At 39.1% G+C, this 70669-nt stretch overlaps 1 protein-coding gene, 1 long non-coding RNA gene and 1 pseudogene across 3 annotated transcripts; 1 reads left to right on the forward strand and 2 right to left on the reverse strand.

Annotated features, from left to right (window-relative positions):
* Window positions 1-6052: 6052 nt before the first annotated feature.
* LOC114289525 (putative receptor protein kinase ZmPK1) lies at window positions 6053-52339 on the reverse strand (annotated as a pseudogene).
* LOC145801109 (uncharacterized) lies at window positions 42132-51412 on the reverse strand. 2 transcript variants are annotated; one of them, XR_014342012.1, is made up of 5 exons: window positions 51378-51412; window positions 49837-50160; window positions 43786-43877; window positions 43225-43279; window positions 42132-42563 (listed from the first exon to the last, which is right to left on the reverse strand). It is a non-coding gene; the product is annotated as an uncharacterized LOC145801109 (long non-coding RNA). The 2 variants fall into 2 exon arrangements; XR_014342011.1 differs by having other exon boundaries at window positions 43225-43877.
* LOC145789222 (uncharacterized) lies at window positions 44083-49335 on the forward strand. Its single transcript, XM_082891375.1, has 13 exons — window positions 44083-44287; window positions 44394-44452; window positions 44554-44628; window positions 44699-44777; window positions 45728-45841; window positions 45938-45973; window positions 46117-46254; window positions 47513-47571; window positions 47733-47827; window positions 48298-48400; window positions 48524-48618; window positions 48711-48773; window positions 49107-49335. The coding sequence occupies exons 5-8, from the start codon at window positions 45767-45769 to the stop codon at window positions 47555-47557; spliced, it is 294 nt and encodes a 97-aa protein (XP_082747501.1). The 5' UTR covers window positions 44083-44287; window positions 44394-44452; window positions 44554-44628; window positions 44699-44777; window positions 45728-45766; the 3' UTR covers window positions 47558-47571; window positions 47733-47827; window positions 48298-48400; window positions 48524-48618; window positions 48711-48773; window positions 49107-49335.
* Window positions 52340-70669: the final 18330 nt, after the last annotated feature.

Genomic DNA, 70669 nt, shown 5'->3' on the forward strand with positions numbered 1-70669 from the left:
TCCTTAGCATCATGTGATATTTGTTTGCTATTACCCGGTAACGGAGGTTCCATCATGGAACTTAATATGTCAGCAATCTGTTACCCGTACCAGAGGCTCCATCATGGAGCTCAGCATATCTATTATCTGTTACCCGGATCCGGAGGTTCCTTTATGGAACTAGTTACACATAACCACCATCTGTTCTGTATTTGTTCTGTTAGCGCTAATGAATGTACCATGTATGATTAAGCATGAACTTTGATTTCTATATATGAATATGAATCTGTTACTGATATGAACTCTGATTTCCGAACCTAAAATGGGACATCATTCAACTAAAACCCTTTATTCTGTTATTATTTACTGGGCTTCCACTCATTATTTATATTATGTATGTAGGTGATCAGGCGTGTGGCCATGCTCAATGATGATTGCTTGGAGCTTGTTTTGTCGGTCAACCCTTATGCCTCCTAAAGAGGTTCCGGAAGTCATGCGGTCATGTTTTGTAAATATATAAGACTTTTTTTCTTTTGGTATATGAACAACTTTTCGATTTATCTGTATATTGAGCTAAGTCCCCTTTTGACTTTATTTGTGTAAATGGGTGACGTAAGACTATCGTATTTATGACGTCACATGTATATATATCTATATAAGTTTTTGAAAATTCTATCCCATGTACGTCAGTACAGCTCAATGAACTATATATGTTTTATATATTTGCTTCCGCAGCCCTTTAATGTATAATAAACTGTTCAGAGACTTTTGGTAATCCAAGGATTATTGGCCAGTTACGACGCTAAATTTATAGGGACGAGTTTGGATCGTGACATTAGTGATCCAACTAGAGAGTGTTGTTAGGTTTAGTGGGGTCATTTTAAAGCTCACTTTAAATTGTTTGACTCGTTCATTTTTTTTTATTCAACAAGGGTATTTGTGCAAAAAAATTATATTTATTAAATATCAGTAGCCAGATAATCGAATTACACTTATTGTAAAAAAAAAAAAAATTGATTTATTTTTAAAATTATATTTACCATTCAATTTTATAACATAATGTAATTTGAACATATAATTGCTAATATCCGATCAACTTAATTTTTTATTTAACATTTTTTTATCTTGACAAGTCTTATAAAATGAGTTACTTGAATAATTGAAGTGAACTTCAGAATACGTCCACACCAAACCCAATAGAAAAGCCATCTCCAAAAAAAAAAAAAAAAGTCAAAACAAAATATGTGAACTAAATTCATGTTGAATGTGACTAATGTGATATTACTTTATATCTATACTATATATTTTATTTTTTGTCATCTTTTGAATTAATTTTTCCATTCCCTAACTTTTTCTATATGATATTGGCTATTGTTTGCTCCAAATAAGCATGGGATGAAATTAGACGATCTATATCAACCTAACCACGTGCTTCGGTTTCGCCATTTGTGTGCACTTTTATTCAAATTTTCATCTGAAAAGTGCCTCTACAGGCGCTATCTATGCTGTCTTAAACTTTTTTATTTATGTATAATTTTTTAGTGTATTTATAAATTAATTATCACGTTACAGTTTAATTTTAATTGACTCAATAGTTTGAATCAATAATTTTGAAATTTTTTTATTTTTTTAAATTTTTTCAGCAAGTTTCAAAATATTACTTAATAGGATAAATCAAATATGACAATTTATCACTCTATTCCAATCTCATATTCCCTTATTTCGCTCTGCATCTTTTCCGTTCCAATAAGAAAACTGTTGGACAATGTTCACTATATTTAAATAGATTAATTCTGTTGTATACTTAACAACAACTAGAATATAAAAGAAATAAAGGAAATGCGAAAATTTGTTTGATTACAAAAATCAAACTAGAAATAAAAATAAATAAATAAAAATATATTTTATTTTGTTACAAAAACAAAATTAAAATCTAATTTAAATAAATAAATAAAACAGAATAATAAATTAAACAACTTACTTGATTAATTTCTTCGAATTATAATCTGATCAAGTTCAGTGTTTGACACTGTATCCTTAAGACAAATTCGTCCTCTCCACGGTGTTTTCAGAATGTGGACGTCTATCTCCCAAGATGAAATGATCAACTACAAACAATAGCAGCACTACAAATTATTTGCCTAATGAACACACTAAATGTTTATACTCTTTCTCACAAAATATAAAATGAAGCAAAATGAAGAATAAATTTGCAGAGGTGAAGTACGAAATTTTCTGAATCTAAAACATCAAATGAGGGTTGTCCTATTTATAGATGGATTGGTGGTTGCAGGATTTGAATTAAACAGGTGCAAACCTGTTTGAACAGGTATGAAACCTGTTTGGTTTTAAATTTAGACAGATTTGAATCTGTTGCGTTCACAATTCAAACAGATAAAAACGGGAAGGGTCCTGTTTGGGTGTACAATAAAATTAGATTTTATTTTACCAAAAAATAAAATTAAATTCAAATATTTTTGGCCCAAAAAGATAGGTACTGGGCTAGACAAGCCCAAACCTCACACCATGCACACGCGCCCAGCCCTGCCTGCCCGGATGGCGGCGGCGTACGCGTGGTGATTTTTGGATCCAATGGGTCTAGCCCATAGCCTCCCTCTCTAAAACACTTGGGTACCCCTTGGGGCACACCCCAAGTTCCAATCCCATGCCTTATAAATCCATTCAAAACTTCCCACCAAATCATTGTGGGTCAAGCCTTATTCAAACCTTTAAGGATTTTCCACCAAAACTCCATTTCCATGGAGCATACTTTAGTTTCAATTTTCCATTCACTCGGTAATGGTTTTGAGCAACCAAATATACCACGTGAATCACAACGCGGCAAAGAACGCGTTACCACTTTGAACCGCCAAAATCGACAATCGAATCCCACCTAAAAATTAGACCAAAATTAGGAAAAAATTTTGATTTACCCAGAATTTTTCCAAACCATTTCTAACAAAAACAGAGAGAGAATAGGATTGGCCTCTCCTTGTCCCAATCCCATATCCCTAGTTCTTCCCATTCCTACCCCAATCTCAATTATATTAATTAAATAACTTTTTATGCATATATTTATACATATTTAATTTTTAAAATATAATAAAACTACAGCATCAAAATATTCATTTGTCTCTTATTTTTCACTTCTCTATCTCTTATTTTTATTTTTTTTAACTCTTATAACTCATCAATTGTTGTTCCTCATTATCTGTTTCTCATTAGTACTATGTCCTTTTGCTAAAAGTGAAACTCGACATCGAGACGGGGACGAAATACCACAAATCCAATGCCCATCCATTGTTGCAAGTCTTGGATTATTTTTACCAAACTTGAGCATGAGTAACTGTGGGGACATAATTTTTGAATGACAATACTTGGCCGAGGTGTCACCGAAGTGCCACGTGTCCTGGTCATGATACTGAGATGATCTCGACTAGGCCGAGGTTATCTACGACAATACTGGAATCCGAGATAAGCGGATAAGGGACAAGAGTCCTAGAATGGGAGAAAACTTCAGTTTGGGTAAAGATAAGACTCTTAGAGAGTTTATTCTAATCCTACTAGGAGTCTAAGATTAGCATTAATCCTAAGTCCATTGGAGTTAGGCTTCTATTGGGACTAGGATTATGTTGGCTATAAAAGAGAGGCACCCCTATGGGTCTAAGGTATGTCTTTTATGCTTTGTTTAGTGAGTTAAGCACTATTGATTATTTTTTAGAGATATTTTATTGACTTGATCGTCGGAGTGCCCCCGGGTGGACGAGCCACCGCCGGAATCTCTTCTTTCTGTTGTAGGTTGTTTGGGCTTAACCTATTCTGCTGATGTTCTCCAGTTGAGTACTAAGTTGGCAGTTTGGTTGGAAATTGACACACACAATTTGGTACTGTCTGTGGGAAAGAAAAGAGAATAGATGGCCAACGACGGACAAAAAGAGAAGGTTGGGGACGACACCCCTACTGGAAGTGGGAAACATATTGACCTTGACGTCGAAGAAGACAATTGCAACAAAGAGACTCATGATAAGAATCACGGAGAAAAGGAGGTCGGCCAGGAGGACAACGTGCCAAAGAAATCAGATCGAAGCAGGTATTATAACGAGGACGACCTCCAGGTATGGAAAGAAAGATGCCTGCAGAGGGACAACGAGATGAAGGGAATGGCAAACAAATTGGCGAACATGCAAATGGTCGTCAATTTCATGATGCAGAACAACGTCATGCAGCCACCGTTCCCGTTACAAGATACACCGATTCCAGCGGCCAAGAAAGGTGCCCAGAAAATGGGACAGAAAACGGTTCCTGCAGTCTCAGCATGGCGGGACCAAGGGACATTCTCACTGGCCTTCGCGGGAGGTCAAGCATGGAGAATCCCAGAAGACACAATCTCGGCCTAGTTGATTAGGTCTGAGAAGAGAAGAGCTCAGCCTAAAGCGAGCAGATCCCAGATTCCAGAAGACAAGATCTTGGCCTAGATGATTAAGTCCGAGAAGATAAAAGCTCAGTCTAAGTTAAAGACTTTTTATATAAGATCCACAAAGGAGTAGGTGGAAGCCATGTAGAGGGCTGGAGAATGATGCTTGGGAGTTGGGATTTTCAAGCCAAGATCGGTTTAACATTTGTTGAAATTTGTAAGAAAAATTTACAAGTTGAAGTTAAACTGAGGTTATGTTTAACACTTGTTGAAATTTGAGAAAAATTTACAAGTTGAAGTTAAACCGAGGACATGTTTAACACTTGTTGAAATTTTAAAAATTTACAAGTTGAAATTAAACCGAGGACATGTTTAACACTTGTTGAAATTTTTAAAATTTACAAGTTAAAGTTAAACCGATGTCATGTTTAACATTTGTTGAAATTTGAGAAAAATTTACCAGTTGAAGTTAAACCGAGGACATGTTTAACACTTGTTGAAATTTTTAAAATTTACAAGTTGAAGTTAAACTGATGTCATGTTTAACACTTGTTGAAATTTGAGAAAAATTTACTAGTTGAAGTTAAACCGAGGACATGTTTAACACCTGTTGAAATTTTAAAAATTTACAAGTTGAAGTTAAACCGATGACATGTTTAACACTTGTTGAAATTTGAGAAAAATTTACAAGTTGAAGTTAAACCGATGACATGTTTGACACTTGTTGAAATTTTAAAAATTTACAAGTTGAAGTTAAACCAAGGTCATGTTTAACACTTGTTGAAATTTTAAAAATTTACAAGTTGAAGTTAAACCGAGGACATGTTTAACACTTGTTGAAATTTTAAAAATTTACAAGCTGAAGTTAAACTAGGGTCATGATTAAAGAAATAAATGATATAGGTTCCATCACCTCAGGATGCCGAGGTAATAGAACCTAGGGGGCAGTTGTGGGGACACAATTTTTCAATGACAATACTTGGCCAAGGTGTCACCGAAGTGCCACGTGTCCTGGTCATGATGCTGAGATGATCTCGGCTAGGCCGAGGTTATCTACGAGAATAACGGAATCCGGGATAAGCGGATAAGGGACAGGAGTTCTAGAATGGGAGAAGACTTCAGTTTGGGTAAAGATAAGACTCTTAGAGAGTTTATCCTAATCCTACTGGGAGTCTAAGATTAGCAATAATCCTAAGTCCATTGGAGCTAGTCTTCTATTGGGACTAGGATTATGTTAGCTATAAAAAAGAGGCACCCCCATGGGTCTAAGGTATGTCTTTTATGCTTTGTCTAGTGAGTTAAGCACTATTGATTATCTTTGAGAGATATTTTACTGACTTGATCATCGGAGTGCCCCCGGGTGGACGAGTCACCGCCAGAATCTCTTCTTTCTGTTGCAGGTTGTTCGGGCTTAACCTATTCTGCCGGTGTTCTCCAGTAGAGTGCTAAGTTGGCAGTGTGGTCGGAAATTGACACACACAGTAACTAAACATTTACTAGAAACTGATAAGAACCCTCAATGCATTTTGAGTAGATTAAACTCTCAGGCTATGCTATGGTAACAGAAAGTAACTAACATACATTATAATTGTGAAAATACATACAATTGGGAAAACAATTATACTTGTAAATTCAAACAAACAAGCAACCTCTTATAATCTAATTATCCTCCTCCTGATCATCTATGCTTTTCTCATTATCTCCACTCAGAAGCTCCACAACCTTACTCATGGCAGGCCTTGTATTGCGATCTTCCCCAACGCACATCAACGCAACTTTCACCAATGTTTCGAGCTTCCCATCACTGTAAGCATGGTTCAATCTTGGATCAATCACTTCTACAAACATGTCTTGCTTAATCTTTTGCCTCACAAATTGTACCAACCGATTGTACTCGTTCTCTTCGCCTACTTGCCAATGGAAACTAGATGCCTTCTTTCCGGTCAACAATTCCAACAAGACGATCCCATAGCTGTACACATCGACTTTTGCATCAATTGTTACGTTCATCATCCATTCAGGAGCCAAATACCCCCTAGTCCCGTGCTGTAATAACCCCGATCTGTAATTAGCCACTAATCCGTAATTAATGATGCTAATAAGAGGATTAAAATAAATTATGTGTTTATTCTGTATTTTGCATGATATTTGGCTTTCTATCTGTTGCTTGTAGAAATACCTGTTTGGATTTTCCGCTTTAATATGTAAATTGAAAGCCTTATCGGCATCCGAAACCGAAATTGATTACATCAATATGTTATTTGGAATTTTTAGAACCTTGTGGCAAATTTTATTAAAAATTGATTTAGAACGATTAATTAGGTCGTGTTTGGTTAGCCTAATGTCCCAATTAATGCATTATATCATCATAACTATATATGCATCACATTTAGCTCTTTTGAGCTCATTTTCCTTCATTTCCCTTGAGTGGAAAAAATCTGAGACTTCATCTTGAGAGAGAGAATGCAATTCTAGAGAGAGGGAATGAGAGATTAAAAGAAGAAGTTGAAGATTTTACTAGAGTTCATCAATTTTGTGCAAGAGCTAGACTAATTCAAGACTATAGGTATGAATTCAACTCCTAAATTTATGAATCTAAGTAATTAACGTGTAGATTGTGAGTTTAAATGTGTATATTGAGCCTAGGATGAAGATTTGAGTTACCATTCATACATGCATGCATGAATACATGGAGTTTTGACATGTTAAGTTTGATTTTGGGCATCTATGTTGTTATCATGGGTTATTTGGCACATGCATGTGTAATTCATCATATTTTAAAGATTAAACCCATGTTTTGAAAAGGATTTTCCTCATGCATGGAGCCTTTGAGCTCAATTTACTAGTTTCATGAAGTTTGAAGAAAAGATTTTACATGCATGTTTGTTTCTTGAATTTCAAGTTGAAATTGTGAGTTTTTAACAAACCCTTGGGCCATGATCTTATGAAATAATCCTAAATTCTTCATGTTTTACAAGTTTACTATGTTATCTCAAGTTTTGGGGCCCAAGAGATGTGCTTTGGATGGTTGAATTAGAGTTTTGAGCTTGGTGATCAAATCTGGAAATTCCAGAATTTGCATCCACGCTCGAGCGTGGGAGTTTACGCTCGAGCGACCACTCTGAGTGCGTGCACTCCGTTCGAGCGACTAAAAGTCCGCTCGAGTGTGAATTGCAAGCTCCCAGAAGTTTCATGTCGTTTACAGATCGCTCGAGCGAAGGAATGTGCGCTCGAGCGACCATCCTCATTTTGCATGTCCGCTCGAGCGAGGAAGTCTACGCTCGAGCGGGGACTTTATTTTCAGAAATTTTGCCTAAGTGTTCCAACTCATGTTTTGGGGCCCAAGATATGTTATGTTATGTACTTTTGTGATTGTAGGTCAACGTCTGAAGATTGATTAACCGTTTGCGAGAACCACTGTGAGTAACGTCACTACAAGAAAATGCATTTTTGCCGACCATTTTTGGCTACCAAAAACAATTTAGTCGCCAAAAGTCACGGAATTGGCTACCAAAAATAATATTAGTCGGCAAAAGTCAACTTTTTAGGTACTAATTTTTTTTAGTAGGGGAATGTTGATTATTGGCGACTAAAAAAAATTTAGTAGCTAAAAATATTACAATTGGCGACTAAAAAAATTTTTAGTAGCTAAACATATCACAATTGGCGACTAAAAGAAAATTTAGTAGCCGTAGAGGTACCTTTAGCTACTAAATTATTTGGTAGCCGAATGAAAATAAAAAAATTAATTTTTAATCTTTGCCGACCAAAATTTTGGTCGCCAAATGTTAACTTTCGGCGACAAAATTCCTTTTAGTCGCCAAAGACCTACCTTTAGCTACTAAATTATTTGGTAGCCGAATGAAAATAAAAAAATTAATTTTTAATCTTTGCCGACCAAAATTTTGGTCACCAAATGTTAACTTTCGGCGACAAAATTCCTTTTAGTCGCCAAAGACCTACCTTTAGCTACTAAATTATTTGGTAGCCGAATGAAAATAAAAAAATTAATTTTTAATCTTTTGCCAACCAAGATTTTTGTCGCCAAATGTTAACTTTCGGCGACAAAATTCCTTGTAGTCGCCAAAGACCTACCTTTAGCTACTACATTTTTTGGTAGCCGAATGAAAATAAAAAAATTAACAAAATAGTTATTTTATTTTATTAATAACAATACCATTAGTCTCCTCTTGAAAATTTGACTAAACAAAATAGTTATTTTTATTTTTATTTTTATTTTTATTTTTATTTTTATTTTTAGGTTGTACACCCACCATCCAAAATTATTAATATCTTATTTTATTTTTTATTATCTCAAAATATTAATTTTAAAAAAAAATTAATTATTAAAATAATATGAATTTCTTATTTTGTCCTTTTTTTAAATCCATTAATAATACAAAAAGTACAATTATGACAATTGATATTTCTACAAAAATATACTATCAAAAGGTAATTTTGAAAAATTAATATTTTTAAAATGTAATAATTGTATTATAAAAAGAAATTAAATTCTGAAAATAGACTATTATTTTTAGATGGAAGAAGTTGTCGGCTTTCATTTGATGGGTTGAACACATCTTTTAATAATTGGGCCCTCACGCGAAAGGTATGCTAAAATGGGCAACTTGTTATTGGCTGTTTGTCGATAGTTTTACATTGCAAAAATTTAAAGGTATAGTTACAGGTCAGTCTGATGAATTTAATTTTAATAATAAATTTATTATTTTTAAAAAGTACAATTAAACTATTTATACTTTTTACATCATCATATTTCAATAACACTAATAAATTAAGAATAAATCAAAATTCACAAATAAAAGACAAAATATCCCAATTATTTATCATTTTAATAAATTTTTGCGACGGAACTATTTGCGACGGCACACTTTGTCGCTCATTACTCTGTCTCTTTCTCTGTCTCTCTATCTCTTTTCTCTATTCATCTCTCACTCATCTCTCTCTCTCACTACCCATCTTATCTACCACATTTACCACTACTGCAAATGCCATTCAACTACCACCACTCTTCTCTTTCTCTCTTTTACTCATCACTCTTCTTTCTCTGTCTGTTTGTCTATCGTCTGTGTGTCTTTCGTTCATCTTTCTTCTCTCTATCTCTCTCATTTGTCTTCTTTCTATGTCTCTCTCGCTTATCTCTCTTCTCTCTATCTCGCTCATCTCTTTTCTCTCTCATTCATCTCTGTTCTCTCTATCTCTCTATTTTTCTATTCTCTCTCTCGTTCATCTCTTTTCGCTCTCTTTCTATATATCTCTCTCATCTCTTGTTTCTCTCTATTTTTCTATATGTCTCTCCCTATCTCTTTCTCTCTCTGTCTCTCTATCTCTCTCTCTCTCTATATCTCTTTATCTCTTTATCTCTCTCTCACTTATCACTCTTCTCTCTTTCTTTCTCTCTCTGTGTGTGTTTGTCTGTCTCTCACTCTTCTCTCTCTTTCTTTATGTGTCTATCTATCTGTTTATCTCTCTCTCCCATTGTGTTCACATTGCTCACTCTCTCCCTCATCTCTGTGTCTCTCTGTGTCTCTCACCCATCACTCTTCTTTGTCTATCTGTCTCTTTCTTTCTCTCTATGTCTTTGTCTCTCTTCTCTTTTTCTCTCTCACTCATCACTCTTCTCTGTCTGTCTGTCTGTCTCTGTCTCTCTCTCTCTCTCTGTCTCTCTGTGTCTCTCGTCCATCTTTCTTCTCTTTATCTCTCTCATCTCTCATCTCTCTTCTCTCTCTGTCTGTCTTCTCTTTATCTCTCTCGCTCATCTCTCTCTGTCTCTCTCTCGTCTATCTCTTTTCGCTCTCTCTCTCTCTCTCTTTGTCTATATCGTTTCATTCATTTTTTCATCTTTCTTTCTCTCTTCTCTTTCTCTCTCTCACTCATCACTCTTCTCTTTCTGTCTGTTTGTCTATCTATCTCTCTCTCTCACTCATCTATCTCTTCTCTCATCTCTTTTCTCTCTCTGTCTCTTTCACTCATCTCTCTTCTCTTTATCTCTCTCGCTCATCTCTCATCTTTCTCTGTCTCTCTCGTTCATCTCTCTTCTCTCTATCTTTCTTTCTGTCTCTCTCGTTCATCTCTCTTCTCTTTATGTCTCTCTCGCTCATCTCTCTTCTCTCTATCTTTCTGTCTCTCTCGTCCATCTCTCTTCTCTCTATGTCTCTTTTCTGTCTCTCACTCTCACTCTCTCTCTCTTTCTTTCTTTCTCTCTCTCTCTCCCACTGTGTTTGCGTTGCTCACTCTCTCACTCTCATCCTCTCTATTTACTGAGCTCCCTCTTGATTTATCGATCCACTATAAGAAAATGCACTTTTAGCGACCACTTTGTCTCTCTCTCGCTCATCACTCTCTCTCTCTCTCTCTCTCCTCTATCTGTCTCTCACTTATTTCTCTCTCTCACCATCCATCTCCACTACCACCTTCACCACTACTACAAACGCCATTCCACCCCCACCACTATTTCCACTATCGCCATTTCACCTCTACGACTACTATTACTACTATCATCACCACCACTCCACTACCACCACTACCACTACTACTACCATTACCTCTCTTTCACCTCTGCCACTCCATTTATACTACCACTACCACAACTTCACCACTAATCTCTTTCGCCATCCCCATCACCACCACCATCATCTCTTATCCACCATCTTCACTACTACTGCCGCTTCTTTTCCTCTACCACAAAAAATTAGTTCATGATTTTTAGTAACAAAAAAAAATAGGCCTCCGAAAAATATTTTTCATTGACTACAGAAAATTAACTTTTATTTTAGTAAAAAATATTTTTCATTAAAATATTACCCTTACTTCTACCAAATAAAAAATAATAATATTTTTTTTCATTAAAATAAAAATGAAACAAATAAATTTGCAATCTTAGTAACTAAAAAAAAAAAAGAATTTTTTTAACAAAATTTATTAACTACAAAAAAATATATTTTTTAACAAAAAATAAAATTTTTTGACGATGTCAACCCCCGCAGCAAAAAAAAATAAAAATAAAATAAACGACATTATTTTATTATTTAAATTTCATTTGTGACTAAAAAAAAAAAAAAATTTTTTTATTCCTCCTCTTTTTCTTTCCCATTCCCGCTCCCTACCACCCCCCTCCTCTTTTTCCCATTCCCGCCAAAAAAATCCCTAATCTCAAACCCCAAAATCCCCAATCTCTACTTACCCACCCCTCTCTCTCTCTCTCTCTCTATCGCGATCGACGGCGAGCGGCGTCGGAGCAGCGTCATCAATTACCCTATCCCTCAATTACCCTTATTCTTCTACTCACCCCAAACCCACTTCATCACTCAGGTCTCTAAGCTCCTTTTCCACCACTTCTCACAATGTCTTCTCCACAGGTACTACTCAAAAACCCATTTCTCTGTATTTGCCTTTTCTCAGCTCAAATCACAAAACCCTTGTTCTTAAGTAGTTTTAAAAAATTGTTTTTTGGTAATATTTTCAGGTTTGATTTCGATGAGCCCTGTTGTGAGGCCGACTCATCTCTCTCTCTCTCTATCGCTGTTTTGTTTGGGGACAGTTTTTGTTCAGTGCGGTTCTTCTGTATGCTATTGAGACGGTTCAAATGATTGCATATATATGATGTGGGTATTCTAGGGCTTCACTCTGTCCGATTGGTTTGAGGATCAGGTAGTTGTTTGAGGATCTTGATTACCCAACTATGCACTGCGTTCTGAGCTTCGGATTCAGAGATAGATAGGCAGAGAAAGTGATGTCGTTGGGATTTTCTGTTAAAGATCAGGTAAGCGCAGTAGTTCTCTTCTTCTGTTGTTTCCTTGTTTGGTTGGTGAGAAAACTTGGGATAACAATAGGAAAATGGGATTTGTTGTTATTTATTAATTGAATTTAAATTTTTTTTTTTACAATTTTGTTGCATTCTCAAAAGCAAAGGAGGTCGCGCCAACTTTGCGAAATGTTTTTGTTAGTCTCATCAGTAGTTGAGATATATGCACCTTATTAATGGTTGAAAAATGGGTTAGAAACTTGACAGAAGCTACTTTTTCAGCAATAGGGTTCTGCTTTTTCTAACCATATTTGCTAGGGTCTGATTCGATTTTGTAATGGGTTATTGGCATTGTGCAGGGATGTATATTTACTTTGAAAGGATTGGGTATGCTTATTTAATTTTGTATTTTGGATTTTCTATTTCTATCTTAGTAAGGTCATATAAATAAAGTCTAAATAGTTAGTTACCTGGGTTATGTCTAATTGTGTTGAAAATTGGCAAATTAACCAGTTCCGGACGGTGGTTATTAAGTTTTAAAAGGGTTGTACTTTCATCATAAAATTGGGGTAGGTAAGATATTTACAACCATTTAGTGATTGTTGACGAGTGCCCTTATGAAAGTTAGAGCAGTTGCAAGATAGAGATATTTATTTTCTCTTTGACAAATAAAAGTCTATTATTAACAAAGAAGAATACAATGAAAAAGAATCAATAGAAAACCCAAACCTAAGCACGAAGAGTATGTAAAAATCCACAAAAGCAAGCAAATCTAGGACACTCTCCCCAAAACCAACTGTACAAAATCACCAAAATCCGATCCTTCATTCGAGCCACCAATTCATTCACCCCCTAAAAAATATGCCAATTACGCTATGACCAAATCATCCACGTCAAACACAGAGGTGCCAAAGCCTACATCTTCCTAAGCCTCTGGCCTCCAGCTGTGAAAAACACCCTCGACACTTCCTTGTTGCACCCAAACCATTTTAAACATAGAAAAAATCAGCACTCACGTGTGCTCTATTCTTTTCATTAATTTTCGCAATGGCTAGTCATTGACACGAAGATGTAATCAATATAGATTTTAGTTGTAGAAGAGTTTCATGTAATCTGCTTGTTTCAGTACCAAGGTTTAAACTATGGAGGTTCTACCCTGCCTTATGGATGAGAACTCTGCCTTGGTGAGGGAAGAGGAGGTATTGGTGGGATGGGGATAGTGTGGCTGGGGTTGGTTGTGGTTAAGTCTTAGCGTATCATTTTGTTTAATACATTGAAAATTTTAACATGCCAATTTTATGATGATTGTTAAACTGCTCACTATGGGAATGCTCAGTTCAACATCAATTTCAGTATTACATTTAGTATTTTTTGGGGAGTATATGTAGGAACTATGCCTTTTTTGATAGGAATACTACAGCATAATGGCACTGTAACCATAACGCCCAATCGGTCTCTCTCTCTCTCTCTCTCACACACACACACACACACACACACACAACCCTATGATATTTGTCTATAACTCTTGTTGGTGATGCTTTGTGATGATTATGCCTAATTTTGTGAGTTTGTTCTTCTTTTGAATTTGGGAAAATTACTGCATGAATCGATTTGGATTTGAAATTTTATTTCTTTATTTCTCAAGTATTTGGGACACTAAACAAGCTTAGTTATAGATTAATTGAGAGAGAGAGAGAGAGAGAGCATGGCTTCAAACTTGGTCTTTTGTTTTAATTAATGTTTTTAGAGTCTGCTTTTAGGTTTCCATATATTCTTGGATTTTTTGCATTTATGATTGTCATTATGTTGCTATGCCTCCATGGTTATTTGCATTATTTTGAAATGTTTTTACTTCGCTGAATTGTTATGCTCATGGGTCATGGCATTGGTATAGTTATTTTGAATTGCTTTGTATAATCTCTTTCATGGTTAGTCAATTATTGTTATTATTTATTATTTGTAGTTCATTTGCATCTGTTCAGGTTTTCTTTAATTTCTTTTCCCCTGTCTTTCATTTGCATCTGTGATTAATGACCTTAATAAATAAAGGTTCCAATTTAATTGCATCTGTTATCAACGGTGTTTGGATGAGGACAACTGAATGTCTCAGTATATTAATATTGCAACTTGTTTATTTTGTTTTTAGGAGTATGAATTAGATGGAATTGATTGGACAAAAGTAGATTTTGAAGACAACCAAGAGTGTTTGGATCTCTTTGAGAAGGTAGTTCTGTTTTTAACACAAACACACACACGCACACACACTCACATGTTCATTGTCGAGTTTTTCAGAGTTCCTTGTGCTTATCTATGTGAGCATTGGACTATATTTCATATACATATGATGCCATACCACATAGGTCGTCCTAGGTCTCTGACTATTTTTGTTAGCCTTTCATGCATAATTCAAACCATGTTCTTATTGTAATATTGTTTCTTATAAACTGAAGTTGTAAAGAAAATAAAAGATTGAATATATTGCTTCCTAAGCATAATTATACGCCAAGTTCTCATCTTTTTTATCATACCATGTTATATGAAACCTAATTATAGGTTTTCATATTTAAATTCACTCCTTCATGTGTGGTAGATTGTGTGTTAATGGCTTCACTGCTATGCATTTTGCAGAAACCTATAGGGCTAATATCTTTGTTGGATGAAGATTCAAATTTCCCCAAGGCCACTGATTTGACCTTTGCTAATAAGCTTAAGCAACACTTGAGTGGTAATCCTTGCTTTAAAGGAGAAAGAGGTGGAGCTTTTGGTATTTGCCATTATGCTGGAGAGGTATGTTGTTAGATGGTGTAGCTGGCATTAACTAGAAATTTACAGCTCAAATTGGTGAATCTTTTGACTACATTGCGATGTGTACTGTTTCCAAAATAATAAAGACGAAATAACTAACAAATATAGGACAATTGAAGATGTTATGTTAAGACATTTTATGGGAGGAACTTGGTGTAAGATGTTATGGGAAGAAATTTTAACACTAGTCTCAAATTTGAAGTGCATAGATCCTTTTCTCTGGCATTATTCTCATTTCCTGTCAAGTTCTAATAACTCATGATTTAACTTGTAATGGAAGTGAAAATCTATGGATCAGTAAAAATGTAAGTAACTGCAAACTTGAGAAGAATTAAATTTTGGATTTGACCTCAGGATCTCTCATTTTTTATCTTCTTTTTGCCTTTGCGGATCTCGTTCTAGCAAAAAAAAATTTGTTGATATTACTTGGAAATTTTGATCCACTCGTTCCAAGAGCTTTCCAATCATCAATTTAATTATCTTTCTATTTAAGTTGTTTAATTATCTATACTTATTTGCTAAATGCTTCCGCTGATTGGGAGGTTGATTATTATTTTGCAGTTGGTGTCTTCAGAAAGAAATGTACCAAACTATATGAAGCAAGCTTGAAGGATGAGAAGCCTTTAGATCAATGGCTTCATTGTTAAATTAAGCAAGTGCTTTAGTAAATAAATTTAATTTTCCCATCATGTTTACACCTTCAAAATATTCTGTAAATGACATTTGATGTATAATTTTTTGTACAGAGGACATCTTTTTTGTATGATTTTGTGTTTGTATGGAATTAATATTTTGGGATGGATTGTATTTGATTTGTATAGAATTTGATGTTAATTGATCAAATTTTTGTATTGTTGAAACGAAATAGAAATAGATATATGTATAATTATTGTTTAAATATAGGGTGCAGGTTGCACGAAATAAATACAGGTTGTGAAGAAATTAATTATAATAAAAAAAACACTAAATAAAGTTTTTGGCAATTAATGTTTAGTAGCGAAAAAAAAAGAAGTGAATTTGTTAGTGACTAACCAATTGGTAGCCGAAAAGGAAATCAATATTTTTAGTGACTAAATATTTGGTAGCCATAAAGAATTCAAAGATTTTTGGTGACTAAAAATTTAGTAGCTAAAAATAAATGAAGACTTTTGGCTACCAAATGGTTAGTAGCCAAAAGGTTAATAAAATGAAAAATAATATTTTTGGCGACTAAATTCTTTAGTCCCTAAATGTAGTAATGTTGTGACTAAAACTTATTCCCGACAAAAAGTTTTAGTCGCTGAAAATTTAATTTATTTTATTTGAACACTTTTGGAGACTAAATATTTAGTTGCCAAAATATACCCTTTCCCGACTACTCAGAGTTTGGTAGCCGAATGTTCACTTTTGGCGACTAATTTTTTAGTCGCCAAAAGATAACCTTTGCCGACTAACCAGAGTTTAGTAGCCAAAACATTCACTTTCAGCGACCAAAAATAGTTTAGTCGCCAATACTATTGCCGACAGGCTATAGGCGACGACTTTGGCGACAAAAAATATTAGTCGCTAATTTGTTTCGGCGACCAAAAATGGAGCTTTTGGCGACCAATATTTTGGTCGCCAAAAGTGGCATTTCCTGTAGTGCGTTATCGTAAAGATACGTTTACATGAAATTATGTTCCAAATGACATGTGATAAGCTATGGCTTCTGTTATGATATCTGTTTTACGTGAACGAACATCCCAAGTTTGAAATCTATTATGGCATCCATAGATAGTCCCAAGTTATGGGGGACGGCATGAAAATGCGGGTCCATGACATACAAGTTTACGAGATCTCGTTAGCCACTTCATTGTGGTGATATGTGTTTAATCGGTACCCGGAACCGGTTACTCTAGTCGGAAGACGTTCTGTGATGTGTTCTATGGGATGTACCATTATTATGTTCTGATATGAGAATGATTATGCTATGATCCGTTTTCTGTTTATGATATATTTGGATGTCGTTCACTAACCCCTTTACCTTAATGTTATTTACTGGGCTTTAGCTCACTGTTTGTATATATATATGTATAGGTGAGCATTTCGGAGTTCAAGTCTAGAGACTTTTTGTCTGGATCAGTGTTTGGTTGTCAGCCAGCCATTGTGCCTCACGTGGAGGTTCCCGAAGTGTCCTGTGTTCAAGTTCTGTTGGTCCTGTATATCTATATGACTTGATGTAATTATGTTGGTTGTACTTTAGTACTTTAATGTGTGTGGGTATAATGTATGATTGGCTTTTGACTATGTATATAAAGTTTTAAATATTCTATTTCATATAAGTCAGCACAGCTCATTGGACAACTATATTTATGTACTTGCTTCCGCTAGCCCTCTTATTATATGTTTATCTGTTCAGAGGCCTTTGGTAATCCAAGTATTACTGGCCGGTTACGATGCTAAACCTATAGGAGCGGGTTTGGGTCGTGATAGAGTCGTACAGAGCACGAGTTATATCACACACACGTGTCCATATGAGCTATAGGATGTCCTAGAAATGAAATAGGGACATTGCATTACCATGTTTAAATGTATGAACTATTATGAACACATCCTTATTGAAAATGAATTGAAATGAAACTTTGTACATGATCGAAGAAGTTAAGTGGAATAACATGTAATGTTAATTTCAATATCGAATGTAGAATCTTGTGAACGTGAACGTATGAAAGTAAGGATCATGTGACTGTATCTGAATTGAGATAAAAGTATAAACGCGTCTGATATGAAATGAAATGTGAAATCAGTGAGGACTTTCCCTATGTTAATGGTTACCCTACTTATGTGTAGATCAATGGAAATGACAAGGAATATAGACGAATTTGAATCTTCTGACGCTAGAATTAGCCGGTTAGAAAGAATGGTCGATGCCTTAATCGAAAATCTGAAACAACAGCAACAAGGGCAAATACACGTACCTGAACCAACTAATTATGATATGATAACACTGACACAGAAATACAATACGATGAAACCACCGGAATTTCAGGGGGGTATTGAACCGTTGAAAGCTGAGGCTTGGGTCTTAGAAACTGAGAAAATATTTGAGGTATTTTCGTGTACTGAGGCACAGAAAGTTTTGTTGGCAACATTCACGCTCAAAGAGGAGGCTAGGAGATGGTGGATGTTAGTACGAACTGATAATGAAGGTGTGACATGGGATAAATTTAAAGAAATTTTCTTCGAAAAATATTTTCCTGTCACGACCCAAACCCGCCCCTATGGGTTTAGTACCGTAACCGGCCAGTAATCCATGATTACCGAAGGTTTGCTTAACAATCAAACAATAATACAGAGTACAGGGGCATGGCGAAAGCCAAAACAGTAAATAGACAATGTCCAATGAGCTGTGACAGTTTGTATGCAAAAAAGACTTTTCATACATATATACAATCAGTGCAAAACAGTCTATACAACATTTACAATCTTTCAGAACGGGGGCTTAATCCCTAATAAGACAGTACAGTAACATTCGGTCTATATAGATTATAAGCAAAAATGGGAAATCTAAAACTCCCCAAGAGCCCTAGCTTGACAGGCTCGGAACCTCGCAGTGAGGCACAATGGTTGGCTTGACAAAACTGGAGTTTATCCCGACGCTTCTAGTAACGGTCCGATGCCTGTACACCTACATATATATATGAGCAGTGAGCTAAAGCCCAGTGAATAACATAATGCGTAAAGAGGTTAAGAATGAATGTCCTTACAGTATTGAAAACAATCATTTCAATCAGTATATCAGTTATTCAGTCATTACAATCATATGTGGTACATCCAGTAGCAAAACAGTATAGTAGGTCTTATCAGACCGAACAGTCAGTTGATGGCCATCCTATCAGTAAACAGTAGTGGTTCCAACATGGGAACCGACAGAGATCTCTATAACAGTAGCAGTAACAGTAACAGTAGTTGCTGAGGATGCCACAATACAGTTCAGAATAGAGGATAAGCATTCATTCAGTTGAAAGTAAACAGTTCAGAAAACAGTTCAATGGTTCAGAAGATAATCGTATTTGAACATATCTTTACACAGTTGTTACTCACAGAGTTCTGGGTTACAGTTAAGCTAGAGCGCGTCCTTTAATGCCAACCCTACACAGTTTACAGGATGAACACACACTGAGTTCACATTCGGGAAACAAAGGCTTAGTCCCTACTTAGACTCAGTGTGGTTCTACATCTATATCCTCATTAAGATGCTTAAACTAGGCCTAAGAATGCCTAGGATGAAATAAGGATGCAAAGATGCACTTTAAAAGCATTTTCAGAATTTTCAGAAAACAGGGGTCTCGCTCGAGCGTCGATTACTCCGCTCGAGCGGACATGCAAACAAAGATTTTCGTTCGAGCTCAGAGTTACCCGCTTGAGTGTACTGCAAAACAGTCAAAAGTGCTGGATAGGTGAAATTCACGCTCGATTGAGCGCTCGACACCCGCTCGAGCTTAAGACACAAGGTCCCGCTCGAGCGTCAATTTTTCCGCTCGAGCGGACTTCAAAACAGTATAAAGTGCTGGGAGCACGAATTTCACGCTTGAGCGCCAGTCACTCCGCTCAAGCGTGAGTCCAAAATCTGGGAATTCCAGATTCGAGCCTCAAGCTCAAAACCAAGTTTTAATGTACTAAATTCGATCCTTTTGGGATAATTTTCTGGAAAACACTTCAAAACTCATAATATAACATGTTTCAAAGATCAATTTGAGAAATCAAAGCCCAAAGGTACTTCAATTAAATCCAATTTTCATGAACATAACTCAAACATGTACATGCATGAATTTAAACTAATTCAAAGCTTCAATTACATGCTCTAATGAGCCAATTCTTTCAAAAACAAGATGAAATCGTGAACTTTAACATGGACACGAACATGCATGTACCAAATTCCATGTAGTCAACCTCAAAATGCTAGGATATAAGCATGCATGCATGGAATGAGCTTCAATTCAACATATAAGGACCAATTCTAGGCTTAAATCACTAGAGGCTCATGAACCATGCAAGAATCAACTCAAATACACAATCAAGAAGGTAATTACTCTACCTTAAGTCTTGTATTCAAGTGTAGAAACCCAATTTGCACAAATCCTCTACAATTTCTTCAAGTTCTCTAGCCAATTCTCAATTGAAGCCAAGTTCTCCCTCTCTCTCACTCTTGGTCGGCTAGCTCTCAAGGAAAAAGGCTGATGAAATGTTTGGTATGAATGTAATTGTGCGGGGAGCAAATATTCAGGCAAGCCCGCACTCCTTTCTTCCAAGCTCCGTTTCTGTCCGATCACCTGCATGCACAACAGCAGTGAGCTACCCAGTGGTGTGTGGCCGGAAAACCCCTTCGACGATCAAGTCAGACACACACACAGGGATAGAGAGAGAGAGAGAGGACTGAGTTGAGTGTAAGTATTTTTCTTGCCAAATGTTCGCGTCTCCAGCATGGGGGGCGCAGACTTGCTGATATACCTTCTGCGCCCCAAATCTACTCCCAGTGATCTCTCGACACGTGGTTCTGCTATCCCATCTGTTAGCACAAATCTTGCTGAACATCACCTAACCCGACTGCTAGCCCACTCTACTAAGAGCTCGGCAGCCGGGCTGAATCTTCTCGGCTGCTAAAGGCCATGCTGTGTTTCATGCCCAATTGCTCCAAGAACAAAGATCCTTTCCAGCCATGCTCGACAGCATTCCGGCGAAGCCAACCTTGAGATTGGTCATACCGGTCAACCCACGGCCTTACAGCCGGGATTCTGGCGCAAGCTTCTTGACTGGGCTAACGGTGCGTGCCTTTGACCGAGCAACGCAAGTTGTACAGTTATCACCTGCGCAGATCCAAGTAGCTCGGTCCATCTCTGAGCAGCCCCAACTCCGGGCAAATCCAAAGTTATCGCGGCCCAACGCACCATTGGGCCTCCAATTTGCTCGGCCTCTACCCGGCCCATATCCACCTCATAATTTTCCCTCTCAATTGCCCTTTAATTCCGTACGCGCAAGCGTGACTGGGATTACCAATTCTGACCGGGGTAACACTTCCTCGGTCCTCGGTTTGCAATACGGTGACCAGGCTACTTGACATGCTTGTCTTCAAAACTTGCCCGATTAATGCCTCGATTCACCATCCTGTCTTTTCAGTACTGACGCCGCCGTCAATAGGGACACGTGTCGTGGGTTGATTGGCCTCGAGTAGCCAAACATCACGTCCGTTCAGATTCAAATTTTTGGCAGTCTTCTTCATCTCTATAAACATGTTGAACCTTCTTTCATTCCAACCTTACTGACTCTCTCCTCCTTGTCAATCCAGAGCTTTTGCCTTCGCTTGCTTGCCATTGCTGAGTTCATCTTTGAAGAAGAAGACTTTGCCCTCTCCTGGTAAGTTCTTCGAGCCTCGTTTTTGTTATTTCAGTAGGTATTTTCACATATCAGGGCACTAAATCTGTAGGTTTTAGGGCCTCCCTCACCCAAAACCTTCAATGCCCCTTAGTTTCTTCACTGTTCTTCAATTTCCCTGATGAACAATGAAGATCTGGGGTGGACCGGGCTCCAGATCTTCATCCAATCCCAAAAATCATTCAGACCAAGCAAATCTTTTATTTGTCCCAACCTTAGTAGAAACCGAGGTAGCAAAAAGGACTTGGTCGCTCGACTGGGCTAATCTCTGGTTCGCTCGAGCAACCAAGCTCCTTAGCTAGACTTTATGACCGAGGTGGTTTGGCACAATTTATGACCAAGTTCAAATCTAGCTCGTTTTGCGCAACCGCGCTCCCACTTACAATTACCCTCCGTTTTCCTACAGAGTCCAAGGGGACCAAAGACCAATTCTGAGGCTCTCAAGGACCGAGCAGCCATTAATTCCCAGCCTATGCCAAACCTCCTCAGTCGAGCTAAAGTAGTCAGCCACACATGGGGAAATTCCGCTTCCCTGTGGACACACCTGCTGCCTTGGCCGCCTTCAGGGAAGAATACGGTATCCCGACAGATGTCCATTTGGAACTCGCCGAGATGGAAACAACCCCTTGGGGCATGCTTGACCAATGCCCCTTCACCGTGCTGTCAGTAATTAAAGGAGGCCTCCGCTTCCCGGTCAACCCTTTGATGACCGAATTTCTTCGCCGCACCGGGCTAGCACCCACCCAAGTTTCGACCAATACTTACCGGATAATCAATGGGGTGCACGAGCCAAACAACCGGCTAGAAACGAACTTAGGCTTAGCCGAGATACTACGACAATACACCCTTGGACACACCGGCGACGGCCTGGCCTATTATTTAAAAATAAGACCGGGCAAAGAGAAAATAGTTACCGGCACCCCGGATAAGGACTTACATGATGATGACTTCTTCTGGGTGTCCAACAATTATGAAACAGCCGACGTACCGGGCTGGTTCATCAGTAAGAACTTTGGTTCCACATGTAAGTCGCGTTAATTTGCGCGGTTAAATTCCTGCCTTCAACATTCTGTACTTAACCATTTTTCCTATTTCTTTTGCAGCACTTCAAGCCTTGCAATCTAACTACCAATATCCCAACGTAGAAGCCATCCGGACCGTGCTCCGTCACAGCCACCAGGATTGTAACGAGTTGCTCGGCTACACTCCAACCTACAGATACTTAGCTCCACATCGGAGCAAAGTTACAGACTTTCTCCGTGCTCCAACACCTCCTCCGGATCCAACTTTACCGGACGTGCCGCTAATCCGGCTGACCGAAGAACAAGAGATGGCAAAACGAAGCCGCATCAAGAACCTCCTCACAGCAACCTCAACCGAGATACCGAGCATCACCACCCACTCTCAAGCTGCCGGACAATCCAACGGCCCCGTGGTCGCCTTGGCATCTCCAGGTGCGGGGCAACCCAGACAAGAAGCTCGTCGGGCTGGCAAAAGGCCTCGCGCAGACCCATCCGCCGAGCTAACCACCGAGCAACCCACCGTCACTATCGACCCAACTCCACCGTGGCGACCACAGCTAAAGCACCGGGGAAAGGACATACCGGCTACTGCTTCCATCAAGGGCGACAAAGAGCACCTGCTCGCCTTTGACCTTTCCAAAGCCCTTCTCCTACCGAGCGACGTGGTTAGCAGCGACCACGTTCCTGACACCCGGTTGGTGAAATCGTCTGTTAAGTCCACGGCCAGGGTAAGTCTCAACCTTTTACTGAAATTTTTTTGAAGTGTTTGCACAGTTTCTTCTTCTGATCAGACTTTCTACTTGCAGGCCATCCAGAAGCAACACTTGGTCATGGAGCGAATCCATCGACTGCGGCAGAAGGCGAATAACACTGCCGGCCAAGTCCAGAGTCTTCAAACCGAGCTCGATCGAGCAAAGTCCTCACTTCAAATCGCCAATGCTAACAACAACAGGTTGCTCGACCAGCTTGATGAAGCTGAGAAAAAGAGGGAAGAGCTCCAGGTCGAGCTGGATGCACTCAAGAAGTCAAGGGAGAAGGAGTGCGAAGATGCCAACAACGCCAGCTTCAAGGAAGCCGAGGACAGCTACAAGAAACAGGTCTTCGCAACTCAAGACATTTATTTCAAAGCGGGCTGGAAGTCTGCCTATGCTCAGCTCGGTCAAGGTCCCGAGACCGACGTATTTACCTCTCCGCCGGCTACCTTCCTGGCGGTGTACCTCGTGCCCTATGCCAACGACGTCTTCAGCACGTTGCAAGCTAAGGCCGAGGAAGAGCTTGCAAAAGAAACCGAGGCCAATACCGAGGAAAGAAGTAGCCAAGAGGAGCCCGGAGAAACTGAGACCGGTGTCCAAGAGCAAACAACGGTTAACCTGGAGGCAGCTGATGACGAGTTCACTAATCTTTCCCCCCTTGTGTAGTTTTCTTTTTTTTTTCTTTGTTTTTTTGCTTTGCACATGTAACCGGGCTCTCTGCCCCTCCTTTTGTACTTTTCTTTTTAATTAATGAAAAAGATCTAGTTTTACCAAGTGTTTGCACGGTCCTAGAGCTGAGTAACTTCAACCGGACAAAATATGTTGGCAAGACAAATTTCATTAATTAACTCATATAACCGGAATAAATCATCTCAGTAGTACACCCAGAGTCGAGTAAAACTTCAAGTCTTTCAACCGGACTAATCATCTCGGTTGAGAGTACCTAAGTTAAACAAAACATCAACTTTTTAACCGGACTAATCATCTCGGTTGAGAGTACCTAAGTTGAACAAAACATCAACTCTTTCAACCGGAGTGAACATCTCGGTTGAGAATACCTAAGTTGAACAAAACATCAACTTTTCAACCAGACTAATCATCTCGGTTGAGAGTACCTAAGTTGAACAAAATATCAACTCTTTCAACCGGAGTGAACATCTCGGTTGAGAATACCTAAGTTGAACAAAACATCAACTTTTCAAGCGGACTAATCATCTCGGTTGAGAGTACCTAAGTTGAACAAAACATCAACTCTTTCAACCGGAGTGAACATCTCGGTTGAGAATACGCAAAACTCAAAGCAACAAAAAATGCCAAGGCAAAGATGAGTCACTTCTATATATTGACAAAAATGAATATTACATGAAGTGTAAGGCAAAAAATTTCTTTGCACAAAAAAGAGGGCAAAAGCTAGAAATAATACAACTTGAGGTTGGCTGCATTCCATGGCCAGGGTATTCCTCTACCATCCAAGTTTTCCAAGTGATATGCCCCCTTGCCCGCCAGACCGGTTATCTTGTAGGGTCCTTCCCAATTTGCCCCTAGTTTGCCTTCGCCTGGCACCAGGGTATTGCCCATGACCTTCCGCAAGACCCAATCACCCACTTTGAACGGTCTAGGGTGCACGAATTTGTTGTATTTCCTTGAAAGCTCTTGTTGGTAGGCGGCCACATGGATAAGAGCCTTTTCCCGGTGTTCTTCCACTAGGTCCAATTCCAGGGCCATGGCTTTAGCGTTCAGCTCGGGCTCAAAACTTTCACTTTTGAGGTTGGGCATACCAACTTTCAAAGGGATGACCGCCTCCATGCCATATGCCAAAGCAAAAGGAGTTTCCCCGGTAGATCGCCGCGGGGTTATTCAGTATGCCCAAAGGACACTGGGGAGTTCCTCAGCCCACTTTCCTTTGGCTTTCTCAAGCCTCTTCTTCAGTCCATCAAGAATGGTTTTGTTCGAAGCCTCGGCTTGACCGTTGGACTGCGGGTAAGCCGGAGTAGAGTTGTAGAATTCGATCTTCAAATCTTCACAAAACCCTCTGAATAGGCGACCGTCAAACTGGGTGCCGTTATCAGAGATCAGAATTTTGGGGATGCCAAATCGCGTGACCACGTTCTGCCAGACAAACCGCTTCACGTTTTTCTCCTTGATTGTTGCCAAAGGCCCCGCTTCAACCTATTTGGTGAAGTAGTCTGTGGCCGCGATGAAGAACTTCCGGTTGCCTAGTGCTGTTGGGAGCGGCCCTACTATATCTAGCCCCCACATCGCGAAGGGCCAAGAGCTAGTGAGGGGAATGAGTGCCCTGGCCGGCTGGTGGATCTGGTGGGCAAATTTCTGGCATTTCTCACACTTGCGAACATATTTCTGGGCGTCGGCTTGCATGCACGGCTACCAGTAGCCTTGCGAAATAGCTCGGTAGGCCAAGGACCTGCCTCCTATATGACTGCCACAGATGCCTTCGTGTATCTTGCAAAAGAAGGCTTCCACGCTGCTAGGGTGCACACACTTCAGGTAGGGGCCGGTGAAAGACTTCTTGTATAAAGCGCCTGATGGAGAGAGCTAAAATCGCTCAGACTTCACCCGCACTTTATGCGCTTCTTTCTTGTCGGCTGGAAGGGTCCGTTCTCTAAGAAAGAGGATTATGGGGTCCATTCAAGAAGGACCTAGCTCGGCACAGAGTACTTCTGTCTGCCCAGCTTCCTCAATGCTAGGCCTCGGAAGGAATTCAATCAAAAGAGGGTTGGGAGATGTGCCGTCAACCATAGAAGCAAGGCTGGCCAACTCATCTGCTCGACCGTTTTCTTCTTGGCCAATCTGTTGGACCCTGATCGCCTGAAATCGCTTGATGTGGTCTCTGACCAGAGCTTGGTACTTTATCATTCTGTCATCCTTTGCCTCGTAAACCCCAGAAACTTGGTTAACCACAAGCTGGGAATCACTGTAAACCATTAGTTCGGATGCTTGCATCTGAAGCGCGCTCTTGGGACCGGCCAATAGCGCCTCGTACTCGGCCTCATTGTTGGATGCTGGGAAGCCAAGGGTGATAGAATGTTCAATAGTAAGTCCGTCTGGCGAAATCAGGACTATACCTAGCCTGGCACCGTGACGGTTCGAGGCTCCATCAACAAAAAGTTTCCACATTTTGCCAACAAAGAGCTTCCAACACTCTGAGGGGTCCTAAGAAGCTTGAAGGTTGATGGGATCACGGTTGCTCGGCTGTTCGGCTTCCGGTCCCGGGCTGAGCGGTTCCACTTCAGCCCTCCTTGGTGATTCGGCGCTGGACTCAGCAAGTTGATCCACAATGCTTAAGTCCGTAGGCGAATCGCTAGGTTGCGGTATTATGCTGGCCGCAGGCTTTAGGCTGAGCGGTTCCATTTCTTCCCTCCGTGGTGATGTGGTGTCGGACAAAGTGGATTGGTCAGTGACAGCCAACTCCGCCATCGCATCACCGGGTTGTAGTACCGTATTAACTGAAGGGGCTTCGGCGGGGCGCGCAAGCTCCGCGTCGCCAATGCCGCCAAGCTGTGGTATTTCGGTCGAGCTTGCATTCATTTCTTCATCTGCTACGGCAATATCGACCGGGCATGCCGGATGAGTTCCAGGTGAGAATTCAACAACGAAATCGGCCAGAGTCTGGGCTTTTATGGCTGTGCGCGGCTGGAACTTCACATCAAACTGTCTCAATTCGACCGCCCACTTAAGAATCCGACCGGAGAAGTCTGCCCGTTCGAACAAAGCTTTGAGAGGGAACTCGGTCAAAACGATAATGGTATGGGCATGGAAATAGTGTGCCAACTTCCTTGAAGCCATCATCAACGCAAACGCAATTTTTTCCAACGGCAAGTACCTCGACTCTGCCGGTAGCAAGGTTTTCCTGACGTAGAAGATGGGTAGATGTTTGATTCCTTCCGACCGGACAAGCACTGCACTGACTGCATGCTGCGATACGGCCAAATAAAGGTAAAGTTCTTCTCCAGGTTTTGGTGTGACCAACAACGACGCAGAAGACAAATACTCCTTGAGCTCGGCCAAAGCCCAGTCACACTCTTCATCCCATGAGAACTTTGATTTCAAGGCTTGAAAAAAAGGGCGGCAGCGATCTGATGACCGGCTTATAAATCGGTTAAGCGTGGCAGCCATTCCAGCCAGATGCTGCACATCCTTAGCTGAGCTAGGCTGTTTTAGCTCTTGCACAGCTCGAATTTGTGTAGGGTTTGCTTCGATACCTCGGTTTGTGACTAGGAAACCAAAAAAAATTTCGGATCCCACGCCGAAGGCACACTTAGACGCATTCAGGCGTAGTTTGTGCTTTTTGAGAATGGCGAATATTTTGGCCAAATCAGACAAATGGTCTGCTTGATGCCGGCTCTTAACCACGATATCGTCAATATAAGCCTCCATTGTCCGGCCTAGCAGAGGAGCAAACATCTTAGTCACCATCCTTTGAAAAGTTGCCCCGGCGTTCTTCAAACCAAAAGGCATGACTCGGTAGCAGAATAGTCCCCGTGGTGTAGTAAACGAGATGGTCTCTCGGTCGGGCCCATGCATGACAATCTGATGGTAGCTGCGGTAGGTGTCCAAGAAACTGAGCCTGTTATGTCCAGCCGTTAAGTCCACAAGCTGGTCTATTCTAGGCAGAGGGAAGCTGTCTTTCGGACAAGCTCGGTTGACGGTCTTGTAGTCAACGCAAACTCGTCACTTCCCATTCTTCTTGGGCACCACGACCGTGTTTGAAATCCACCGAGGGTAGTGCACTTCCTGAATTGCTCACGCCTCAAGCAAGTTCTTCACTTCCTCCGCAACTACTTCGGCGTGATGCAGCGCCGATCTCCTTGTGCGCTGAATGATCAGCTTTGCTCCAGGGAAGACATTGAGATGATGGCATATAAAACTTGGATCGAGACCGGGCATGTCGTAAGGTGACCATGCGAAGACTTCGATATTGGCCATCAAAAATTCAACCATGTCGGTCCTTTCTTGGGTTGTAAGGCTTGAGCCGAGCAAGAAGAACTTGTCCGGATGCTCTGTATCGATGCGCACTTCCATCAATTCCTTGACAGCTTTGTCCTCGGCCTTGGTGCCCACATCGTCAAGGACTCCCCGATCTTCCGGTCCCTCAATCATTTGAACGAAGCCTTTGGCAGCTTGGCTCCCATTGACCGCCACGAAGCTTTGCTTCGACATGACTTGATCGCCCCAAATCTCCTCGATTGCCCCCATAACCGAGGGGAATCTCATCACCTGGTGATAGGTCGACGCTACGGCTTGCATAGCGTGAAGTCATCCCCTTCCAAGGATCAAATTATATGTGGATGGCACTTGCAACACCCAGAACTCCACTTGTTTGACAACGGATCCCGCTTTGACCGGCAGGATAATCTTTCCCAAAGGCCACTCCGGTTGTGAGTTGAAACCAACCAGTGGCGAAGTTGTCGGGGCCAAATCTGTATCCCGGAGCTTGAGCTGTTTGAAAGCGTCGTAGTACATGATCTCGACCGAGCTTCCCTGATCGATCAAGATCCGTTTGACATCGAATTCTTTGACGCGGAGTGTTACCACTAGGGCATCGTTGTGCGGCGTCTGAATGCGCTCCAGGTCTCTTGAGGAGAAATTGATCACGTCTTTCTCTTCGGTCTTCCCCCTTTTGATTGCAAGCTGAACCGACAAAACTTCCCTCATGTGTTCTGCCTTCTTGATCATTCCTCGAGCTCACATACACGCGCCGGTTCCACTATGCCATGGATGACATTAATAACCCCTTGGGGAGGCACATCTCGGTCATTCGGTCCCCATGGATCAACGGGAGCTTGATTGGCCTTCACGCTGCCATCAATGTAAAGGTCCAAGTGTCCGGCTACGACTAGCTCTTCCAAGTGTTGCCTCAAAGGCAAACAATCCTCTGTCCGATGGCCTCGCTCCCGGTGAAACATTCAACGGTACCGCGGATTGAAGCCCTTCTGCCCGTCGCCTAACTTAGCAGAAAACCGGACATACTCCTCGTCACGGTTTTCACTAAGTATGCGATAGATTGGAATCTTAAAGACCGTGGTGATGCCTGTCCTTGCTTTCAACCTTCTGTTAGCATCGGCTACGTCATCTCGTGGGTAGTCATCCCGGTCATTCCGACGTCCCCTACCGCGGTTCTTGCGATTAGTGCCGCGGTCCGATTCCTCAGCATGGTTGCTGGATCGGCCGGACTCCTGCCCGACCACGTGCACTTTGCCAGCTGATCGCTTGTCAGTTGCAACCGGAGTTGCCTTCACGGTAGATGCTGATGCATCATCCTCCACTCGGATGTGCTCATTGATGCGCTGCATTAGCTAGCCCATGGATGTCGGCTGGTGTATGGTAAACTAGTCCCGCAGTCTATGTCCGACCGGGAGACCTCGCTTGTATTGTGTGATTGCAAGGTTGGTCGGGCAATCCAAAATCTCGTTGAAGGTCTCCCAATATCTGGAGTTGTATGCCTTCAATGTGTCGCTCGATTCCATCTTGACACTCAAGAGGTGATCAACTTCCTTTGGTATTTTGGTGTTCGTTTTGAAGCGCGTCACAAAGGCTTCGGCCAACTGCTGCCACCTTTCAATGCTCCCCTCCGGCAGCCTCTCGAACCATTTCAAACCCAGCTCGCCCAAACTCGACGAGAAGATCAAGCACATAAGAGCGTCATTCCGCCTATGTCCGGCCATGACCTGTCGAAAATGACTTATATGCATATACGGGTTGGTTTTTCCGTCATAAGCGTGAACTTTGGCTGGTGGAAGCCCGCCGGAAGCGATGCGGTCTCAATATCCACGGAGAATGGAGTGGCACTCAGCCTTGCCAAGTCTGTATCTACAAGGAGAGGCGCGGCTGGGTGGGGTAGAGGCATTCCGACCTCCTCGCTGGCGTGAACCCCATAGGATAGCCGCTGGAACGCCGGCACCCTTTGAGCCTCCCGCCGGCGAGCCCGTTCCTTCAAAACTGCCGCAAATCCTCTGAATGAGCAGAATAAGAATACCTCGATGTCGTCGCCGGACGTGAGGATCAGTAGGTACTATCTTGCGCGCAGGATTTCTCTTCGTGCGCGTCGGAATCTCCAACCTTGTAACTTCTGGTGATTGAGATGGACGGTGTACACCGCTGGCTCTGTCTGCTTGAACGGCGTGGTTGGGTGCGCTCACTGTGGTCGCCCACTCCAGCTACACCCTTCCCTTTAACATGACGCTTCAGCTCCTCCATCTCCGCCGCCATTCGCCGGATGACGGCGTCCTGGTCCCTTAACTTGTGTTCCAGACGTCGGGCATGTGATTCTCTCCGCCGCCGATGACCGTCTGGGCTCCGTGAATGACCATAACTTCTTCCGCGCTTATCCCGCGCATCTCTTGAATGTCCTCTTGGAGAAGTCTCCAGGTCTGCCATCGGAGGAACGATGGTGGGATGCCCTTCTCTCCGTCTGCCCAACTCCGGGGTAACTCCGTCGATGGCAGACAACAGAATCTCGTCGTTGTTCGCCATGGATGGCGATCAGATGAGCCTGGAAGACAAGGTTTTGTCTTTCAAAGTTCCCACAGACGGCACCAATTGTGCGGGGAGCAAATATTCAGGCAAGCCCGCACTCCTTTCTTCCAAGCTCTGTTTCTGTCCGATCACCTGCGTGCACAACAGTAGTGAGCTACCCGGCGATGTATGGCCGAAAAACCCCTCCGACGATCAAGTCAGACACACACACAGGGATAAAGAGAGAGAGAGAGAGAGGACTGAGTTAAGTGTAAGTATTTTTCTTACAAAATGTTCGTGTCTCCAGCATGGGGGGCGCAAACTTGCTAATATACCTTCTGCGCCCCAAATCTACTCCCAGTGATCTCTCGACACGTGGTTCTGCTATCCCATCTGTTAGCACAGATCTTGTTGAACATCACCTAACCCGATTGCCAGCCCACTCTACTGGGAGCTCGGCAGCCGGGCTGAATCTTCTCGGCTGTTAAAGGCCATGCTGCATTTCATGCCCAATTTCTCCAAGAACAAAGATCCTTTCCAGCCATGCTCGGCAGCATTCCGGCGAAGTCGACCTTGAGATTGGTCATACCAGTCAACCCAAGGCCTTACAGTCGGGATTCTGGCGCAAGTTTCTCGGCCGGGCTAACGGTGCATGCCTTTGACTGAGCAACGCAAGTTGCACGGTTATCACCTGCGCAGTTCCAAGTAGCTCGGTCCATCTCTGAGCAGCCCCAACTCCGGGCAAATCCAAAGTTATCGTGGCCCAACGTACCATTGGGCCTCCAATTTGCTCAGCCTCTAACCCAGCCCATATCCGGCTCATAATTCTCCCTCTCAGTAATGAAGCTCAATATGTTTTGTATGAGGTGGGCCACTAGGTGGCAAAGTGGTAATTATGCCAACTATTGCAATTTATCCTTATTTAATCTAATTAAATCATACCAAATCACATTTCAAATAAATATGCCATAAAATCACATAAATTATGATTAACACATATCACTAATCAATTTCAGATTCAGCTGCCAATAAGGCCTTTGATTTGCAGTTTAAAGCATAAATCATGAACAGATAATCTAACAGACAAACAGATAGAAATGCGTTTAAACTAGCACATTCAATCAGTCAGTTCAGTATTCCAATCAATTCAATGACTATTCATGATCAGTCTCAGTTTAGCAGAAATCAGTAGGGTTATCAGTAATTAGTAGTGAGGGTTATTACATTTCCCCAATACATCTGAGATAGGAAGGTATCCGAATTTGAGCAACTAAAACAAGGCAAAATGACTGTGGCTGAATATGAAACAAAATTTACTAAGTTAGCCCGTTATGCACCTCACATGATAGACACTGACTACAAAAAGGCTAAGAAATTTGAAGGTGGGCTTGACTTAGATGTGTTTGATCGAATTGGCGTCTTAAAATTGCCAAAATACGTGGATGTTCTTGATAGAGCCTTAATGTCCGAGGCAAACATAGCAGCCTTGAAAATATCAAAACCAACATCATCAACTGAATCAAAAAGAATGAAACAGAAGAAATAGAAAGTCAAAATGACTAGTAATTCGATAACTTCTGCGAATGAAAAATCTAGGGCGAAAACTGTGAACAAAGAAAGTCAAGGGAGCAACGTGATCAACAATATACCTATCTATAGAGAATGTGGGAAACAACATTGGGGCATTTGTCGCCGCCTGTCAGGAGCCTGTTTTAGATGTGGACAGAAAGGACACGTAGCTAAATCTTGCTCATGAGCTCATCCGAACAACACCTAGAAGCAAGGAAAGGTTTACATCCTAGTTCCAGAAAATGCTCGAAATACTGAAACAACTGACATAGGTAGGGTTGGGCATAGGGTTATCCGAACCGCCCAAACCGCCCTACCCGATCTGAACCGCGCACGTATGGGCGGTTTTGCAAACACATTAGGGTAGGGTGCGATTTAGATTTTATGTAATTTTCGGGTTGCGGGCGGGTTGCGGGTTTAACCCGCAACTTCCCAACCCGCCCGTATAAAAAAAAAAAAGAAAACCCTAATCAATATTATCTATCTCTCACTCTATCTATCTCATTATGTGTCTCTCATTCTCACGCTCACTCTCACTCTCGCAATTTTCATCTCCACTGCCTACACCCACTGATCGACTCTCTCTGTCTTCGCAAGATGGACTAATCGACCGATCAACCGATCGACCTCATCGCACACCTCACAGGTAAGCTCCTCTCTGAATCTCAGTCTCTGTCTATGTCTCTCTCTCCTCGATCTTTGTGTCTCTGATCTGTCTCCCTCCCTTACTCTCTCATCTCACAGGCTCTCACTCTTTGGCTTTGCATCTACTACACCAATCGACTCTCTCTCATCACAAAATCGACCGATCGATTGACTCTGTCATCGCACCGATCACAAGTAAGCCTCTCTCTCTCTGTCTTTCTCTCTCTCACTCTTTCCGATCTTTGATCTGTCTATGTTTGGAGAATCAGTTGATAGATTTGTTTTGGATCTGTTCATTAATGTGGTATTGGATTGATGGAGGACATTTTTTTTTTGGAATCTGTTTTGAATCTGCAACAGATTTGTATATTTTGTTTATGTTATTTGTTGATGGAGGACATTAAATCTGTTTTTGGAATTAATCTGTTTTAAATCTGTTTAATTTGTGGAATCTATTTAATTTGTATTGAATCTGTTTTAAATCTATTTGTGGAATCTATTTAATTTGTTTTAAATCTGTATTGAATCTGTATTAAATCTGTTTTAAATCTATTATTTAATTTTTGGAATTAAATCTATCTGTGTTTGTATAATCTGTTTTTTGGAATTAAATTTGTGAAATTGAATCTGTTAACTTGATTCAATCTGTTAACTTGAATCTGTGAAATTTGATATGAATTTGTTTGTTTGATCTGAAATTTGATATGAAATTTGATCTGAATTTGAATCTGTTAACTTGTTTGATCTGAATTTGTTATTAAAATTAAATTAAATCTAAATCTATTATTAAAATTAAATTTGAATCTGTTAGTAAAATTTAATCTGAAATTGAATCTGTTAATCTGAATCTGTAAATCTTAATCTGTTGAATTAAATCTGTTATTAAATCTGTATGTTATTTAAATTTGTTATTTAATTTTTGGAATTAAATCTGTTATTAAAATTAAAATTGAATCTGTGTCTGTAAAATTGATTCTATGACTCTATTTTTGTAATTCAGTTTAAATGGAGGATAGTATTCAATCTCCCGCAATCAATCTTGTACCTCTGGAATCCTCTAATTCTCAAATGAATCCTCTCTTAGTCGAACCCGAACCTGAACTTGAACCTAAGCCTCCTAGACCCCCAAAGAGAAAGAGTGAGAGTGGAGGGGGGAGAGCACCATCCACAGTTTGGGATCATTTTGACAAGGTTATAGGGACCGATGGGAAGCGTAGAGCCGTATGTAAATATTGTAAGAAAGAGTATATGGCTGACTCTAAACTTCATGGGACTAGTAATTTGAGGAGTCATACACCCAATTGCAAAGAATATCCAAATAGGGATACAGATGGTCAACAAACATTAAATCTTAAACTGAAACAAAATGAAGAGGTTGTTGAGGTTGTAGCAACAATTTTTAATTTTGATACTTGTAAAAGGGCTCTTGCGGAGATGGTGGCCATTAATGAGTTGCCATTTAGATTTATGGAGGGTGTTGGGTTTAGAAGATTTTGTAATGTTATGTAAATTTTATTAATCTTCTCTTGTTGACTTCTAATTAGGTACTTTGGAGTCAAGCTCATCTTCAACTTCAACCTATAATGTTGATGCTATAATTGATGTCTAATAGCTATTTGGTCATTGGCAATTTTTTCATATACTAAACACATTTTCTTACTATATTGAAATGCAATATATAGACTTTTGTTTATCTTTTCATTTCTTACTATAATTGAAGATTAAAGTTTATATTTTTTCAATTTGTTTTTGTGTAGGGCTCATCAACCAAATGCATGGAATTGGAATTTGTGAAAGTTGAATTGGATGTGATTCATGAAGATGAAGTTCGATATCTTAGATGAAGTTGAAGTTGAATTGGATGTGTTTTAATTTTATTTCATGGGTTTGTATTGAATGAAGTTTGACAGCAATTTTTTTTTTATTATTTGCGTTTTGGTTTTGGATGAATGTAAGTTAATGATTTTTTATTTTTTATTTTTGCATTTTGGATGAATGTAAGTTAATGAAGAATTATTTCTTTTTTGGGGGGGGGGGGATTAGGAATGATGAATGTAGGATTTTTTTATTTGGGTTATGAATGATGAATGTAGGATGAATGTAAGTTAATGATAAATGTACATTTTGAATAATTTGTTTAGGTTACGAATTGAATTTGTTGTGTTTTTTATTTTATAAGTTTTAATTTATTAATTATTAATGTTGGAGTATTTTAAAAAATATGAGGAAAAAGGTCCAAAATAAAGATTGACAAAATGGGGGGAAAAAAAAGGTTTAAAAATAAATTTTTGGAAAAAAGTTCAATCCGCAAACAGCCCGCACATCCGCAAACCCTATCCGCACAAACCGCATTGCAGGCGGTTGCGGGTTGACTTTTCCCCAAACCGTATAAATGCGGGCGGGTCCAAATCGAACCGTAAACCGTCTCAAACCGAACCGCGGACACCCCTAGACGCAGGTATTACCTTAGCTATGTGCAATTGTCTATATGGGAATTTGTGTGGGAATCGTTCGTTTCTTAACTTAATATAGATTGTGGGAATGTTGACTGAACCAATTGAATTATTAGAATTATGAACCCTAGTTATTGACTGTCTCGAAGACTTACTAACTTTATATGAGATGCTCGAAACCCTATAATGAATCACCTGAGTTTTGGAAATTATTGGGACTTATGAACAATGAGAAATTGCCGGGTTAAATCTTCGTACCGTATTGCAAAACTTTAATATGAATTGTTAGGTGCGACCTTTTGAATTATGCTAGAACTATTGGGCATGGGAACACATTATGATTGACTTTAACTTGGGAAAATCTGTATGACCATGACTTGAACTGAACCGTTATATATGGATTGACATCATCGAATGATTAGACCCGTGATCACGAATTGTATGTTTGAATCAGTCACGTAGGGAATTTCTGAAATTGAGAACTTATGTCAGTTTGAAAGAATGAACTTCTGCTTGTGAATCTGTGAACGAATGCCTAAATAATAACTGATTTTAGACTCGTACCTGCATGCATGTTTTCATGCTTATAATACTATTAGAATTGATGGGGTTGAACTGTGGTTAATGAATACTTGGAGACCTACTGTTTGATGTGAACTATATGTGCGACACTGTGGACCTTTGCTAACAATTACCTATGCTATGGAAATATTTGGACTTATGTATATGCATACCTATGCTTGTGGATATTATTAGACTCTGGATATGTACATATATGACTATACCTTTGCTCAAAATGATTGATGTGATTATTTGTTGATAACTTGACCATTGGGATTATGACTCTGGGAAATTGTTATATTGACTGTGACGCTTACTTCTTGATATGAACAATTATATACCTGTGCACCCACATGTGAACTTACTTGGAGAATGTAACATTATATATGACCTAAACTCTTCGGTATGAACTATTGTGATACATAACCCTGATGTGATTTGAGAACCGAGGAATTTAGAACAACTGTAGAACTACTGACTATGCACCTAAGCGAATGGAGTATGAACTATAGAGCAAATGTGCTTCGTTTGGAAATAATAAGGCTAGAACCTATACCCGATCTAATATGATAGAACTGTGGTTTGATGAGACCTTTGTTTGACTGATGGAACTTCTGTTTGATGACTCACGCTTTGAAATTTTACTTGATGTGACCGGGTAGAACTTTCATTGATTTGATCTGAGAAGACCCTTATTGAAAGCCGTTATCTGATTTGATTACCTTATAGGGGATTGTGAATTGTTTACGACTGAATAACAGAGCCGTGTTGCTAAGGGAACTAATCGATGAGAACTTGAATCAATCTCGAACACTTAGGAAGAATGTGAGCCGTCAACAGCGGACTATGTGATTATAAATGACTTTTACCATGCGCCTATAACCGATTAGAAACACGTGAACAGGATTGTGGAATTTGGTAACTTATGCTTGGAGATTATGGGAATACTATATATATGACATGTGATCAATTGCCCGATATTACCGTTACTACCTCGAATTTGTTTGACGAAGAGAATGATTGCTTCTGTGTTACTGTACTTCAAAACTAATGGAATCTATTGATAACAGACTAGTTTGATGGAAGCTTTGATTACCTGGAAGTATATATAATCAGTATGTTCTGTGAATTACTGCTTCTATATTGACACGTAGTACGATTGAATCTGTGGGAACCGAGGTTGATAAACGGTATACGAATGACTACATCTGAATTTTGGTTACTGCCGTGGGACCGATATATGAATTACCTAGTATACTTGACAACTTCCGAATGACTTCGATTGTCAATGGTAAATTACCGAATTGAAAACCAAATTGAACAAGACCGGATGAATGACCCGGAAGTGAATAAATCAAATCTCTGTAACTTAACGGGGGAAATTACTTATGAAAATGAGACCAGTGCAAATCTATAACCCCGATAAGTACTCGATATAAGTAATGTGAGTAATAATACAATATAGTTGTGTTCAACGGTAATCGTTTCCTGTATGTCTAATGCGGATTTGTTTTCTGAAATATTATGTGTTGTGCAATGTCTAATCTTTGATATGTATTCGTGTGACTCTTGGTATTATGTGATATCTGTTAGCTGTTACCCGGTATCGGAGGTTCCTTTATGGAACTTATTTCTGTCTGCACTCTATTACCCGTACCGGAGGCCCTGTCACGAGGGCTCAGCTTCTGTTTTGTTCTGTTACCCGGTTTCGAAGGTTCCTTTATGGAACTGGTTAGTTATAACCATCACGTGTTTGTATCTGTTCTGTATCTGCTATATCTGTATCTGTTCTGTATCTGCTACATCTGCATCTGTTCTGCATCTGCTCTGTTATGCTGATCAATGCATCACGTATGTTTAAGCCAGAATTGTGACATTTGTGTATGATCTGGGCAAGAATATGGAAATGAACATGTGTCTGAATCTGTTCTGGACTAAAACCTGAGTGTGTATAAGACTCTATTTCGATAGGAACCCTAATCTCTGTACATGGTTACGTTCTGTTTTGTAAAGAGTTGAAATTATATTTCTGCTGAACATTGTTTCCTTTAAGATAACTTGAGTTTGAAGGACCAAACTTCTTAAGGTGAGGAGACTGTAATAACCCCGATCCGTAATTAGCCACTAATCCATAATTAATGATGCTAATGAGAGGATTAAAATAAATTATGTGTTTATTCTGTATTTTGCATGATATTTAGCTTTCTATCTGTTGCCTGTAGAAATACCTGTTTGGATTTTCCGCTTTAATATGTAAATTAAAAGTTTTATCGGCATTCGAAACCGAAATTGATTACATCAATATGTTATTTGGAATTTTTAGAACCTTTTGGAAAATTTTATTAAAAATTGATTTAAAACGATTAATTAGGTCGTGTTTGGTTAGCCTAATGTCCCAATTAATGCATTATATCATCATAACTATATATGCATCACATTTAGCTCTTTTGAGCTCATTTCCCTTCATTTCCCTTGAGTGGAAAAAATCTGAGATTTCATCTTGAGAGAGAGAATGCAATTCTAGAGAGATGGAAGGAGAGATTAAAAGAAGAAGTTGAAGATTTTACTAGAGTTCATCAATTTTGTGCAAGAGCTAGACTAATTCAAGACTATAGGTATGAATTCAACTCCTAAATTTATGAATCTAAGTTATTAACATGTAGATTGTGAGTTTAGATGTGTATATTGAGCCTAGGATGAAGATTTGAGTTACCATTCATACATGCATGCATGAATACATGGAGTTTTGACATGTTAAGTTTGATTTTGGGCATCTATGTTATTATCATGGGTTATTTGGCACATGCATGTGTAACTCATCATATTTTAAAGCTTAAACCCATGTTTTGAAAAGGATTTTCCTCATGCATGGAGCCTTTGAGCTCAATTTACTAGTTTCATGAAATTTGAAGAAAAGATTTTACATGCATGTTTGTTTCTTGAATTTCAAGTTGAAATTGTGAGTTTTTAACAAACCCTTGGGCCATGATCTTATGAAATAATCCTAAATTCTTCATGTTTTACAAGTTTACTATGTTATCTCAAGTTTTGGGGCCCAAGAGATGTGTTTTGGATGGTTGAATTCGAGTTTTGAGCTTGGTGATCAAATCTGGAAATTCCAGAATTTGCATCCACGCTCGAGCGTGGGAGTTTACGCTCGAGCGACCACTCTGAGTGCGTGCACTCCGCTCGAACGACCAAAATTCCGCTCGAGCATGAATTGCAAGCTCCCAGAAGTTTCATGTCGTTTACAGATCGCTCGAGCGAAGGAATGTGCGCTCGAGCGACCATCCTCATTTTGCATGTCCGCTCGAGCGAGGAAGTCTACGCTCGAGCGGGGACCTTATTTTCAGAAATTTTGCCTAAGTGTTCCAACTCATGTTTTGGCATCCACATTGCATCTTATGCATTCCTAAGCCTTAATTAAGCTTTGATAATGAGGTTATGGATTAGAAGCACACTAAGAAAAGATTGTACCAAGTTCCGAGACTGCAAGTGTGTGTGTGTTTTAATCAATGTGCTAAGTATGAACAAGAACCAACGTAATGAAAGTTAAACTGTGTTGGCAAATTGAACGGGTAATAATGAGATATGTTGTGTTATGTACTTTTGTGATTGTAGGTCAACGTCTGAAGATTGATTAACCGTTTGCGAGAACCACTGTGAGTAACGTTATCGTAAAGATACGTTTACATGAAATTATGTTCCAAATGACATGTGATAAGCTATGGTTTCTGTTATGATATCTATTTTACGTGAACGAACATCCCAAGTTTGAAATCTATTATGGCATCCATAGATAGTCCCAAGTCATGGGGGACGGCATGAAAATGCGGGTCCATGACATACAAGTTTACGAGATCTCGTTAGCCACTTCATTGTGGTGATATGTGTTTAATCGGTATCCGGAACCGGTTACTCTAGTCGGAAGACGTTCTGTGATGTGTTTTATGGGATGTACCATTATTATGTTCTGATATGAGAATGATTATGCTATGATTCGTTTTCTGTTTATGATATGTTCGGATTTCGTTCACTAACCCCTTTACCTTAATGTTATTCACTGGGCTTTATCTCACTGTTTGTATATATATATGTATAGGTGAGCATTCCGGAGTTCAAGTCTGGAGACTTTTTGTCTGGATCTGTGTTCGATTGTCAGCCAGCCATTGTGCCTCACGTGGAGGTTCCCGAAGTGTCCTGTGTTCAAGTTTTGTTGGTCCTGTATATCTATGTGACTTGATGTAATTCTGTTGGTTGTACTTTAGTACTTTAATGTGTGTGGGTATAATGTATGATTGACTTTTGACTATGTATATAAAGTTTTAAATATTCTGTTTCATATAAGTCAGCACAGCTCATTGGACAACTATATTTATGTACTTGCTTCCGCTAGCCCTTTTATTATATGCTTATCTGTCCAGAGGCCTTCGGTAATCCATGGATTACTGGCCGATTACGATGCTAAACCTATAGGGGCGGGTTTGGGTCGTGACACGCGCACCCTAGAAAAACCCATGTCAAGGCTTTCTCTATAAAGCTTTGACATACCAAAATCTGTCACCTTGGGTTCGAGTTTATCATCTAGTAGCATGTTTTGAGGCTTTACATCACAATGGAGTACCCACTCGAGGCACTCCTTGTGTATGTAGGACAAGCCTTTCGCTGTCCCAAGAGCAATGGTGTATCTATGTTCCCAGTCTAAGGCAATACTTGATGAATCTGTGAACAAGAGTTTGTCCAACGACCATTTTCCATGTACTCATAAACCAATAACTTGTGCTCGCCTTCCACGCAGAAGTCCCACATTTTCACCAAATTTCGGTGATTGAGCTTCCCTATGATGCTCACCTCTGCCCAAAACTCGGCATCTCCTTGCAAAATGCCTTCCAATCTCTTCACCGCCACGACTCTCTGGTTATCCAAAATTGCCCGGTAGACAGTCCCAAAACCCCCCTTTCCTATCTCTTGTTTGAAGTTCAGAGTTGCCCTTTTTAGCTCGACGTAAGTGAACCGTTTGAAGCCCAATGCTAGCACAATGTAACCCATGTTCACAAGTTCCTCATGGACATGTTTTCGCAACACAAACCACCAACCTAAGCCGATGCAGACCATTTCAATGATTGCTGCCGAACCCATGAATGAAATTAGTAACTTCATGAACCCATTTCGCTTTGTGTCTTCTTCACCACCCCTAATGCCAGAACCGCCACCACTCAACACCATCACCTCTGCAGCCGAGCAATTCAAATCACTGGTCGTATTTAGTACTTTCCCTTTATGAGAGATCACTATATCTCTTGGAACTTTTACATGAGCCACCCTGGAAAGATCAAGCATTTGAAATCCATTCAAGAGAGTCCTTTTGGGAAAGCACTCTCCTTTTCCATCAAGCGAATACACGAAACCTTGGCATTTGCAATCAATCAGGCAGGCATTCCTGCAAGATTCGAAACTCAAGCCGAGGCCATAGGTGCTCAAATCATATCCATAGTAATCCATGTTTGGGATCATGACAAAGTCAAGCTGATTTGTCATTGTAAAATTACAAGTCAGATTGAACCGAGGCGAGCAGCCTTTGAACCAATCAGAAGGGTCAATTCTGTAAAAACCATAAGAGCAAGAACAAGTAGGCAAAGGGTTGTACCTACAAAAACCATATGGTCCACACAGTCCTTGAACCTTGCAAACATCAACACCACCGGGCTGCCACGTCACCTCCCAAAGCCCAGTCGCCCCATCCAAGCTATACAGCCTCAAAATCCTGTCATAATCTAGCGTTAACCGCCTTTTAGGCCCAACCCCAAAATTTGATGCATTAAACTTCAAATTATCACTCGATCTACACCTTCCTCTTTCATTAAAAAATGCCATCCTGGAGCTATTCACTACTAAAAAAAGTATTTTTTGCGACCGTTGTAAGCCGTCGCAAATAATAGAAATACAGTCGCAAAAAACCTTTTGTGACGGCCCATGCGACGGCAAATAGGGGTCGCAAATGTGGGGGTGGCAAATACTTTTTGCAACCGCAAAACAATAGTCGCAAACTATTTGCGACCGCTTAACCTACATATGGCGACTGATGTTTTGCCGTCGCAAAAAAGAAAAAAAAATGCCTACAATGTATTAGCGACCATCTTGTTACTGTCGCAAATAATTTTCAATAATATTTTATAAATAGTACAATAATAGCTTCTACCAACGAATATTTTGAAACAAATCTATCAAATAAGATCTGAAAATAATAGCACCAAACCATTTATTTGAGACAAATTTGGCAAAACCATATGTAATTTTAGGCTTTAAAAAATGCTATTCAAACTGCAATTCCTTGTAAAAATACATAATCTAAGAAGCTAGCTACAGAAAGTGTCGATAACCAATTGTCCTTGCCAAAAAATGATACAATTAGCAATACAATGCGCTCTTCCAACTCCTCCTTGTAGCCTTTTTTCTTGTTCTTATTCACAGGAATTTGGACAATAACGACAAAAAACAAAACAAAACAAAAATGATAAGAATAACGAGACACACTAAGATTATTACCTTCAACATGACTGGGGGTATTTAACTTCGTAGAAACTTCTTTGTTTCAACAAGTAGGCTTTGACACATTTACAATAGACTTAGTCTTGATTATTGCTGAATAAGAACCACTTACATCTCGATATAATAGCTATGTTCCACTCAACTTTTAGAAACCCAATCCATTTTCCTTGACCATATTAAGTTTAGAAGCTGCAAGATGGAGGAAAAATGGAGAGAAACTAGTTAGCATCCATCATTAAACATACGATTAAAGTTGGAATATTTTAGAATTCTAATTTCTCCGAGACCTAGCATGCTAGCAATGATTTAACTGCAATCATAAAGCTATAAAGTTTCAAAGTTTTATCACTATGAAAAAAGGCTAACCGGTATTGATTTTATCACTATGAAAGCATGGCTAGCCGGTATTAATTTAATCACTATAGAGTCTGGATTCTAAATTTCAACACAAATATATTTCCTTCTATAGGGATCACAAAAAACTTCCACCTATCCGAACATATATTTAATAAATGAGGTAGATGAAACCACAAGCAAGAAAAACTCTTTCTACTTCACCAAGGGGAAATTGTAACAGTTCATGATTTTCATCTAAAAGCCAGGCACAATGGATCCAAGTCTGATAGAGTGGCAAGATATTAAAAAATTATATTACAAGCAAGGCGCAAGCATGGTTGTTAACAATAAGAATTTTGTAATAAGTGGCAGGTGCACATACCCATATATTTTCACAACTCAAGCCCTCTAAAAATAATAATGCATGGACATGTTTTTAAGTGCATTCACGAGTGAGCCACAACTCACATATAGTTTAACATGAAATAAAAATAAAGGGGATTTGATATCTTACTTTAAATATTCCTTTCCATCATATCCACCAACGGCATAGATTGCACCATTAAGCTCTGCCACAGTAAAAGCAAACCTCTAAAAAGGTGAAAAAACAAAAACAAAAACAAAATAAGCATATCAACAGCCTAGATGTTAAATTACCATTCCAAGCATTACACCTTAGTGCAAAACTGATGCATGGCTAAAATAATACAAGGTGCACACATCTAGAAATAATTAATGCTCATAACGGACCACAGTACAATCTAAACAATTAGCATGAAGAAAGCCATATTGAAGGTTATATTCCTTAAATACCGTATTCTAATGTTTTGGTTCTGCAAACAAATTCCGTATGTTCCCTTACCATCAAATGTATCAATAACTACTATTGTATTACCTGAATATATCATAAGCAACATAAAGACTACATAAAACATTATACCCTTCATTAATTTAGTTTAAAATATTACAAGCTCAAGCATGGATTTAACTTCCAAGATATGCGCCAAGCGAGAAGCCTTACAAGCAAATTCAAGTAACCTGGTATTATGCAGCCCAACATATTTTTAGGAATTACCTTTTGTAGCATTGATCGTGAAGAAATCCAGCGACCAACATCTAAATCAAACATTTCAACATCTGCATAGCAATCTACCCCATTTGCACCACCTATTGCAAAAATTATGTTATTTAGAGTAGCACCTGCTAAGCTACCACTACAAAAAAAATTGCTTACGGTGGCGCTTCCATCAAGACGCTTTTAAAAACGTTGTGACATATCTCAATGACAGGCACGCTTTTCAAAGAGTAATTAATAGGATGCCCTTTGATTGTCTCAATGAGGCAAGTCTGTTTAACTTCACAGAGACTTAACCCATATCTTTTCATTCAAACATTTCCAAGTGGCTCTATCACTCTCTCTCTCTAAAATGGTTCTCTCTCACTAGCCCTGGTTAAGGAGCCGTGGATGCAACAGCAATGAAGACTTCCTCGAGTTTATAGATCTACAGAGAGATTAATGCTTCTAATCTCAACAATTTCTTGTTCAATCTGGATCTCGATTTTGATTTGTGCACTAGGTCTTAGGATTTAATATTTTCCTTCGAGATTTTTCGGTTTCCCTTCGAGATTTTTCGATTTCCCTTAATCTTTACCGATCTAGGTTTTCGTTTTTTATGGATTCAGGTATCCAATCGCTCGTGATTTGGAGTTGCTGAGTTCACTTGAGATACAGAGCTTTCATGGTAGCAATCTTGTATTTATTTACTAGTTTTCATATATGTTCAAATTTATTATTGAAAATTATTGTATTTACATTTGATTAGGGTTTTGATTTTCATTATAGGGCTTGTTATTCATCGAGTTTGATCTAGACTTACTATGAGTGAACTCAAGATTCAGAGATTTTCATCACTACAAAGTAACGATCTGGATTTGTGTTCCATTTAAATAAACTCTTGCTTAGGTTTTGATTTTCATCGGCGATCTAGGTTCTCATCTCTTCCATAAACGATGGCTCGAGCTTGGTTTGGATGATTTGGATCTGATCTAGGGTTATGTTTCTCTCAGGTATGGTTGTTTTATATTTTTCAGTTCTCAGGTATTCGGCTTCAATAGTTTTTTTTTGGATAAATTCGGCTTCAATAGTTTTGATCTACAGTTGTATTTGATTTAAATAGATTTTCTTGTTTGTTCCACAAATAGGCAGCTAAGAAATTTTCAATGTTTTTCTCTTTCTTTTTCTCTGTTCTTCTCTTTATTCAATGGTCTCACTACATATGTGTGTTTATATAGTTTGGATTTTGGGTTGAATTCCTATTAAATTTCAGATAATATCTATGGGTTAAATTTATCTTCAATTTGGATTGATTATATAGAATCATGTTTCCTAGAAAGCATAGTTCATGATATGAAAAAAAGAAAAAAAATTAATTCAATCTTAAGTGGGAGTTCTTGGTAATTTTTTTAGTGGCAAGAAACAAAGAAAGAGCTCAGATTCAGTTGATAATGAAATCATGTTAATGAAAAATAAAATTGTAGGTACTTTTCATTTTACCCACAAAGGTTTTTTTGGTTTTGGTTTTTGTTTTTGTGATTATGAATAAAGGGTCCAGGTTAAGACAGTTCACCTAAGGCCCCCAAGAACTTAGAGCCAGCCTTGGATACTAACAAATATACCAACAAACATCTATACTAATCAAAACACAAAGCTTACACGTGAATTCCACTTGGCATGTCTCAACTTGACGTTGTGTCGAATTGAAATGTTTGTTGGTTCCTAATTAAAATCTGACAGTTAAAAATAAAGTAAAATTGGGAACTTTGATTTCTTCTTTGCCCCCACTATTTGCTCCGCTTTCTACACTTCACAAGTAAGTACTTTCAATTCACCAAAATTTTAGAAATTAACGTTTCGATTTGTCTGACTTTGTGCAACACAAAACAAATATGACTTTCGTAAATGTCTTGAGTGCACAAATGTGTAATTGGTTTTGATGGGTGTTTTGTTTTGATTCTAGTTGGGAAAAGTGCGCTATTGGGTCTAAACATTGCTAAAAATGGCAGAAGATTACCATGCCGAGCGTCCCTTGTTTGGTGGCGCAATAGCCAGCACATTCCCTTTTCGATTTCAGGTTAGTTCTTATATCTATGTATACATATTTAAGGGTTCATTAATATTTGAACACTAGACAAGGCCATTGACTGATGAACTTTTGCTGGACTTGCAGGATGTGTGCAACATTCGACAAGTCCCTGATCATCAGGTTATTGATGCATTTTTCTTTTAATAGTTCTCCAATTTGTTTCCTTCATATGATGTTGTGTCTGTTTCAGTTTCATTATCACTCTTTTTGGATCTCAATTGTTGACTGACTTCGTGTTGTAATAATTCATTGCTTGTTTGAAGGAGGTTTTTGCGGACCCTGCGCGTGATGAGAGTTTGATATTTGAACTTTTAGATCTGAAACTTGAAGTTGCCGACAATAGAAGTGCCACCTGGTTTCTTCAAGACCTTGCCAGAGAGCAAGATGCTGAGGGAGTCATGGTAACTTGAGTAATGGTGGACAAATATATCCTTGGTATTGGCATATTGTATGGGCTATTGGAAAAACAGTTAGAAATATTATTTGTAACTTTAACACTTGGTCATGCATAATAGAGCCTAGTGGCTAATTTATTTTTTCCCTTTCTGTTTGTTGGCATTTGGAGGTGTGGTGGTAGAGTGACCATTTAAAGATTTTGTACAAAGAGTGAGTGGTATGAGATAGGAGACATATAGAGTAGGAGGGAGGAAGATGAAGTGGGGAGACTGTCATGTTACATAAATAGAAACAGAATGGTAAAATTGCCCTTTCTCACTTTTCTGAGTCTAGAGAAATTCTATGAATCTCTGTGTTTTATTTTTAGATGCCGAACCATTTATTGGTTTGTCAATTTCATCTTGTACCCTATGATGTTTACCAATCCATGGCTGTAAGTTTGGTACTGGCAAATTTGGCTAATTTATATGATGACACAATTGCTTGCACTGTTATTCATATAAGCTTTGTTTATGTTGCTGAAGAAATTATTTATAATTGGTATTTCTGATATGTTCTAGAGTTTCTTGGCCTCTTGGACCTCTTCCTAGCTTTATGTTGTGATTCTTTTGGTTGGATTTTGAGAGAGAGTGGGTCAAGTGATATCCTTGAAATGTTTCGGGATGACTTTTATATTGGTAAGTCATGATTGCATTCATTCTCTCGTTTATATATGAATAAAAACGAGCGATAGCTTAGTGCTCATTTGTCACAAGGATACGCAGACATGACATAAACACAACACTTTACGGGATATGGACACATCAATTTTGAACAGGTGGGCATGGGGAAAACACCTCAATATGTAGAATTTAAGTTCTATTTGTATACATATTTCTATTTCGCAAGAGACCAATATATAATTGATTGATTTGTTCTAGTTTCCATATTAACAATTGCATTACTTGGAAGGCAAATCCTAAAAAGCTCTTTTCATCGGAAAGAGTTCCATATACATGTTTTTAACATATACTACTACTCAATTCTTTATTAGTTATAGGATTTTTTTTCCCTTTTTAAAAATTATATTGGAAAGTGTCCAGTGCTTGCTTGACTTGTGCAAGCACTGGACATGTCTTCTGCAACATAGCATTATTGTGCTTCACAGATGATTTTCTTCTGAACAAAAATAGGGAAATTTTCTATTCTACTAATAAGGACAATAGCTTCATGTTAATTCTCCTAGATAACTGTTGAAAATAAATATTGATTGTGTTGTTGCAGAAACTGGCAGAGAAATGGCTGGAGAAGAAGAATTTTCGGAAGTGAAAGTAGATTTTCAGGTTATATGGCTTATAACACCATTTATGGCTTTTGGTGTTACTCACTAAAATTTTGCTACTGAAATTCGTTCTCCCCTTGTCCATATTTGTCTTGTTTATTTACTGCATTTGTTTGTTCATTTATGTTTGATGTCTGTGTAACTTTCTATAACATAATATAGGAGACATTTTTATGCCACACAAGTCCAATCAGTCGGTGCCGCTTTTCTGCATCAGGAAACAATATTGCCAGTGCTTCTGTGGATGGTACTGTCAGGTATTTATGATGAAAGCTGTTAACATGCTGAGATTACCTATACCAGCAGAGTAATGTGGGAGGCTGATAAACTAGTTGTATTTTCTAAAGAAAGAAATAGTGCCCTTACTATTAACTTGTTCCTTCAATCTGCTCATATTTATTGACCTGGACACCATACATTTTAGGTGTTAGCCTCCAAGTGTTCTGCACTTGGCTGGGTAGTTAAACGAATTTTCATAATATCACTCTTTGATCAGAATTTCAGAAGCTTTTCTGGGTCATTTGTTTGTTTATTTTTTATTTTTATTGCATTGACAATTGAAATTAATGTGGCTGGAACAGATGTGTACTAAAATGTAGTTCATTTTGATTCCATCAAACCTTAGAGGTGGTGCATTTATTGGACGCATACTAGATGAGGCCTCGTATAAGGTTTAGTTCATGTTGTGGCCACAATTGCCTTACGTGTTCTGTTTGTTATGATAAAGGATATGGACATATGACCCATCAACTCCAGCATCAAGAAATGCGACCATCTACTGTGGAGCAGAGATCATGTCACTTGAGTGGGATTGTAAATCAGACCGTTTGGTATGTAATTCAACATCATATGAACATGTTTATTCATTTTCATGTTAGGGAATGATGTTTGATTGTCTAAAACCAGAAATTCATGGTTGTAATTTAAACTTATTTTTTTTGGGTGGCCAAAAGCTTCTCATAGGCACTGTTGATTGAGGCATTAAAGCATGGAATGTTGATGCAAAGAGAGTTGTTTGCGTTCTCAGCACAACTGAAGCATTTCCAAGGTTATGATTGGATAATTTGGACCTGCTCAAAAAAAAGTTTAGTGATTAACTTTCTGCTTTCTGCTTATCTTCATGCATTTGGTGTACTGCAGTGTCTTGGATCTAAAATGCAGCCCTGTGGAACCAATTTTTGTTTCTGCAGCAGCATCCAGAGGGTACATTCTTCGTAGACTCAATATTATATATCGAATTCTGTGAGTGGGAATTCTTTTCATGGTTCTTAGTGTACATAAAAAGTATCATTTGTCTGCATGCATGGAGACTAAAGCTGAAGAGGATCTGGATTGAATTCTTAACAGTACACTTTTAGTCCCATTTTGCAACTTCAAAGTACACATATAAATAAAAAAAAAAATTCATTGTACATGCACTTGCAAATTTCATAATTTCTTATCTTTCTAGCCTTCTTGACATGGTATGCAAGAGTATGTATATTTTTCAACCATTCAAGTTTATTGAAGTTGTGTTAATGGAATTGGATGATTCAGGTATATAATCGTCATTTTGGTGAAGATGATTGATGACTTGATGAAGCTGAAGAGAACTGTGGATGAAGTTATTTTCAGAGAATTTGGAGAGCGCACTGAATATTATTATTTTTATGATTTTGTATTGTCATATTGTATTTAAAGGGGTTGTATTTATTTATTTATTTATTTTATGGAAAATTGAAAAATGAATGCTCATTCACATTATGGTATATATTTTGAGAATGGTGATGGATTATATAGGTTTGGTTTGAACAAAAGTTAAAAGATCATTAATTATGATTTTTCATTTTTTTTTCAAAATATGAAAGAAATGGTGGCATTTTTCTTTAAAACGTCGCGAAATGTCGTCATTATGACGTCAGAGATAACTCCTTTAACGTGCATAGTTAACGGCTGTAAATAATTAGCGGCGTTTTAGAAAACGTCTTCTAAAGTCTTTAGCGGCGTTTTTCAAACGTCACAAGATACAACGATGGCCGCATCATCGACGAATTATTATAAACGTCGTTTTATCTTTTTGCGGCGTTTTTCTAACCTATAACGGCGTTTTATAAACGCCGCTAATTCTCGATTTTCTTGCAGTGTACCCTTTTCACCATTCAAAGAAGGTCGCAGATTCCACTAGCTATTGGCCGGATCATATGATTAAACTTCATGGAAATAAATTTCCAAAGTTAGTGCCATAAATATTTAAGTGAATCAGAGAGAAAAAAGTGCAAGCTAATACCTGTGTTGACCCACAAACTACCGTTTCCACCACCAATACGTAAACCTCACCATTCAACCATGCAATAGAGACATAAGCATGGCCATGGTTTATTGGCTTTAGAGATTTTATCACATCCGTCGTAGGAGAGTAGAAATCCAATGCCGATAACCATGATACACCATTGTATCCTCCGACAAGATATATCAACTCATCAAGATCCGATTCAGGATCATTAACTAACTCCATCGCCATTTCATCAGCGCATACTACGGAAGGATGTGATGTGCATTCCAACATCATACATTGTTGTTTTAGTTCTTGAATTTCTATTTCTGCCTCAACCTGAAATGCTAGTACAAAGGTATATACGTAAGCACGTCCACTTTAGGCAGAGGGCAGAGGCAAAGCTTATTGCCCTTTAAAGAGGGAAAGCCTAAGTTGACACCTATGGCATTAGTGTCAGAATTTTGAGCTAATTTGAGATACAATGATAAATAAAAGAACAAGGAAGTTACAGATGATGATCAGTAATATACTTACCAAATTAGGTCCAACAGACATCACTGTAAGGGTCACTTCTATTTTGGATCAGTGGATTTCTTTGTTATCAGAGTAAGCTACTTCAGTAAACAATCCTATCGAAGCTTATCTATCTGTTTTCGACTTTTATGTATCTTACTAGCCTAGTATAGTTGTCCAATCATCTTTGTAATATTTTCTTACACCACTTATCTTGATTTCATTCCACATGTATGTGAAGGTTAAAATTGCTCTGATTCTAACACATCCTTCAAACTCTAGCTTTTGCCCTACTTGAATCTGAAATTTTCACCAACAATTCTTGTGCATTCTTTTTTATGTCGCTAACTACTGAAAGAGGCCAAGGAGAAGGAAAAAACTGATCAGGTTTTTGGTGCAAGGTGCAATTGCTAATGATAATACGTGAAAAACATTTACTAGAGAGAATTGCAAACTTAAAAATCTATGAAATAAAAAGACATACTAGCTTCTGCTCCAAAAACTAATTTCCAAAAACTACATCAAACAAATATAATATAATTTCCAAAAGCTACATCAAACAAAGTGAAATGATCAACGTAACATAGATAATCAACAAAGCTTGAACCTAGATATTCAGATTATACAGAACTTAGAATTAGAAATCGAAACTCGAGAGATTCATGTATCTAATTGAGATAATCAAATCATCAACCACAACAAGCAACGTAAATTATAGTTCAAATTCGAATCAAATTGTTTACTTAAACTGAAGCTTGAGTCCCAGCTAACGCGATGGCAGTCGCAATAACGCTTATCGTGTCTAGAGCATTGTTGTTCGTGCTTCTCATCTCTCTATTTTTTCTTTTTGCTCGATCAAACAATTAACCTAATTTCACTCAACAATATTATGTTTCATTGTTGATCAAATCTCACAGAGACTGTAACTTTCTCGAGAAAATTCAACTCAGAAAATCGAATTTCGAGTTGGAAAATGAAATTGAAGATCATAGAAACAGAGCGTGATGAAGAAAGTGAGAGACCGAGAGACAGATTCATACACTGGAGCTGCGACTATGGCGAGCGAGAGAGAGAGTTTGTGAATGTCGTGAGAGTGAAAGGGGCTAGGGCATTGGTATATAAAATAAATAAAAGAAACAAGAAACAGGAATAATAGTTTTGAATTAAATATATTTCTATTCATTTATTTTTTTACGTCCGTCTGTTTTGCGGTTGCAAATATTGTTTTTTTGCGACCGTTAAATAGTCAGTCGCAAAAAATTAAACGTAAAAAGTCAATCTAATAGTGATTGCACGGTATTCTGCCAAAATAGAACAGAGTCTCTCGCAAGGTGCTAGGCCAATAAATACTCGAAATCATAGGACCGTCATAGATAAGGTTCAGTACATTATTATCATCAAATTTAAATTTATAGTACCCGGACAAGTACGTACCTCGTCCCCTCATAGACACCAACGTCGTGTTCCTGACAAGCAATTGTGTCGGGAGAAGGGTGTCCTGTAGGATAATCAAAACTTTGCCAGATCACATTCTCACTGTTTGTCACTAGTACTAAATTCCCGGTGTCAAGAAGCCGGACTTCCACTTGTCCTTGCGAGAACGTGTCGGTGGCCCACATGGCCGAGCCACCGGCGTCAGTTAATACCAGGTTGCCGCTTTTCCGGAGGGTTAACTGGGACTGTTTTCCGTTAACGGGGCGGTCTCGGTTGGCCATCCAGACAACGGTTTTGTTGAGGGAATTGGTGAACCAGATTGAGAAACAGAAGGCGTTTGTGCCCACTTTGTAGAACCCAGAAGGGGAATGCTCTGTTTGGGGAAATTAAGAAGTCTGTTTCTTTTTCTACTGATAAGGAGGTTTGGGGGGTTAAGGTTGGGAATCCTTGTACTATGGTTTGTGTGGAAGACACTGAGAGTGCAGAGAACAGAGTAAGGAAGAGGGTGAGCAGAAGAAGTTCCATGGAAGAGTTGGAGAGAGGCTTTACAGTTTGGGAAAATGAATCTGAATCTAGTAACTGAATGTGACAGTGGTTGTTGGTGTAATAAGAATTTAATATGATACAATGAAATTTAAATAGGGTTAAACTATGTTAAAGACTCATTGGTGGTACTGTTTTTTTTTTAAGATGGGACATTGGTTGTACTTATAGTTCATAATTTCATCATAAAAAATTGACTAATGATGTTGGATTGCAATTTTGTGATTCAGAATTGAAATTACATGACAATATTATATATTTTGTGGTAGTAATACATATTTTTTCATCAAAATATTTTTGAGTTACAAAATGTGCAAAACTATCACAAATCACAAATTATCGCAACTTTATACGTAATATTTATTACAAAAATACTAGGATAAATTACACTTGCGTCATTTGAGATTTTGAAAAAATACAATTAGTCTCATACTTTTGACATAATTATATTATATTCGCTTTTTGTATGGTTAAAATGAGCGAGAATAATTTTAGTTAAAAAGTAATGCTAACATTATTTTTTTCAATCATACTACTAAATAATTACTAATAAAAAAGAGTTTTAAGTATTATGTGAATTAAAATAATAAGAAAGGTCAATATAATTGTATTAAAAGTATAACCTCAAAAAAAAGTAAATGTAATTTATCCAAAATACTAACATAGAAAGAAAAAAAAAACGTAATAAAATATGAAGAGGGGAGCCACAATGGTCCCCCTGGACTGCCCAAATCCCACGAGTGAATTAAGCCCTCGTTTGGTAAACATATTGGGACTAAATAAGCATATAAGGACAAAAAAAGTCACAAAATCACAAAATGACAAAACACTTAACTTTTGATACAAAATTACCAAATTGGCCCATATACAAACAAAAAGTCAAAAAAAACATCAATTTCAAGTGGAGGGCAATTTTGTCATTCTAATGCAAAAAAGTCAAAAAAACCAAACGAACAAAAAAGTCCCAGACTAAAAAATTCAAAAAAACCAAAAAGCCAAATTTGCCAAACAACACCTAAAAGTTGGATCTTCGTTGGATCCCACCTTAATGCCCAAATCCCACGAGTGAATTAAAAGTTGGATCTACATTGGATCCCACCTTGATTGCCCTATCTATCCTCTTGAGGAGGAGTTTGGTTTCAAACCCCGATTTGATCAGGCGGAATATGTCATTCTAATTTGTCTTGGATGATTCACATCTCAAGGTCAAGATGAAAGTTTCATGCATGATTTTGAATGGGAGAAAAAAGTAAGGAATCATCTTTTTTACTCTAACTCTCCCACTCCAATCTATATTATTAGGTTTTTGTAATGGATAATTTCATTTGACAAAACTTCTTTTAGTTATAATTTTATTTGCTCTTTTGTTTCAGTAAGGATGTGAGTGTTTAGATGAGAATCCAACCTAAATTATGCCTATACAGAGAAGTTTGTGATCTTGATCTTTTCATGTTTGCAACTTCGCTAACTATGTACGGGGATCTGAAAGAATCCGTTTTGCGCTCGAGCGGTGCAGTCTTGGCTAGAGTGATGGGCACGTGTTTTAGTGAGTTCACTCAAGCGATGAAGTGGTCGTTCGAGTAGTCTTTGCGATTTAGTTTACTATAAAGTGCGCCGTTTGTTGTTTTTAAGGTTTAAGTAGTCCAAATTCTGGGAGAGCAAAGCTACCAATATTTTCTATATTGGAAGGTATTTTTATGAGTGTTTCCTTGATGATTTGAGAGTAATCAATGGATCTATGAATTTCATATTAACATCATTAAGGGGTTTGTTTGTTTTCTTTTATTCACAAAAGAGAGAAGCGTTCTTCAGTGGATTTCAAAAAACTTGGGCCTGAAGTTTTAGTAGATTCCGGAGTGGCTCATCGTCATGAATTCGACATCAGCGTTATAGGTTCAACGTTAGGTAAGACTATTCTGAGGTAAAGACGGTAATAGAAGAGGCACATTTGAGTCAGTTCAATTCGGCGCGTGGATTCGTTAAGTAATTAAGGTTACACGTGTATAATTTCTTTATATCTTCTTAGCGGATTGTTTTTTATTTTAGCCCATGATTTTTTCATCATAATTAGAGACGTTTCAATGGTGATTTTTTTATTTATTTATTTATGTTATATCGTTATGTCAATTTATCTTTAATTATTTAATTGAAATTACTATTCATTATTTAAAATTAAAACATAATTATAAATTAATATCTCGATAATTTTAAATTTTTTACATATGATACCCACTCCAAAAATTTTCCCTTGGAAAACTAACCACATGGAGAGAGGAACTATATTATATGTTATGTTGAATCAATTGACACTTCATTTCATCGCAGACAATTTTAAATCATCCACTACAAGATCTTACCAATAAGCTTTAAGAAACTCAGTTAAACACGGAGCAAGCTTTGCACCTTGTAAAAATCCAATATGAGAGACCTCCACAAATTACGCTCGTCAATACATAGAACTTTCACATATATTAGAAGTATTAAGAGTACATAGACCAAACCACCGTGAATATATTATATTAGAAATATTAAGAATATATAGACCAAACCACTCTTTTGTAACGAGTCACCGTGCGAGTTAAAAGTGTCCAGTCATGAGGGGGCGGCTGTATTAATATTCTATTTCATTCATAATGAAATAGGAAAAAAGCGTTTTTGACCATCCATCTCCATAATTCATGTATCAATAATATTTTATCTCATCACTTCATATCATAATAGAGAGTAATCCATATTTAGGCTTCGATTAATAGGACTCAGTTTCTATGTTTACTGCACAGTGCATTTTGTTCATCAAATATTGGATTATTAGTTCATCCGGATTAATATTTCATTGTTTAGTTCAATTTTTTTCGCTCTGGATTAATAGTCCCTCCTGAATATTAGTCCCTCATATGAGGGATTATTGTATCCTAGGGAGAGAGGTGGGATTATTTTCATAGGATTGGTATCCCATAGGACTAATGTGTGAAATGTCCATTTTACCCTCATGCTATTACTTAATAAACAATTGGAAAAGGGTAAAATAGTCTTTTGAACACTTATAAATTATTTTTTTAGTGTTATTAATTTAAAATTATATATTAAATAAAAAATATAAATTATAAATTTAATTTAATTAAAAATAATAAATTAAAAATTATGGCCTTAAAATTTTTTTAGTGTTGTTAAAAAATTAAATTTATATATTACATAAAATTATTTTCTTAGTGTTGTTAATTTAAAATTATATATTAAATAAAAAATATAAATTATAAATTTAATTAAAAAATTTTAGTGTTGTTAAATTATAAATTATAGATTATAAATTTAAAATTATATATTAAATATAAATTATAAATTACAAGGGCAAAATAGTCTTTTGACATTTATCCAGTCCGTCCAATCAAACATTGGATTCACTAAAAATAGTCCAATCTAGATATCTAATCCCCTGACTAAACAAACATAAGATACAAATCTAGTCCAACCAAATAGTCTAGGGACAATGTATCTCAGGACTAACAGTCCGATGAATTACAATCTTCCCTTATCCAGTCCGTCCAAACAAACACACCCTGAGTGGTTAATTAAAACATTCATCTTGTAAGATCCGTCAACTAAATTATTCATACTTAAAAATCAAATTAATCGGATATCAATAGTCACAGAATCGAATCACCTTTTTCTCTAACAAGTCTTATAAGATGAACGGTTTAAATTATGAAGGTAGATCTAGAGTAAGCTCAGAGTGGGCAAAATGCATGGTAAGTAGACTATTGTTTCCTTAATAGAAAATTATTAAGTAATTCTGAAATATCACATAACATTATGAACGTAATGTTTTGATGAATGAAAAATTACAAAATATGTTCAGTGGGTTATTCTTTACTTCTTAACTATTTAATAAAAATAGATCAATATTGTCCCACCTTAACTATGTTACTAATTAAGAACGCAATATTATGTCATACTTTAGAATTATTAAATAATTATCCCAATTGACATGGCACTCAAAAGATATATTTTGGAGGAGCATAGAGAGGCGATGACACCCCCCAAAAATTTTAAGAAATTCTCTTCAAAGTTGTAAGATTTCACATCTCCAAAAGCACAAAGGTTCCTATCCCAAATTAACTATATGACAATTTTAAAAATAGTTTTCGGATGGAGTTTTAATGAATATTAGTTCCTTTACCCCCAAATTAATTATATTTCAATTTTAAAAATAATTTTCTAGTCAAGTGTTATTAAATATTAGTTCCTTTGTATTTGTTATTTGTGTTAATTTGTTTCATATATATATTGATTTGAGTTGTTTCTGTTATTGTCCTTATTTATTCATATTTTTTGTTCATTTATATTTAGTCTACATATTATACTTTAATTTACTTATTCTTTTACCTTAATCCTGGTTTGTTCATTCTCTACCAATAAAAATGTTGTTTATATTTGACATGACATTTTAAAAAACGCGTTCATAAAAGTTAATGCTGGCTATTGAAATGTATAATCCTATTATTCATATATTAATTCGTCTTGTATTAATTCAACCAGGCATATCTGTTTGAATATGGGATTCTGGAGGTTTTGATGACGAACATATTATTATATATGTTTTCTATATTACAAAAAATAAAAAGGGTCGAACACAACATTTCGTAACAATTATAAATTTTGTAAGTCAATATAAAAGGAAATGCAATCAACAACATGTCATATTTTTATACTTAACTATGTTGATAAAGTTGCCGTTAGACAAGAACTTTTTTAGTTAGCTTTTTGAAATTAAAATTTTTTTAATTTAGGATTAAAAAGGTCGTTTAGCAAAAACTTTTTAGTTTCTTTTTTACTTTTGTAAGAGAAAATATAAAATGATTATAGTTTAAATGTGACATTTTATCTTATTAATTTATTTTGTCTTTTATACTTTTTTTTAATCCAACTGAAATAACCAAACAAAGCCATAGAATATCTAATTAATAGTATTATAGGACTCTAGCCATAAATTATACAAACTTCATTTATAAGGATTTTTTCTCTGGTCCAAAAGACAACACCTTGTCACTATGCCTAATGCCTTATGCCTCATGCCTTATTCATATTACTAAATTAATTTATGGGGTTTTTTTCCTTAATATATATATTTTTTTGGTGCTAGTAAAAATTAATATTATGCTTTAAAAAAATTTACTACTTTTTCTTAATTACATGTACTTTTACCCAAAGTCTAGGTTCTAGATCCGTCCTTGATGGTACTGTAGACACTCTATTTTTTACCGACCTTAAAACTCAGATGTCATCGATTGAGCGCTCGGTGATGGTGCATGTTGTGCTTGTTTCGAGTCTCCGGAGATTTGGCTGAGAGCCTTGTCTCCGGGCCTCTGAACTTTTTTGTGCTTCGGCTCGGTTTGTAGACCGAATCTTGTTTTCTCTTCTCGGAGGAAGGGAGAGGTCTCGTAGATCATCTCTTTGTGGTCGTAGACCACTTTTTGCGGTCGTAGACCACTTTTTCCGTTTGGAGGCTAATTTTCGATTTTTGGAGCCTTTGGCCGCGTGCCTTGTCTTGGGACCGCTTAACGTTCTCCGTTTGGCATGGTTCTTGAACCACACCTTGTTACCTCTGCCTAGAGGAAACTGTGATCCGAGAGACCACTTTCGTGGTTGCATACCACTTTTGGTGCTCGACAGCTAGTTTTCGAGGCTTTCGGCCGCGTGCTTTGCTTCCCAATCTCTCGTCTTCCATCCGTTTTGGTTTATTTTTGGTACAAACCTTGTTTTCCTTGTTTGGAAGGTGGTACAAGGGTGGGAGACCACTTTTCCTTCTGCCAGCCAGTTTTCTGGTTGGATAATTGGCTTGCTTGGTCTTTAGGCCACATTTTCTGGTCGGCCACCACACCACTAGTTTTCTTTCATGCCTTGGGCCCTCCCCCACCATGGCTGACCAGTTGTTACTCTCAGCGACCACTTGAAGTGGTCGGCCGACCACTTTAAGTAGCAGGCCGACCATTTCAAGTGGTCAGCTACTTTTTGACACCTTTTTGGAGATATTTTCCTCCAGCTAGCTGGAGGACATTTGGGCCATCCTTCATACACGTGTATGGAGGGATTACCTTAGTGCTTAGCTTCTCCTAGAAGCTTTGCCTTTCCTCTTCTGTAAGAGGGAAGCTCCCCCTCCCTCCTCTAGATTCAGAAAATTGCCCTTAGAGAGATACATATATCTTTGTATCTATCTTGCTTGGTTCTTCATTTTTGTGCTTCAAAAGTGTAGATTTGTCTTAGTTTAACACACAAACACACACTCAAACACCATCCTTGGGTAGCTGAGGTGCTAAGGAGTTGTTTTTGGTGTTCTTGGACTGATTTAAGCTCAAAGAACTTGCTGGAGTTGCAGTAGTAAAGAAGGTCTTCAAGGGTGAGTCTTTGACCTTTAAAACCCCCATTCTTGCTTAAGCTTTTGAGCCTATTTTCATGCTATTTTGAGCTTAACTTATAACTGAAAAAAGTTCCATTTTTAAGTGCTTAAAATAGTTGTTTTAGGTCACTTTTTCGTTTGGGGTGATTTACCCCCTCTTAGGCCTTGTTAAGCCTTGTTTTGAGCCACCCCTTTAGGCACTTGTTGAACCCTTTGCATGACCTTTCTACCACTAAAATCTAGAGGATTTTCAGTGGTAGAAAGGTGGTTTTGGTGTCCTAAATAAGAGAGGGTCATCCCCTCTCCTTGCATTGTGTTTACTTGCTTCATATGCCTCATGTTTAAGCACCTTTGATAAGCTTGTGTTGGCTTGTTCTTAGCATTTATTTGTGGTTATTTTTCTAAGGCATACCACTGTTTTTGCTTGGTTTGGTCACCCCATGCATGGTTAATACACTTGTAGTGTAAATCACACAAACTAGCTTTGTATGCTTCATGAAGTAGCATGTCATTCTAGCTTGTTTTCTTTCCATTTCAGCATGTTTTTGGTAATGTTTTGCCATGTCATGACTATGTTTTGGTTTGGTTTGGTTAGCCCTTGCATGCTCCATGCACTTGTAATGCAATTCTATGAAATAGCCTAACATGCATCATGTTATAACATGTCATTCTAGCATGCTTTTGGCTTAACTTCATGAAGCTTTTGTCCATGTTTTGACATGCTAAAGGTCTGATTTTAGTTGTTTTGGCCATGCATGACTTGTTTTGTATAGCGTTGGTTCAATCTAGCTTGTTAGCTTTGTGCATCAAGTCCACTAGCATGCTTTACTTGGACTATTTCAATGATTTGGCATCATTTATTATGTGATTTCAGTCCATGTGTCATGGCCATGCACTTGCATTTGTCACTCATTCAATGCGTTGGAGGGTTGGCCCCTTTATGCCTTAACATGAACCATTGCGTATGCCTTCATGCCATAGCCTGCGAGCCATTATTTCAATGCTTATTTGGGGTTATTATGCCATGATATAACTCTGATTTTTATTGGTTAAGTCATTCTGTGCTTGGTCCTAATAGGTGTAGTGTAATCCACCTTGTTTGCCTTGCATGTATTGTGTCTCATGCTCACCATGCTAGCTTGTTTTGGCATCCTTCCATACATGTTTTAGACTCATTTTGACATGTTTTAGGACTCTTTTGGGTTGCCTTGGTCACATGCTTCATGTTTTGTATACTTGTAGTACAAATACTCTTGCTTGCCTCAAGCTTTGAGCACCATTGCATGCTTCATTTGTGTTGTGTACATGATTTGGCATCATTTAACATGACATTTCAGAGCATTTAGCATTGTCATGTTCCTACCTCAATCATGCTTTAAGTGCCTTTGAGTGTTATGCATTGTTGCCTAGTTTATGCCTTAGCTCGTATGCTTGCATGCCTAGGCCTTTGAGCCCTCGTCTCAGCATGTTTAGGCCCTTATTTCAACCTACTTGAGCTCTGTCCATGCTTAGTTCATGCATTTGTGCCATGTATTGCATGCCTCATGTGTAGTCCTCTTTGTTTGTCTTAAGCTTTAAGGACCTTTGCATGCCTTGCTTGTGTTGATTAAGTGATTTGGCATCATTTCTTGTCTAATTTCAGTGCCTTTAGTGTTGTTACACTTCCACGCTTTTCACTCTTAAAGTGTTCTTGAGAGTTGCAACTTAATGCCTTAATTGGTGAGCCAATTGGCATGCATGCTTGTATGTGTTTTCGGTGCCTTCATTTTAGCATTATGGCCTCTGTTTTGGGCATGACTGAGGTTTGTCTATTTCGGTTTAAGTCCATTGAGTATATGGCTTGCATGTTGTTGTATGCTTGTTGCATTGCATATTGTTGCCCTTGTTGCATTGCATTGTGCATGCATGCATTACATTGTGTTAAGAACCCTATGATTGCCTTGCATTGAGTATGCCATCTAGTTCTTCACATTTAGCATTATGTATGCCATGTTATTACTTGCATTGTGTATTCTAGGTTGCTAGTTGCATTGTGTACGCCATATAGTTGCATGTTTGCATGCTAAGGTTGCATTACATTGCATTGAGCATGCTATGCTATGTGTTGCATTGTGTTTGGAATAGGTGTTAGTCCAAACACGGGAAAAGAGGGACGTTTTATACTTAAAGTGATGAAACGTGCCTCGATTCTCAGTCGCCTAGGCTCTTGATCATACATGATAGAGTTCTAGGCTTTATGTGTTTACTTGTGCATTCATTTTTTTTTACATTGAATTGTGCAACTTTGCCTCTCGGCCATCATGCATTGAAATGCGTGATTGGTGGCCCAAGGGTCGACAACTACACTCCCCTGAGTCAATGACATGATAGGGAGGGTGGTTGTGCACACATATCTTGCAAATACATTACCATTCCCTTTCTTGCTCTCTGTTGCAGCAACTTACAGTTCAGCAGCAACAACTGGCCGGCCAGCCAGAAAAACTAGCTCGCCGACCACTTTTCTGGTTTTTCAACAACCAAAAGTGGTCGGCAGGTGTCTGGAGAGACCAAAAGTGGTCGGCCACCCTCCCACAGGACTCCCAAGGTGAAGCTTCAGCTTTCTGGAGCTTGGTGCAAGTTGCTAAGAACAAATAAAAACAGAGGCAAATCGGGACATCGCATTGGATTTCCGAACGAGGCAACCGAGCACGCATCTAGTCTTCTCTCCCCGAGAACCTCCTGTTTTACCGCTTTCATTAGCTGCCATGCTTAGATAGCTAGCTTTTGCTTTGTTTTGTACCCTTTAAATAATTAATGCGTTTAGCTATTTCAATTTGTTTTGCTATAATTAGTTAACTAGGATTAATCAATTAATTGTGTTGTAATAAGTACTTTAATTAGCTTAGATTAGCTAGTTAGCTTCTTATTCGGTCCCTCCGTCGAGAGTGTCAACTGTTGTAATAAGTGTGCGTGTGTGTGATGCATGTCTTCCAACCCCCATTTATTTCTCCCTTTTAATTAATCACTTACGATGGTTAGTTTTAGGGCATGTTTCATTTAGCATACCTTATGCTTGCATGCATGCATCCATTCATCTGTTTTGCATGCACCGGGCTCGGCGCATCATACTAGCTGCATTGTATTTCAATTCCAAGTTGAATACATGTTATCAATCTGCATTTTCACGTGCCATCTTAGAATAGCCGAGCCTATTTTAGCTGCATTTTCGCATGTGTTGCATTAGCCATCTTAACATGAACTAGGATCATGCATCATTTCTTACTAGTTCTTTGTTTTGGCTTGGATTACACTGTGAGTGTTTATGCTTTAGCATACTGCATGTGTGTTATTGATTGCCATGAAAGCATGTCATGAAGCTAATTGCTTATTTGCTATAACTGCCTGAATGCCTGTGGATGAAGGTTGGATTACCTGAATTGGAACAATTCATTAAAATTCACATTTTAGCCTACTTGCGAGTAGCAAACTTCAAACCATTTTCCAAACAAACGGATATGCAATGCTTTGTTCCAAATTAGGCGATCTAGTCTATACTTGTGTGTTGTGCGCATCACATAGTAAGATTAGCTAAATAACCGGAATAAGAACACATGTGTTTTCAAAAACAAGATATCCTGCTTAGTACAGGCCGATCTTTGATCGAGCGAGCGGGGGTGCTCATTAAATGACCTTCTCCAATCGTACCCAAGTTCCCGAGCCGAGACAACTTTGGTGATGACAGACACGTGGTCTTAGGCACGAGTCAGGGTTTCCTAAATTCCCCCCAAAATAAAATATTTAGGTGGCGACTCTGTATCTGGCAAAGCAGTTCATGTTTGGCACTTCTTTATAAAAATTAGTTTTTCAAAACGATTTGCCAGATTTGAACTCTTTGGTGATTTATCGGTCTCACATCGCACATTGTGAGATTAGATTCAGAACCGTGACATTTGAGTCCGAACTGTAGTAGCTCAGAGAACAAGACGAGATTCGCGCCGCCTTCGCAGGCGCGCGCGGATATTCAGGGAGTTCCCGGGAGCGCGTCTACAGTTTCTGGCGACTTTACTGGGGACTTAGAAAACTTGACTCGAACTCATGATATCTTGTTTTGTTTATACTTATGTGTCTCTTTGCATTGCATTTGCATTTGCATTGATACGCCTAGGACACCGTGTTTACCGTATGCTATTCCTGAACGGTTTGCCGGAGGCCTGCGTTGAGAAGTATGCCATAAGGCTGACCGGTTGCGGGCTCTGCCACGACGGGAACACAAACCCCGATTTTTACCGGGACACCCTTTTTGACCATTCGACCTAGTGCATATTCAGAATCCGTAGTGACTAGTCCAAACTAGGACAGGTTGCTTACCCGATTATAGGTTGTTTGAAACCGCTGTGTGCATAGTGAAACCCTAGCTCCTGACAAAATAGGACAGGGAAACCTTACCCCAACATAGGGGTGTTTTGGCTTTCATTTGATTGCTATGTGCTTTTAGGAGTGTGTCTCTGCAGGAATGCACGTATCAGTTTGCAAGTCTAAGTATCAGGCCTGAGGGCATCAGTATTTTTTGGGGAATCAGTTTTACCCGAGGGTATCAGTTTACAAGCAGAATTTTGGACAGAATTCAATAGAGAGCATAGTCATGCAGCTGTACTTATATCTGTTTCGGTGAAATTAGGCTGAGATGCTGCATGTTTTCTCTTTTGCTAGGTAGTCTTGGAACCGTAGCTTCAGAAGGCTCCGATATCCCCCGGGTTCATTAGATTTGTGCTGATAGACTTTGTCAGGTCAGAGATTCAGTTCAAGAGCAGCCGGTATTTTCCTTCACTGTGGCAAGGTAGAGAAGGGCCAATTAGGGCTCACTGGTTCATCTGATTCGTTAGTCGCCAGTCACATCACCTCTGTTCAATACAGCAGACTCGTGATGACGCAAAATTCAGAAGAAATTGTGGTCATGATAGCAGCATTAAACCAAGGAATCGCCATGTAGGGTGAGACCGATGGCGAAATGCAACGCCCGCTCAGGTCACCTGCTGCACATCCAATCTGGGAACCCTAATTATTCTAAACCCGTGAGCCCACCACTTTTGAGCTGATGGAAATGATCAGCGATCTTCAGAGGTCTGTGGCTGATCTAGCCTACGGAATGTCGGCTTCGCCATCGATCAGATCACATGCCGAGAACTTCATGCCAGAAGAGCCCCCACTGTTAGGGCGAATTGTAATTGAACTCAGCCAGCCTGAAGCCATCCCAAGTTCCGGCAATAACATGTCGACAGCAACAAGGCTTCGTACGGATGTAGCAACCCATACCTTCGACCAAGCTGAGGCAGGCGGTAAGAACAAGGTAGAGGCATACACTGATCCCTATGAACAACTTCTGCAGGCTGTTGAGGCTTTGAAAGCTGGGGGACTGAATAAACAGCAAGTGCTCGCAGTTATTGCGAAAACTGTGGATGACACTTTCGCCACTCAGAACGAGGGCAGTTCGAGCCAAGGAAAAAATCGGGAGAAGGGCTGTCGTACCAGAACTGTTACCCCCAACCCTAATTCTACACCCGTGAAAGATCAGAAAACTAAGCCAGCACCTGCTGACCCCTTTGCTAATGCATCCAGCAAAAATCCACAAACCTCGAAGTATCTACCTTGAGGGCGCAGGGTCTTTCATGCCCTCTACATGCCTTTGTCCAAGGCTCTTCAAATCCTTGCTGAAAAAGGCCATCTCAAACCTCTTGAGTCTCGACCTCTCCCTGATCGTCTTCCACCTGGTCATGATACTACCCAGTACTGTGTGTACCATCAACAGACCGGTCACAGCACCGACAATTGCTTCCGTCTCCGCCATGAAGTATAGGATTTGTTTGACAACGGGGTCGTCCTCCCAACAAGCTCAGCAAAGTCTATCGCCACTGGATCAGTGAATCTGGAGGATAATGTGATGTGATCGGGGGACGAACCACCTGCAGGCGACACTCGGTTTACTACAAATGTAGCGTATGGCACGCACTATTTCGAGCATTTGCGAATGTTAGTTTTTGTACTTTCTTGGGTATTGAGTCAGTTTTGTTGTGTTGAGTTTGTCTCGTTGTTTTGAGTCAGTCTTTTTGTTTCGGGTCTGTCTTACTGTATCGAGTCAATACTGTCTTGTTAAAATCGGGTGATTTCGGGGGTGTTACCTTGGACATTACTTATTTGTTTTGTGTTCGTTTTTTTGCTTTCTTTTGAGTCTGTTTCTGCCTTGGAGCCAATTGTGCCGACAGATTTGATTGAAACAGTAGTGATTTTCGCACTCTTCTATTTGCTTCTGCCTTGTGCCAGTTATGCTGGAAGTTCTGAATGATATGGCAGTGCATTCCACCTACTTTTTTGTGCTTTGAAATTATTGCATTAACCTAAGTTTTTCAAAACCTTTTGAACACTGTGGTGAAAACAAAGAGGAAGGAATTCCTCGGGTTTTGCAAAAATTTGATCAACTGAGAGAAAGAGAGGCATGCTAAGCCCTTAATGATTGAGATCATGCTTGTTAATATGAGTACTGAGAAGGATCCCAGCTTGATCCAGATTGGTTCTACATTGTCTTCAATGCAAATGATTAGTCGTTTTCTTAAAAGATTTCAAAAAAAAGCTTTGTGCGGTCTTACAAACACCTGTGTGGAATCGCTCTTGAGATTGTGCAGCCTAGGATCACTCTCAGCCTCGAGACTCGACCCCCTTTTCTTTCAAACCTTGAAATTGCATTCAGAATGTTCAATGGTCAACTACATTGTAAGGCCTGCGTGGCAAGATTTGAAGCAGCCCACGAACTAGGGGTCAGAAAGTCAGATCAAGAAGATTAGGTGTCATCAAAAGAAGCTTGCGAGGCTCGATGAGAAGCACCCCTCGAACTAGGGGCAAAAATGTCAGATGTGCTCGAAGAGCGAAAAATTGGGACATTTCTCAAACTGACGAAGATCGGCAAGAATGCTAAATCCCAGAAGGGAGGAAAGAAGAAAGTATTGCTGAAGGACAACTGAGTTCCTATCCACAACACTAGGGGCAAAATTCAGCCCCCATTGGATGGACTTTTACATCATCAGTAAACATCAGCCATTCTTCTGGATTCAGATGGCTTCAAGATCCAAAAACCATTTGACATGGACAAAGCTACACTTTTACCCTTGAGAGGCTCGCTGGGCCGAAAACCCGGAAGGGCGACCCAGGCAAAAGTTAGAGCAAATGAAAAGAAAAGAAAAGAAAAGAAAAGAAAAATGCAAAAAATGAAGAAAAAGAAATGAAAAAATAGAAAAGATGAAAAAAGAAATGAAAAGAATTGAAAAGAAAAGAAAAACAAAGCTCGCAAGGTTGAAAACCCGGAAGGGCGGCCTTGGCAAAAGTTAGAGCGCAAAAGGAGAGGTTAATACCCGAGTGTACCTTAACCAGAACTACGTAAGGCTTGATTCCCATGTTTGGGATATGTAGGCAACTTCGTTCTGAAGTCCAGCCATAAACACTTCCAAATCGATTATGTCCATGTAATGGTTTTGATCATCTTTGTCTTCGTTGTATCCGAGAATTCGGTTGTGATCGTCACTTTGAGGGCTGATTACAGTATGCTGCGGCGCTATCCAAACAAGGGGGAACTTTCGATTGCCATACAGTGTGCTGCGGTGCTATTCAAACAAAGGGCAACTTTCCGTTGCCATACAATGTGTTGCGGTCAAACAAAGGGCAATTTTCCATTGCCATACAGTGCCTGGCTTTGAGGTTGTGCATCTCAAGAGTAAGTTCCGTGCTCGTTGAGCAGTGGCCATTTGCAAAAACAGTTTTTAAGAATTTTTACTGAGGTTGACTAATTTTCTCGAAAATTATTTCATTTTTCCAAAACTGGACCATATCTTGGACCCAAAAAGGAAAATTTTCAGTGCTCACAATCTAACTTGCATGATTTTGAATCAGAAAAGTTGAACAAGCATGTTAATCTAACTCTCATTTTGGTCAAAATTGTTTTAGTAGAAAGCCAAAATAAAAAATAGTCAAAATGATGAACTAGGGACACAGTTGAGTCAAGTGCTCTGTCTTTTCCCCATTGTTAACATACTTGCCAGAAAGGGCACTCTACTCGCCACAAAGCGCACAACTGGAGCTAACAACAAAGGACTGAAAACTCTCACAACCTCCAAGCAATAAGGTATCAAGCCAAGTGCAAAGCACGAATTGGAATGGATCGAGATGTTCCACTCCCTCATCTAGATAGGTCTGATCACATCCATACTGGCCAAAGGTGTCGTCAACCGCTGTCAGTTGTGGATCTACATCCTGTCGCAACCCCTCTATGGAAAAGTTCATTATTGTGAATAGAAGAAGAAGAATCTAGCGGAATGCTAGGGGCAAGGGCCCACAACTTCCTGTTTATCCATCAACCACCCAAGGGAGGGATAAAAAAATGAGAGATTGAAGAATAGAGAGATGTGCATTGAGAGAAAAAGTAAGAAAATGGCTTTTTTTTTTTAGAAAAATCGAGCCTGAGGGCCGAGTGATGTGAGAATCACAAATAAGAAAAGGTGGGAAACAATACCCGAAGAAACTGGCTCCTCACGAACTGAGAGGTCTCTCGCCATTAAAGCACGTCTAAGTGTCATTTCTATTATTTTGTTTGTCTCGATTCTTGTTTTGAGTTGTTTTGAATGTCAATAGATGTGTTTAGGTTGTTTACCTTTATTTTCCGTTGTTGAGTCTTTTTCGATGTGTTCAATCGTAAGCTCAATATCCGGTTAAGAACTTATCTCTTATTTTCAAAATGAATCGTTTTGTGCTTAGAGTGCTGTGCCATTCTCCACATTTGTGCAAAACAGAATTCGTTCTTTCATAAAACCGCAGGGTTCAACCCAAGTCATCTCAGAGCAGTAGAATCAGGACCTATCTGAAGCTATAGGTTCCAGGTTGCAAAGCAAAAGAAAAGAGGGAAAATTCAGAACATCTAAGTTTGTTTCGACTCCTACAAGTTCCGTCTTTCCATCCCCTGTGTTCAAAATGAACCGAGCACTGTCTTATGAGCTGTGTGTTCAGAGTGAGCAGGGTGCTATATGAGCTGTATGCTGAATAAACAAAGTGCTGTGTTATGGGCTGTGTGTTCAGAATGAGCAGTGTTCAGAATGGGCTGTGTGTTCAGAGAAACAGAGTACTGTGTTATGGGCTGTGTGTTCAGAATAAGCAGTGTGCTGTACGAACTGTGTGTTCAAAGTGAATTAAATACTGTGTTGACCGTTTCAGTATCAGAATCACGATTAGAAGTGCTCTCCTTGAGCACTAGTTCCTGCCAGAGGCATCTTGGCTGCGTTTGCAATGAGTTCCTAGGAGATCAATTGCGTTGGTAGAAACTAGAGTTCGAATGGCTGTTGCCTAGAACACAAAGGTTTGGAATTTTCGAGACTAAAGTCTGGTTTAAATACCCAGGGGTGTATCCCCGGCTTGAAATCTATATGAAAGCCTCATAGGTTGAGGTAGCGGGTATGCATCTCAATTCTGGATATTGAACCAACCTAGTCTGTCAACCCGTTGAAGAATAGGAAAAGTTGTAAGTATGATCAAGAAGAAAAGCGACATCCGTGGTTTTCCCAGCAGACGTTGCTCCTTGTCAGCATTTCAGGACCTTTGTACTGTGAGTTGAAGGTAAGAGTTCAAAGAACATAAGGGGAGATCCCCGTCAGAGTAGAGCAGTTCACCGCCACTCACCTCATGAGGTGCTTTCTAAAGCACCGCTTCGTTTGTTTATTACATTCCTTAAACATCATGCATTGTATTGCATTCTACTTATCAGGTTTCTTTCATGAACAGTATTGTGTGTACTATTCATTTAGAGAAGTTCCGGTTCAGTTTTGATTGATGCCTCCCTCCTCTCGCGTTTGGCGCGCGTTTGGATGCCTTCCTTCTCTCGCGTTTGGTGCGCGTTTGGATACCTCACTTCTCTCGCGTTTGGCGTGCGTTTGGACTTACCCTTCTCCTCTCGCGTTTGACACGTGTTTGGATGACTGCGCTTTCTTGCACAGTCCCTTTCCTCTCTTGCGTGTGATATACTGAGAGATGCTTCTTTTCCCCTCTAGCGTGTGCTACGCTGAGAGGTTTTCTCTTTCCTCTGTAGCGTGTGCTACGCTAAGAGGTTTTCTCTTTCCTCTCTAGCATGTGCTACGCTAAGAGGTTTTCTTTTTCCTCTCTAGCATGTGCTACGCTAAGAGGTTTTCTTTTTCCTCTCTAGCGTGTGCCGCTGAGAGGTTTTCTCTTTCGTCTCTAGCGTGTGCTACGCTGAGAGGTTTTCTCCTTTCCTCTCTTGCATGTGATACGCTGAGAGATGCTTCATTTCCTCTCTTGCGTGTGACACGCTGAGAGATGCTTCTTTTCCTCTCTTGCGTGTGATATGCTGAGAGATGCTTATTTTCCTCTCTCGCGTGTGATATGCTGAGAGGTTTTCTCTTTCCTCTCTCGCGTGTGATACGCTGAGAGGTCTTCTCTTTCCTCTCTAGCATGTGCTATGCTGAAAGGTTTTCTCATTTTCTCTCTCGCGTGTGATACGCTGAGAGATGCTTCTTTTTCTCTCTCGCGTGTGATACGCTGAGAGGTTTTCTCTTTCCTCTCTCGCGTGTGCTACACTGAGAGATTTTCCCTTTTCTCTCTCGCGTGTGATACGCTGAGAGATGTGTCTTTCCTCTTGCTGCATTGTTATTTACGCTCCTTCTTTTTCGAAACACGGGGATACGTCCCTATGTTTCTACCTCTTTGGTTTAGAGCATTTGGAATACGTTCCAATGCTCGTACCTTTTTCGAAACACGGGGATACGTCATTATGTTTCTCTCTCTTTGGTTTAGAGCATTTGGAATACGTTCCAATACTCATACCGTTCTGAAACACGGGGATATGTCCCTATGTTTCTCCTTTTTTTCGAAACACGGGGATACGTCTCTATATTTCTCTTCTTTCCGAAACACGGGGATATGTCCCTATATTTCTCCTTCTTTTCGAAACACGGGGATATGTCCCTATGTTTCTCTTTCTTTCCGAAACAGTGGGACGGGTCCCTATGTTTCTCCTTCTTTCTGAAACAGTGGGACGGGTCCCTATGTTTCTCTTTCTTTCTGAAATAGTGGGACGTGTCCCTATGTTTCTTTTTTTTCTGAAACACGGGATATGTCCCTATATTTCTTTTCTTTCCGAAACAGTAGGACGGGTCCCTATGTTTCTCCCTCCTTAGTTAAGAGCATTGGGAACGTGTTCTAATGCTTATACCACTCCAAAACAGTGGGACGGGTCCTTATGTTTCTCCCTCCCTGGTTAAGAGCATTGGGAATGTGTTCTAATGCTTATACCATTCCGAAACAGTGGAGCGGGTCCCGATGTTTCTCCCTCCTTGGTTAAGAGCATTGGGAACGTGTTCTAATGCTTATATCACTCCGAAACAGTGGGACAGGTCCCTATGTTTCTCGCTCCTTGGTTAAGAGCATTGGGAACGTGTTCTAATGCTTATACCATTTTGAAACAGTGGGACGGGTCCCTATATTTCTCCCTCCTTGGTTAAGAGCATTGGAAACGTGTTCTAATGCTCATACCATTCCGAAACAGTGAGACGGGTCCCTATGTTTCTCCCTCCTTGGTTAAGAGCATTGGGAACGTGTTCTAATGCTCATACCATTCCGAAACAGTGGGACGTGTCCCTATGTTTCTCCCTCTTTGGTTAAAAGCGTTGGGAGTGTGTTCCAATGCTTATACCACCCCGAAACAATGGGACGAGTCCCTATGTTTCTTCCCCTTTGGTTAAGAGCATTCAGAACGTGTTCCAATTCTTATACCACCCATTTTCCCTTCACGTGCAACGCGTTGGCATCTTGTCTGAGACTTTGGGTGTTCCCAATAGTCGCTTTTGATCTTCCTTGCGTGAGTCGTAGTTAAGATTGCGTATTTTCTTACATCCTTTCTGCATGAGGTGTAGTTTGCCTCGTATTGCTTTGCACAAC

Source organism: Camellia sinensis, chromosome 10 (assembly GCF_055761805.1).
Source record: "Camellia sinensis isolate YWXY chromosome 10, ASM5576180v1, whole genome shotgun sequence".
NCBI classification, from domain to species: Eukaryota; Viridiplantae; Streptophyta; class Magnoliopsida; order Ericales; family Theaceae; genus Camellia; species Camellia sinensis.

What these genes read in the sequence shown, in the direction of transcription:
- LOC145789222 (XM_082891375.1), top strand. Translation starts at nt 45,767, where the DNA reads ATGGCAGAAGATTACCATGCCGAGCGTCCCTTGTTTGGTGGCGCAATA. An exon ending in CATTCCCTTTTCGATTTCAG is followed by an intron (nt 45,842 to 45,937) that starts GTTAGTTCTTAT and finishes CTGGACTTGCAG; the next exon opens with GATGTGTGCAACATTCGACA. An exon ending in GACAAGTCCCTGATCATCAG is followed by an intron (nt 45,974 to 46,116) that starts GTTATTGATGCA and finishes GCTTGTTTGAAG; the next exon opens with GAGGTTTTTGCGGACCCTGC.